At 36.7% G+C, this 72,089-nt stretch overlaps 1 long non-coding RNA gene across 1 annotated transcript; it reads left to right on the forward strand.

Moving 5' to 3' along the window:
• Positions 1-16,610: 16,610 nt before the first annotated feature.
• LOC138924703 (uncharacterized) lies at positions 16,611-50,377 on the forward strand. Its single transcript, XR_011439798.1, has 3 exons — positions 16,611-16,922; positions 48,593-48,638; positions 50,077-50,377. It is a non-coding gene; the product is annotated as an uncharacterized lncRNA (long non-coding RNA).
• Positions 50,378-72,089: the final 21,712 nt, after the last annotated feature.

A 72,089-nucleotide genomic window follows, 5' to 3' on the forward strand; every position in this document is an offset into this window, starting at 1 on the left:
TTGGATAATTATCAGCCGTTATTTCTTCAAATATTTCTTTTCCATTCTTTCCAATTAGCTTTCTGGGATTCCAATTACACATATGTTACATTGTTTTATAATGTCCCACAGCATGTTCTGTTCTCTTTTTTATTTTTTTTCCTGCTCATTTATTATTTTACACTGTGGTATTTCCTGTTGACCACAGATCAAGGTCACTGATCCTTTTCTGAGCTGTACCATGTCCACTGCTAAGCCAATCAAAGGCATTCTTTAACTATGTCACCTTTTCTTCCCCTAGCATTTCCATTTCATTCATTTCTCTTCTAAAATTGCTCATCTGTTCATGCACATTGTCTACCTTTTCCACGAGAGCCTTTAACTTATTCATCATAGTCATTTTAAATTCCCTGTCTGACCTGATTCTGTTGATTATTTTGACTCTCAACAGTAGGTCATATTTTTCTTGATTTGTCCTTTGAGAGACACTTGTTTCTTTCTTAATTTTTTTGTGTGTTTCATAATTTTTAGAACAGAAGAGACTGAAATAAATAATATATTTTCAGAAATTGGCATGCTTCTTTTTCTGCTATGCCTAAGAGTGCTGGATTGAGTTATTCCAGTTAGGTTTAGCTGGGCTTGTGTTGTATTGTTTACTTTTGTTTGAAGTTTCTTATTGCTTTTATTACCCTCAGGGTACTACAAGCTTCAAAGCCATCTACTGTTACTTTTTGTTTAGTTTAGGGCTAGATTGCTAGAGTGTCCTTCTCACTGTTCCTGTTCCACTCTCAGCTTTAGGCGTTTCCTCTCAGCCTGTTCCTCAGAGAGGGGTTTTCTCCGTGTTTTTGTCCATTCTCCAGTGGTAGGCCACTATTACTTGTTACTGATACTTATTGGTCTGGTAGAGAGTGGGGTGTATTCTCTGTTGTCACAATTCAGACTATTTTAGGCAAAATTTATATCCATGGGTATTGAGAATGGGACTTTTTCAGTGATCCTGCCTCTTACACAGTAGTAGGATACCTTTAATGGTTGAAGCCTAGGATGGTTTCTTTTTGAAGCCCAGAAATAGAAAAAAGCTTTCTTTTCCCCTTCCCCAGTCAAAATGGGTTCTCACTGGATCCTGTGAGTGACAGAATTTGCTTCCCTTAAGACTTCTGTCTGGTGAGACTTCGTGCCTTTCCTACTACCCTCCCCCTGGTCTACACATGAGGGTGGCTTTCCCCATTCTCCCACTCTTCCCTCCACCTTTTTAATGAGAATTTGGTGAGATCCATGGAGAACAATCTTCAAGTGCCTACAAATTCTCATGCTAGACTATATTTAGCCCTTAACAACTGGCTAAACATTTTAGCTGAATATTTCTTACCAGAATAATGGGAAGCCCATTTTGCTCCTGTGGTCTGCCTTATGTAAGCCAGCACTTCCATCTCATTTCTCTTTGGAGGTATCTGTCTGTCTTTAGATGTCAGGCTAGTTTGTCACCCTCTGCTGTTTGTTCAACAAGTTCTGAAAGAGTTATGATTTTATAGATCTTCTGGCTTTTTCTTGTTGTTAGGTTGGGAATAAACTTAAAATATGCTAAGCAGAGGCTGGAAGACCACCTTCATTTTGAAAGATATTTTTTCTGGGTAAAGAATTCTGAGATGATGGCTTTTATCTTTAAAAATGTTACTTTGTCTTCTATCTTGTATTATTTCTTATAAGAAGTCTATGATTCTTCTTTTATTTGTTCAATGAAATATATCTTTTTTACTCCAGTTGTTTTAAAATTTTCCTTTTCAATACTTGTTAGTAGCTAATTACAATATGCTCTGTATGATTTTCTTTATATTTATACTGATTTTTGCTTTATTAATCTTCCTGGATCTGTGGATTTAGTTTTCATAAAATTTGGAAAATTTTCAGGCATTATAGTTTCAAATTGCTTTTCTGATTCCTCCTTTTCTGGTATTTCAATTACAATGAAATTAAAGAGCTTGAGTTTGACCCACAAATCCCTTAGTTTCTGTATATTTTTTCAATTTTTGTCTCCCTGTGCTTTATTTTTTATGATTTCTATTGCAATGATATAATGCTCACTGACCTTTTTTCTTCTCCATTGTATAACCTGCTGTTAATTCCATCCAGTGAATTTTTAAATACAGATATGTAGTTTTCATCTACAGTCTGTCTTCCATTTCTTCTCTCATTATTTTCATTGGTTTTTTGTTTGCTTTTTTTTAACATCCTTGAACATAGTTATAATGGGTGTTTTGAAGTTCTTGTATTAACCTCATCATCTGTCATTTCTATATCTGTTTTTATGGAATGATTTTTCTGCTAGTAAATGGGTCAATTTTTCTGCTTTGCATGTATCTGTTAATTTTGGATTAGATGCTGGGTATTGTTGAGTGCTGAATTTTGGGTTCTTCCTCTTAAGACTGTTGCAGTTTTTGCTAGAAAGCAACTAAATTATTTGGAGATCGGCTTGATATTTTTCCAAGGCTTATTTATAAGCATTACTAGGATAGTTATGGGATGTCATTTATTCTATGTCTAACTTAGCTCTACTACAAAGACATTATCCTTCTGGAGTGTCTACTGAATGCCCTCTATGTTCAACATGGTTTCTCAACTTTTGATGGCCAGTATTCAAACATTCTCAGCCCTGTGTTAGCCTTGAGGATTATTTTTCTTACAATTTCCTGCTGTGTGTTTCCCTGCACATGTTTGGCTTATTATTTAGCAACAGACCCTAGGAAACCTCTGTGCAGATTTCTGAAACTTTTGTCCATTGCTTCCTCTTCTCTGGTGCTCTACCTCACAAATTCTAGCTGCCTCCAGCTCCCTCATCTCCAAGCTTTGTCTGCTCGATTCAGCAGGATTTCTTGGTCTATTGGGGTCTTCTTCCCTCCACCACCATCTGAAAAGTTCCTCCTGGCAGGAAACAGTGTCAATTGTAGGGCTTACTTCATTTATTTTTCTTCTCTATGGGTCACTTCCAACTGTTCAGGGTCTGAAAATAATCTTTTCATATATTTTTTCCAGTTCCTAGTTGTTTCAGATGGGAAAGCGAGTGTGGTCCTAGTTAATTATGAGTGCAAGCAGTTTTTGAGCAATTTGTTTATGCATTTGGAGCATTTCTGGATTTCAGTTAATTTCATCAGCCCACCCTATAATCAAAGGCCTGGATGATTTCACCTTGTTCCTAAAATATCTCTATATATGTGAGTCCCACTCTATCCAGTTCAGGCATCCACCCGCATGTCTAGAAGCTACTCACAGGCAATCTGCTCTTCTATGAGAGCTTGCTTCTCTTTGAGAATTTAGTTTATTGAGGTTTCTTTGCATTCATCGCTTTTTATTATCCCCATAGAACAGTATGAGTTTTATTTTGACTAATATTTTTTCTTGTTACTGGGCAGTGAAAATCTTTCACATCCATCTACATCCTGACCAGGAGTAGAAGTTGTGTACTTTTGACAATATATTTTAGCAAATCTTACTAATACCACTTCTTTTTGGCATGCTCTAAGAAATTAATTGATCTCTTTCAAAAAGCAATGAGGCAAGCCTTCAGATTTCTTGAAACACAAATCAACCTAAAGGCTTTTATCAATAAGATTCTTTACGACACAGAATTTAAAGGGTCTTTCTTTTTTGCTCAGCTTTGCCGACCTGCTGCTTTTGGTAAAGGGGCACTTTACAAGGTGAGCTCTTTTGGGGTTCTAAATGGACATACAGGCAATAGTTTCTCTTCTTTCCTTCATCCTAACATGCCATACTCCTCTTGGACTTCAGCAGAGAAAGTAAGTTACTTGTGTGTCACACTATCCCCTGCCTTCCTCAAGACAGGATTTTCCAGTCTCTTCTCCTCTGGTATAGAATTAATCTCTGTATTTTCTAAATCCAGCCTCAAGTTATAGCTGTAGTATCTGGGGTACATGCAAAGAAACTGGCTTATTCTAGGGAACAAATAGGTAAAGCTTTCAAAAATACTAAGTTAAAGTGAGAATATCTGTGATACAAAGAGGACAAATAAAATTGTTGTCCTATTTTTATTCTCCAGGGTAAAAATTATGGAGAAGCACTACTAATTTTCAGAAATTCTCTACATTGAATAAATTCCTTAAATATGGAGGGTGGGCAGAAGTGAAATTTACTAAAATTTGTTTGGTCCTCTTCTTAGGAATCCTTTCTTTCGAAGGCAAGTTAAGGATTACAACCATATATATAGTTAAAAAACAAATACACTTATGAAAGAGTACTGACAACAGAAGTGCAGGTATATAGGAATTATATGTATAATCTTTTTGCTACCTATTAGATAATCCATTAAGCAAATTGTTTTTAAAGCAATATTATACTGTCCAATACTGTAGCCACTAAGCACATGTGGCTATTTAAATTTATATTAATCAAAATTAAATAACAATTAAAATTCAGCTCCTCAGTGGCACTGACCACATTTGAAGCACTCAGCAGGCACATATGTCTGGTGGTGACCCTACTGGACTGTAAATACAGAACATTTCCATCGTTGCAGAAAATCCTATTAGATAATGCTGGCCTGAAATGTACTATATTCTGTCCTAGGCACTTGGTTATAGAAACATACAGAATTTCTGCCCTCATGGCAAATTATGTTGCTTTATTCAGAAAATAAGTGTGTAATTAGTGATCTAAACTCATGTTAAGAATAAAATAAAATTGCACCATAAGAATTAAAAAGAATTTCTGAGTCAGGGCATGGAAGTGGCTATTTTACCCAGAATGATTAGGGAAGACTTCTTTTCAGACACGGCATAGAAGTCAACCGTGCCAAGACCTAAGATAAGAGCACTTGAGTCAGAAAGAACAGAAAATACAACTTTCCTGAGCTTTGCAAGGTCGTCCTGAAACAGAAAACAAGGACAGTGTGACTGAAGCATAGTGGTCATTTGAGGGAGTGTTAAGAGATGAGCTCAGAGGAGTGGGAAGTAGCCAGATCATGTGAAGTCATTGTGATAGAAAATGTAATTTGGCTCACTCAGCACCTATTCCAGTTCCCTCTACTTTGACTTTCTGTATAATAAAGATAACGTAAATATATTTCCCAGACTCCTTTCCAACTAGGTTGCCATACATGGCCTAAGTTATGCCAGGTAGGTGTGAGTCTGAAATGAGCAACTTAAGATGATACGTACACAATGGAAGACTGAATCTTCAGGCAAGTACAAAAGCAGAAGGCATTTGTTTGCTTGTGGCTATTATAGAATTGTTTGCATCCATTCTCTGCTGCCATGGATATCTACAGGTCCTGTGACATAGATGGTCATCTTCCCTGGCTATTTTGCTCTTGGCTATGTAATACCCAAGGCTAGTTCTATGACTTTCCTGGATAGTGTATTTGAATAATTTTTTACTCAACCAGCTGAAATGAATTACATTCTCTGAAGAAAAGAACCAAATATATGATGGGACTTCTAGAGTTGTGGAGTGAGAGCTCAATAAACCCTCTCCCCAAAAAACAACGATAAGAAGGAGAAAAGACAAAAATTACCAAAATCAGCAAGGAAAGAGGGAACATCACTACTGGCCCTATAGAAATGAAAAGATTTATAAGGAAATACTATGACCAAAGTTATGCCAATAGACAACTTTGATGAAATGAGCAAATTCCAGAATGATGCAATCATCAACACTGACTCATGGGAGAAAATCTGGATAGATCTATAACAAATAAAGATATTTAATTAGTAGCTAAAAATCTTCTACATGGAAAGCTTGGGCCTGGGTACCTTTATTAATGAATTCCATCAGATATTTAAAGAAGAAAGACCAAGTCTTCACAAACTCTTCTAGAAAATAGTAGAGGAACACTTTCCAGCTTATTTGATGAAAGAAGTCTTTACCAGTGACTTATGAAGAGTAAAGAAATATGAGAAAAGGATTGATTCAAATAGTTGCTCTCTCAGTGTGACCTCAAGGAGTCCCTGGAATGGTGGTAATGGGGCCATTAGAGGTGGGGTGTTACTTTGGCCACACTTATCTCAGGGGTCAATTGCTTTTCACCCAAGTTTAGATTCCTTTAGATACACATGTGTATCAACAGATCTATGCATGATGGAAACCGATGCTGTGACCATGGCTCGGTTTCTTTCCCAAACTCCTTTAGGGGCCTGAGCACATAAAGAGATGCAGAAGAGCATCTGTTTCTCGGACTCAGTTCTTCCTGACAGTTAGGAGTCTGCAGCACCTCAACGTCCTTGAGAGGGAGCAGTTGCTTAATTCAAGTGCCAACCTTCTGGTCTTGGGTCTTTGAATGAAAAACACTGGTATGACAATTAAGATGAAATTCTCCCAGAAGTTTCCTTGGAAATGAAAATAATTCAACATACATTTTGAAAGGTGTGCTTGAGATAATTTTCATGCAAAGATAATCCTTAAATATGCACAAGGATAAATGAAACTCACGAGGTTAAAATTTTCTTTCTTGCCAATTTGCTTACATCATCTGTCAGATTCTCCTCACAAAGTCAAGCTCTCTCCCACTGATTCCCACAGCACTCATTTACTCCTCCTCTGTCCAGGTAACACTTATTCATCCTTCATAGTTTATAAGTCTGTAAGGGGACCTTCATGACCTCTTCTTACCTGACCATCCCTCCCTTACCCCCAATTAATTATGAACAAATTCTCGTGGAAAACAAAGGACATGGAAGTGAAAGAAATGTTCCTTGGGAAAGAAAGAAGGAGAAAGAAGAAGAAATTTTAATACATTTTTGATGATGATCTTACACATTTAAGGAAACACAACTGGAAATGCCTAAGACTAATGTTTGAGACTAAGGTTAGAAATAAATAAGATTTTTGTGTTCTTCTGGGGCCAAAAGAACAAATCAATCCTTTAGCTAATAAACTCTTTTATATGGTTTGTATGTACTTTGAATGGTGCTCTTGAATAGGAGATATTCTTGAGTGAGAAACGAGATATATTTTCATTCTTGCTAATATTTGTTATTTTAAAAATTACATTGTAGTGGTGCTGTGTGACACAATAAAATCATATTCCGATTCTAGAATCTACCATAGGGAATTGTACTGTTTTCATACATATCACGCCCTTTAATAAACACTTGTTCAACTGAGTTGACCTAAGTTTGATTGCCTAATAAATTTAATGGTTGTATAAAAGTTGGATTGACTTCAAGAAAACGAAGCAACTGCTTGGATTATTATTCAAGGGAAGCAAGTAGTGAGTTCAGAAGAACAGATGTCTATACAGTCCAAATATCAAGATAAAATTCACTGGGTAATTGTTCAAGTTGCAAATTTGCCTGAAACATCATTGAGAAGCTATCAACTGGCATGTAATTAAAAATGGGTTTATATCAAGATATCATTTTTCCCTTTTCTGGCAAAAAATCTGGCTAAAATGACTCCAATGTATATTTTGCGAGAACTGCCAACACTGGATCCAATTTTTATGCCACCTAATAAAGTTAGCATTAAAAATACCTCATGTTTGGGGCCAGCCAGGTAGCACAGCGGTTAAGTTTGCACATTCTGCCTGACGGCCCAGGATTTGCTGGTTCGGATCCCGGGTGCGGACAAGGAACCACTGGTCAAGCCATGTTGTGGCAGGCATCCCACATAGAAAGTAGAGGAAGATGGGCACAGATGTTAGCTCAGGGCCAGTCTTCCTCAGCAAAAAGAGGAGGATTGGCAGCAGATGTTAGCTCAGGGCTAATCTTCCTGAAAACAAAACAAAACAAAACCTCATGTTTAAGGAAAAAGAGCTTGTTTTCTATATTTTCATCGTAAACTTTTAGGAATTCTAGTATTTTTGAGGATTAAATAATGTCAGTTTTAACAAAACAAAGCAAACCTTTCCTTTGTTTTCTTTCCTTTTTATTCATAAACATTTTCAGCCTTATCCCTTATTTTCACCTAAAGCGTCTCATATGGTAAATATTAAAATTCTGAGTACAGGAAACATAAAATGATGTATTTCACCATCGGAGAACAAATCACGTTAACCCATTTGGAAACAGAGACCTAGCTTCCATATATTTATTCATCTGTCCATATTTTTAACATATATTTGTTAAATACATCTTCTGTGAACGTCTGTTCTAAATGCTGTGCACTGCCAGTGCTCCTATGGCTAACGTGTGGGTTATAGTTTCAGCAACCAAGTACATAGTTAAGAAGATTACAATGTGACACATAGTTTTAAAGCAAGATAATGATTCCTTTTCATTTTACTTTTACCTACAAGAGCTACTGGAGGGCTTTGGTGGGTAGAGAAATCACTTCCTCCTCAGGACATTTTGAGAAATTTCAAAAGAAATGTTGAATTTGAGATAAAACTCACAAGAGAGGTAAGATTTCTTGAGGCAGCAATGGAAGAAGAGTGTGTTGGTTGGGGGGAATAGAAGAAACTAAAGTGGAGCTGTCCCATGATAATGACAGCGGTCATTGATTTAGTGTTTCCTTTGTGTCAGGTAATTTATACATTGTTCTTGTTAGTATGTCCAGTTGATTCTGACCCTGTGTACAGCAGAGCGGAGCCCTGCCCGCTCTTTCTGCACCATCCTCTCCCCTCCAGTGCTCTATCAGACAATGTTCTGCTGCTATTCATGGGGTTTCCACGGCCAATTGTTTTGGAAATGGGTGGCCATCTCCTTCTTCCTAGTCTGTCTTAATCTGGAAGCTCTGCTGAAACCTGTCCACCACAGGTGACCCTGCTGGCATTTGAAAACCCAGTGGCATAGCTTTCAGCATCACAGCAGTATACAGCTGCTACAGTGTGACAACCAACAGATGGGTGGTGTCTGTCCTTCCTAACGGGGAAACAAACTAAAGCCATGGTGGTGAGAGCAGTGGATCTTAACCATTAGACCCTCAGGGCTGGCTAATCTATACATTATCACTTATCATTCTAACAATGACCTTAAATCCTCATTCTGTAAATGGGGAAACTGAAGTTCAGAGATACTGAGTAATTTGCTGAAAGTCACACAGCTCCTAGGTAACAGAGGCTGAAGTCATTCCTCAGAGCACTCTGACTCTCAGTCACCATTTTAAGATTCATCCAAATAGATCTCTTGTTACAGGACCAGAATTCACACTGGAGAGAACTGGACTTTAAGACTAGAGAGCTATTCTAGGGAAGGCTGTAGGTGAATAACTACATCTGTCAGTACCTAAGCAATGTCTTGTTTCAATGACAGACATGATATTTACAGTGAAACTGACCTTTTTTTGTATGTAAGAGATTCAATACAGGATTCCATTTACTATGGCAGGATATGAAATTGACTCATGAGATTTGACCTTCCTAGTACTTTCAAACCAAGACTTTGAAGGACTCTGAAATTGACAACAAGCATATTACAACTAGGGACTAAAACTGGGAGACGCATACAGTAGTTGGAATGCAAAAGTTTAGATAACTTCTTATTACACTGGACCATCTGCCTGCCTTAGTTCAAGATTCTAATATTAGATTTCATTGGAAAAAAATGAATTGAGATTACATCAAGATAAAGTAGCATATCATGAAAATTATGCATGGAACATCCCTATGAAATCTTATTTTCTCCATCACTTAAACTAGAGCTGTGTTGAAAGTATAAAGACTTCTTCCTATAAGATACATAAGTTACAGTCTAGCTAATATAAGGTTTATTATATTCTCATCAGCTCTGAATTAATTTGAAAGGTAAAATGTAAGTGTGGTGTGTGCAAAATCTGGATTCAACACTGTAGTGATTACAGTAGCCTAAAAATATAGACAACTTCAATCCAGAAAATGTCAGTTGTGGTTGAGGAGTAAAGAATCAAAGGAAATCCATTGCTTTACTCTGACTCATATTTTCTATGCAGGAAGCTTCCATTCATCTGATGCACATACATATACACACACATACACACAGACTTCTGAGTAACCTTTATATTCTACTGGTAGATGCATGCTGGAACTAACTACTTTTGTCAGCCAAAGGCAGCCCCAATGAACAATCTCAGATTTTACCTTCTCATCATACACAAAAGACCCACAATTTGTATTGTGATCGTTTTGTCTCTTTTTGTGGACACTATGCTGAAATTTCATCTGTAGCGATGGAATTCATTGCAATATTAGGAAAAGATATTTTCTGTTTTGGAGATAAGTGATCAGTTGACATTTTTGAGTCTCACTGGATTTACACATAACCAGCTAGGGAGAAAAAAAAATGATAGTTAGAAATGAAAAGTGGAATATAAGAGGTTCAGAAAAGGTCTCCTTGAGTTGACATCTTTCAGTAGAGCTCATTATTTAATAAAATGGTTATATTACATATAAAAAGCTAAGATGCAATATCTAAAGGCTAATTTTTAAACTAATCTTGGTAATACTTTCTTGAATCTAAGAAAATGGTATCATTAAATATAATTTAACAACTCTTTTATGATGAAAATTAAAACTAACATTGTACCAAATGTAGTTATAATGGCTTATAGAATAGGAAGATATTTTTCTGGGATATGCATATTTTTATATTGAGTGAATCAAAAATTATGTCTGTACCTGAGATCTTATCACTGTAATGCAGATACTCCTTTTAGAGTAATGGCTTCCTGTATAATTCAGTTAATTGACATTTAAGCAGTGAAAACTTTGCAGAACAAACCAAGGGGATTGGAGCAATCAAAGAAAAGAATAGGCATGGTTTGTATTGTCAGGGGATAGATAATCTCTTTTGTTTTACAATCAAATTCAGTACTTTTCAGCTTTTGGTGATCATCAGTTTCATTGTATGCCGGTCTGGAATTTGCTATTACCTTTCCTACAAGCTATTAAATTAGTCTGTGACTTTTTCATGGATGCTGGTGGAAGACACAAGACTCCAAGGTCAGAGACAAAGGACTTTATTACTCACAATGTAGTAAGCAGTATGTGAGCATCAACAGATGCCTCATTGCTTTGTCCCCATGTTCTCCAGGGGTTATCCGGAAGACTCTGATGGATACTGCTAGAATTCATGTTGCTAAAATCCAGGTGGCTGAACCAGAATTAGGTTTGAATCTCCTAGCTTCCCTTTTGGTGTGGCTGCCACCCAGAGGATGTACCAATTAGTCTTACCTGAGGTTACTGATAGGAGAAGGACACACATCATGCCCAGAAATGGTCAGGGAACAATCCTGAATTTTCAAAGTAGTTTTATGCATTTTCCCTCCTCTTTCCTCTGATCATTACCCAAGAGGGACACAAGAAGAAATCCACTGACTCTGGGATGGCCACATTCAGTGACAAAATTTTCTTACTAAAGGGTATAGACCAGGAAGAGATAAAGGTAGAGTCAGAAATAATTTTAAGTTGATTTTTTAAAAATCCATTCCACCTCCCAGTGATGCCACAGCCTAAAGATGATAAGAAGCAAGAATGTCCATCAAATACCATGATCATCAGCCCATTTTTTGGTGACCTTTATGAGAAAAGACAAACCACTGTCAGACTGTAGATGGTTTGGGAAGTGGAACATGGGGCACAGTTTAGAGTTAAGAATCATAGTTGGATGGCCAGAGTTAGCTGATCAGAGTGGAACAGTAACACCATAACCAGAAAAAGAGTTGATGGTCATGAAGTATCACAGATAACCTTAAGAAAAGGATGAAAACTTCTGTGTGCTCAATTGGCCAAAAGAAGACAGTGGCAATGGCTCCTGCAATGTGTTCTGCTGCTGTGAGTCAAATGGGTCAACTTTTGGCATGAAGTGGCGACTTTGGCACCAGAAACGTATAGTCTTTTACTTTATGCCCAGTCTGCAAAAGTGGATGTGTTGCCTTCTCCAGTACAAAGGTGAATTTAGGTAGTGATAGTGGCCATCTGAGCAGGCTTGATCAGCAGCCTGATTCCAATTGATCTCATCGGAGAAGAGACCCTCACCACCTGCATGATTCAGTTGTCTGATTGCCCTCTGAGATTTGTTTCTACAGTTCATCGTTCCAAAAAGGGATGTGTTTAATCCACCAGTCTGTGGTCTTCCAAGCGGTAGACCAGATACCTGGGACACTGGCAGTAGCCCAAGTTAGTAAACATGTAAAAAGATTCATCAAGGGTAGTGCTGGTGAGGGCTATTAAGACTGCCTTGAGTTTTGCCTATTGAATAGAGTAACCACATCCACTTTTGTTTGCAAATATCTAGCACTAAGACTGAACATCAATAGTGGCCCAATGGACACCATTAAGTTTTAATTTAGCTGAGCCATCAGCAAATCAGTCCTAGAAATTTAAATGAACACCTGTGAATCAGATGCCACAGAGCCAGCAGCATTGCCTAACAAAGGCAGGGAAGTTCAAGGCAATGTTTCCGTTGCCTCTTTTTGATGGAAAGACAAAATGGTGCTCTGGCCAGTCCAGCTGTTCTCTTAACTATGCCATTTTCATTTGACTGGTGAGGCTTGTTGGGTTTCATATGTTAATAAGCCTGGACATCTTTTTGTACGTTTATTTGCTATTTCTATTTATTTTTTGTGAATTGTCTGCTTGAATTATTTACCCACTTTTCTATTCAGTTTTTCATACTTGTATTGCTTTGTTGAAGTTCTTTTTACATTACATTTTCCAGTTTTTGTTACTTGTCGTACATGGCATCTTTCACTATACAAAAGTATTTAATTTCTATGTAGTCAAGTGTGTCATGTTGTACCTATATGTCTCCTGGGTTTGGTGCGTTACCTCAAAGGTATGTTTCTACTCCAATATTATTAAAATATTTCTGTTTGTTTTCTTCCAAATATTATAATGTTTGAGTCTTTAATCCATCTAGACTTCCTTTTTATATATGAGGATTTGTAAACAAACTATTTTCTTCTAAATAAATAGTCAATATTCTAACAGCATTCATTTTATTATTCTTCCATTCCCCACTGATTTAAAATGCCTCCTTTCTTCATACAAAAATTCCAAATGTGCTGGGGTATATATTTTGGACTCTTCATCTGAGTCTAACATATTAACATAATAGTGTTGATAGGACAGGAAAGTAATTATGTGATATTGTTTTGGAATGAATAGTAATTTTTGAAGATATTGCCTTGTTGCTCATAATGTCATTGCATTTCTCAGATCATGCTTAAATGTGCATTTTTTTTCTGTTTTCTTTATAATGTTACAAGAAGAATTATTAATAGAGCTTACATAACATTTAGGAAAAGATAGAATGAAATTTAGTTTTTATAAGCAACTAGTCAATAGCAAACATAGATTTAATCTTAAAGCATCCCAGTAAGCAGAAGCATCTTTTCAGTAAAGAAAACCACTGCTTCATTCTGTAGTCACACTTACGCCACTGTCAGAAAACCAAAGATGTGAGTGAGGTCAAGGATGATTAAGGAGCTAGGTCCTCTTTTCAGCAATTTTCTTTATGTTTGTGTCAAGACCAAAAGTTAATGAGGTCCATATAACTCACTTCTGAGTTGTAAGTGAGGGAAATCTTGAATACTTACTGTGTCTAATTATGGATTACAGAGGTAACCCCTTTAACACCTAAATCTTGTCCTACGAAATCCTCCAAATGAATCCTCTGTTAACTGACATGTTGATATGGGATTCTATTGAAAGCTTAATTTCTGCTATTTGGCTGTTGGGTTTCACCTTCGATCACTTCTATGGAATATAGTCATTCATAGTTTAACACTGCATATACTAAGCACTCTATCAAGATGGGGACTTGGTTGCTTTTCTTTTAAGATAAATAAGGAGTGTGTACCCAGCACTCTTTGCCTTATTATATTATTTAATTTTTACTACAACCGGTAAATTAGATTTTATTATGTTCACTTTACTGATGGGGAAAGCCAGACTCAAAGAGATTAAGTGACCTGCCCAATGCCAAGAGCTCACAAAGAGCAAATTTGGAATTTAAAGCCTTGTTTGTAGGATTCCAAAGTCCATGATTTCCCTGCTATATCATCGTTCAGATCAAGCTTCAAGGAACTAGCTTACAGTACATACTGAGAGCCCTGAGCAACAGCCCTGCTGACTGAGTGAGCTGTGGTGGAACGCTTACAGAGCCAAGAGGCAGACATTTTAGTTACTTCTGGGAACCAACAAATCTATTAAGAAGAGTCAGAGATTTGTCATTATTTTGCTTTTAAATTCAAAGCATGTGTTCAAAATACATGTTCAACTGTTACTCAGATCATTCCTCCCACACCCCTTTTTTCAGGACAGTTATGTTATTTACTTGAATACAGCTTGGCTCCTTCGTTTCTGTTTGTTTTCCTTTCTGAATATGTAAAAATCTCACAGGAAAGTTTACTCCCTTTCCTGTTTCTACCTTGTTTCCTTTCATTCACAAGCAATTTCTTTACTTCTGATTTAGATTTTTGGTTCCTTTTTTGAAAAAAAAAACAAAAGATAAAGCAGATAGATGTATATTTTCTTATTTCAACATTATCTCTTTAAAATGTAAATTGTGTCACTCACCTACTTAAAACCTTCCAGTGGCTTCCCGTCTTTCCGACGATAAATCCAAACTCCTTCTATGATCTTCTGGAATCGAAATGTTCTGCACCTGACTAACTCTCTGACGTCATCTGCTAGCATTCTACACTCATTCATTCTACTATATCCGTTTGAATATACACATGGTTGTCCTTGTCCCATGGTCTTTACACTTGCTAAAATCTACCTGGAATGCTCTTCAAACAGCTCACCTCTTACATTATTGCGTTATCTGCTCAAATGTCACCTTCTCAGAGAGGCCATCTCTGGCAACCCCCCATTATCATGCTCTGTACTCTTGCCTGGCTTTGGCTGTCTTCATAGCATTTGACACTACCTGACATTATATTATTCATTTATTTGCTAATTGATTGTTGTCAGGACCACTCACTATAATTTAACTTCTATGAGGCAAGGATGTTGTCTTGCTTAACATTCTATCACCTGTGCTTGCAACAGTGCCTTCAAATAGTGGGTGCTTAAGAAATATTTGCTAAATGGATCAATAAATAAATGAATCAGTATTTCCTCCATAGCTCTCATCTTTTTCCTTATTAATCTCAAGTCCCCATCCTTTTTTCTATGAGTTATGTAAAAAAAAAAAAACAAAAAAAAACACCTGTTTTCTATTTCATTATTCCAGTTGTCTGTAGTATTCCCATTGGTTTTTGCTGCTTCCACTACTTTTTAAAATTTTGCAATCATGTTTTCCCTCTCCATGCAATATTTTTCCTGATGTCATAAGTTCTTTTTTTGTGCCTGTCTTGCTCCAACAATGTCTTGTGTCTTGTTGAAAGTAAAGATTTTCTAACATCCTACCTTCTGTCTTGTAGAAACATCATTTCAAGAATGGATATTTCTCATTCTTCAGGTTGATTCTCTTCTTTTGAATGGCTGAAGCATTTCTCATCCCAGCGATTTTCTTCTCTTTGTACATCTTTACAGAGGCAGATCTGTGCTCATGCAGTATTGTGAATTGAGATGAGTTCTCCAAAGACACTGTGTGTATCTCTGGTAGAATCTGCCAGGGGAAATTAAAGGGAGAAGGAGAATTTTTGATTTATTCTGATGTTACTTTGCCAATTTAGACATCAAGGCATCATATGGGATAGAATACAGAAGGAGGAAGTGTTCCTTCTAGAAGCTTTCTCAGTGAGGAGCAGCATCTCTTTGCTGAAGAAGGTCCTGGTAAGTTTGTTGGGGCAACTGGCTCTGTCTCTTTCTAAGTTAGATGTTCATCCTTACAATAAGACTATTGCCCCATGAGTATGCCAAGCATGGAGTAAATATTTTTTTAAAAGTCTTTGCTCTTCTATCTATGGTTTTCCCAAGGATATCAGTAAAATGAAATTGCTCCCCAAATATACAACGACCTACTGTGTGGACCATTTTCACTGCATGTTCCTGCACTTCTCACTAAGGATATACTACCAGGGTCCATTTCTGATACTGCAGGAGTTCCTTGCATGTATCTTTTACTTTCCTAGTTTACAGACTAAAATAGACTTCTCTATATTTTCATATACCTTTCCCCAATTCAGGGAGAATCTGGAGGAGAGGTGTCAAAGACTATATTCAAGTCACCACTGTTACTGAAACTTAGTCACCTAATCTCTTAATTTTTAATGTTATATAAAAATAGAGAGAATAGTATAATCAGCTCTCGATCCTCACCTCCCAGTTGGTTTTTGTATCAAATATAATTTATCTGATGATGGTAATTTTGTTCACTTAACATATTACAAGACTGAGATTTTTGGATTCATTTTCCTTTACCTTATTTGTGATAAGAAGGCTATGTTACATGGACCTTGATTTGTTTTTCACTTTCTATCCTAAACATATCAATATCTCAGAACCAAGATTTGCCTTTATCAAATGAACAGTCCTAGAAAAAAAGGAAGCAGTCACCAGTGAGAAGAGTGTATAAAGAACGAATAGTAATTTTTAAAATGTTAGAGGAAGCGTGTTAAGTTGGTATGTTCCATCTATTTTTCCTGTCGTCCTCCAGCCTCCCTGTGCCCTTCCACTGAGGGAAGGAAAAGAGAGAATTGCACAGGGAGAAATTGTCCTCAAGTTCTACTTTGTTACTTTAAATTAACCCAATCTACTCATGACACAGTGGCTAGGAGTCAACACAATAAGTAAATCCTTTCTTGCCCATTCCCCTGGACTCTCCTACTTTATTACGATTTCATTTTCCTGTCCAGCCTGATTCCTGACCTTCTCCTCTCCTTTTAGGTTCTGGTCACACACTCTTGGCTCTCACAGTAAAATTGATTTCTGGGGTTTGATCCCTGTGGCTGTCTAAGCACTCAGGATGTCCTCATCCTCTGGCTCCTCATGCCAGATTCAAGCTGCTTCCATTAATTTCTTTTTCCTCATTCAAACAGCAGGATACAGTATGTAAGGGCACAGACTACAAAGCCAGAATGTCTGGATTTGAAAGCTGGCTTCACGTTTGGTCAGCTGAGGGTCTTGGGTAAGTAACTTTACCTCTCTGGTTTCCTTGTATATAAAATGGAAATTGTAATGATATGAACCTCACTGTCTTGTTTCAAGGTGGAAATAAGTTTAGTAGTGGTAAGTGTGTAGAATGGTGGTTGATGCATGACAATTGCTATAACCATCTTGTTAGTAAATAAAATAGTCCGTTAGCACAGCCTGACTCCCACAGGATGAGAAGCAAACTAGAAATTTCTTTGTTTCTGTTTTCCAACAGAAAGCCCTGATCTTTAAAGCAAAATCATTTTCTGCTTTGGATTTATCATCTTCCAAACTGGAATTTTCGGCAGCTGCTTCTCTTTCTGGCTCTTTATGTCATGCTTCCAGAAAGCCAAAACTTGGCACTGAACAGCAATAAAATGAATGTTTGCAGAGTTTAAGGCTCTAATTAAAATAAAACTGCTTTAAAACTACAAGGGCTTTGTGTTTAAGGGAATATAAAATTTGCAGACAACGTAGAAGCTGGATACTTCGTAGGATGCTTTCCTCAAGTGGACCTGAAAGCCGGGGCAACAGGACTGTAAATCCACTGGAAATGAAAAAGTACCCGGTTCCAAGTTAAAAGATTAACTCTACTCTTTAATACATCAGATGCAACTGCTTTATTCAAGAAAGTTACTTTCCATGTTCATTTAATTCACATGCCTCTTTTGCTTTTATCAAACAGGAACCTCCAAAACATTTCTCACTTTCCCATCTCATTCTCAATTAGCCTAATTCTTGACTTAATTTTAGTTTCTCCCAATTTAGAATTTCTGATTGTTTCTGAATTGCTGGAGCCTTATCTGTCCAGATGATCTCATCTGTATTGCCAAGTTTCTGTTAGGGTCAAGTCGACATTTTGTTTTTCTTCCAAGTTCAGATATCATCCAAGGATTGAAAACAGATCCCCATACTTCAAATTAGTTTCAGTAACATTTATTTACACCTCATTTGCATTAATTCCTTTGTAAAATTCTGTCAAATATTTTAATCCTGGAAATTTTTAGTCTCACTTGTGTTTGATGAATTTTTATTTCTACTTGAGATTATTTTACAATTTTCCAGTAGTCTCTTGAGATATATTGATCTGAGGAAAGAGCATCTGTCTCTTATCATTAGTTTGGAAGAGATTGTGCAAATACTGCTGCTATTTCCATGAAAAGGAAGGAAGAAAACCATGTGAATCGACAGATTCAGCATGGGTGCCCTGCAAGGTAACTACAGTCAGATTTTATGTCTTCTTATTTGGCTACAGGAAAGAGGGTAGAAAGAGTGAAAAACCCAAATCTGAGCTTTGGAAAGAACTTGTGGCTAGATGAACTCCCAAGCGTAGAGGTGTGCCAATGTAAAAGGTTAGAAGAGATTCTTCCAAAACGTAACAAAGAGACATATTTGGCCCCATGGAGGAATAAACATTGGAACTTATCTATTTGCTTGATGTTCAAAAGAATCAACAATATGGGGCTGCCTGGTGGCACAGTGGTTGAGTTCACCCGCTCTGCTTCAGTGGCCAGGGGTTCCCAGGTTCAGATCCCAGGAGCAGACCTACACATTGCTCATCAAGCCATGCTGTGGCAGCATCCCACATACAAAACAGAGAAAGATTGGCATAGATATTAGCTCAGCGACAATCTTCCTCAAGCAAAAAGAGGAATATTGGCAATGAAAAAAAGAATCAAGAATACTCTGGTGAGTGGTAAGCAGATTTTTAAGTAACCATTCTTTCAAATTTTTCTTACATAACGTGGATTTTTTTTTATACTAGAATTCATTTGAATCCCGGCAGCTGTTACATTCTCTGGCCTTATTAGCAGCCCCTCCCTCTGTCTCCAATCCATTTGGCAACATTTACCAACATTTGCGGCTTTTACAACTGGGTGTGGTGGTGGCTCCTGGCATCCAATGAGTAGAGAACAGAGATGCTGCTAAATATGCTACAATGCACCCTCCCACAACAAAGGACACCCTCCCACAACAAAAAATTATCCCACCCAAAGTGTCAATAATGGTAAAGTTGAGAAACCCCTAATTAGATATTTAAAAATATAGATAATCAAAGAGACAAGGTTATTCATAACTAAGAACCCATGCTATTTCAAGAAACTTGGAAAAATTTTCCTCACCTTTCAACAACAAAATGAGAGTGACAGAAATTGCAAAATGCCTTTCCAGAAAGAAGACTTCGGTAACCACAGTTATGTTTACCTTCGACTCTCCTCCTTGGTTTTCCTAATGGAGGATGTCTGGGGATGGAGGGGAGGTAGTTGTTATAATGTGTTTGAAGTGTTTTGTAATCTGTAGAGAGCTATACAGATCTCAGGAGCCATTGTAGAGATAAAAGCCTAGGGCATGCTCGAACGGGGTTCTTTGTTGTCTGATGGTTGCTGACTTTGTGCAGCAACTACTCCTGGAAATTTTATTTAACCTGTAGGTCATTCCCTTTGAGCATAATCTTTATCCTTACTCCTTCACTTACTACTGCCTTGTGCTGTTTGCAGCACAAAACATACTGAGGCAGTTTTAGTATTAAGCTCTATTTTTCTGAAATGTCAGAGGTTGAGTTTCAAGTTCTATACAGATGAGTAAAAGCCAGTTATTCTCCAGAGAAAATTTTTCCTGCTGTTGTGTTTCCTGGCAGTTGGTAGGGCAGCCAGCCATTGTTGCTTCCATCTGATTAAGTCTTTGAAGGGCCTTAGAACCACCCAGTTGTCTCTGGGCCTCTGAATCACGGGTTATTACAGTAATACTTCCCCTTCCATACTTTACGGACTTCCAGAAATAGCCTCCTTACTAGTTCCAGATAGATTTGGAAGATCAACTGGAGGAGCAAATGTTAGGGGAAATCTGAATCTTTGCTTTACTGATCAGAGAGATCAGAGAATATATTATCATCACAGCCAGAAATAAACATCCTTACTGTTTAGAAACTGGAGTATTTTTGGGATAGAAGGAATGCCCCTAAAAACTGTCTAAACAGGTAATTGTGTAATGTTGACTCTAAACCCCTTCGATATGGAGAGAGATTTCTCTCCTGTCTACATCTGCTCTTTCATATACAGAAAATGACCCTTGTCCTAGGTGAGTAGCTTTACGTCAAATCATAACTCTGTCTTGCTAAATCTAGGGAAGAAATATTTTGTATCTGGGCTAGAATTGGGCTATTCAAATAATCATACTTTCTGGCTTTAGATTTTGACCAGGCATTATAAGTTCGAGATCAAGAATATCTAGGAGGAGTTATGACTAATTTATTTTTGAATACTTTCTCCAAAGCATTCTCTGGGAAAAGGGGGCTATTTGGCTTTTCTGAAAAGCTAAGGCAGTGTCTCTGGTGTTCCTGTAATAGAGATGTCCCTGATCTTTCACTGAGCCAATTCACGTGGATTTGCAATATGACAATCCAGGTGGTCTGCCATCCCATCCTCTAAATCTGAGAAAATTACTTCTCTGTTTTGGAAATTCTTGGCTTCCTTAATGCCCACCATGTGAAGAGGAAATAAGCTGATGCTTTTTTCTTTTTTGTAATGGATGTTGTAAATGGCTATTTAATTCCAAATTAAATGAAGATTTCTCTACGTTTTATAGGTCCCAAGCAAATGATTATAGAGATCCTATCATTTCAGTAGATTAATATAAAGCACTTTACTGTGATAATACTGAGAGAAATACATCAGAACAGGTCACAGGATTGACGTTAGCTGCCAAAGTGGCATTGAGAGGTGTTGGTCTGACACTGAGAAGCATTTTTTGAAATGTTCTATGTGGGTGTATTTTTTCTAGACTAGTCTTGAATCTTAAAGACATAAAATTGAGGGTGGAAATGAATTGAGGAACAACTGTCAGAAACTGAAATTAAATGAAATGGAAATTTAAATACTTGATGAGAATGCTGGGGCATAATATGACTTCTGTCCTTCGATAGTAACTATTACCAGCCTAAAGAACAGGGTACTAATTCTAGGCCAGTAACCTCCTGTGGCCATGGATTTTCTCTGTTCAATAGTTTGAATTCCTTACCTGTCCCACTCCTTTTCACTTAAAACAAAATCCCCCCAAAATTAATATTCACATTCATGCTTATCTCCTTCCATCAAATCTCAGAGAAAGTGGTAGCATTCTTCCTGTCCAGTGCAAACCCTCCACTCATGCTTTTAATCCCATCCTCTTCAGCCACCTCGAGGGCCTTGTTCTAATTATTTTCTATCTTATCTATTTTAATTTCCCATCATTTGCCTTTCTATTGAGATACAATGACATATAGCAAAGCATCAACTTGATTATAGGTGTACAACTTGATGTTTTAACATATATATACCCATGTAATCAACACATTATATACAGGAAATGTATATGCATCGTACATACATGTTATATATGCACACACAGATATTCACGTAATCAACAGCATTTCCAGCACTCCACAGGCTTCCTCAAGCCCCCAAACATATAAACACCCCCAAAGGTAACTAGTATTCTGACCTCTATCACCATAGACTGTTTTTGCTTTCTTTTTAATTTTATAATTTAATTTCAGTGAAATCTTAAATTGTGTATTCTCATGCCTGTCTCCTTTGCTCAGCACTGTCTGTGTGAAGCAATTATGTTAGGGCGTGTGAGAGAAGTCCATGCTTTTTTACTGCTCTGTGTAAGTGCATTGTGTGGGTACTACATGTTTAGTTTGTCCTACTGTTCACAGACACTGCTGTTGTTTTCAGCATGAGGCTTTTATGAGTAATGTGGTCATGAACCTTCTAATAGTCTTTCAGTGAACATGTTCACTCATTTCTTTTGTAAATCTACTCAGAATAGAATCAGAGGTTCAGAGTTCTATGGCATATATATATATCGTGTGTGTGTGTGTGTGTCTAGCTTTGGTACATACTACTAAACAACTTTTTAAAGTGTGACATTTTTACTCCTACTAGTACTGTATGAAAGTTCTAATTGTTCCATTGTTCCACATCCTTGTCATTTCTTGCTGTTATCAATTCTTCACTTTATCTGTTCAAATGAAATATAATGATGAAATATAATGATATCTCATTGTGAGTTTTTGTTTTTTTAAGATTTTATTTTTCTTTCTTCTCCCCAAAGCCCCCCAGTACATAATTGTACATTTTTAGTCATGGGTCCTTCTAGCTGCGGCACGTGGGACACCGCCTCGGCAAGGCCTGATGAGCGGCACCATGTCCCTCCCCAGGACCCGAACCGGCAAAATCCTGGGCCGCTGAAGCAGAGCTTGCAAACTCAGTCACTCAGCCACAGGGCCGGCCCCTCAGTGCGGTTTTATTTTTATTTTATTTTATTTTTTTTAATTTTTATTTTTTTCGGATGTACACTATATTTCGAATTCTGTATACATTGCATCATGTTCACCACCCGAACACTAATTATAGTGCATCCCCTCACATGTGAGCCTAATCACCCCTTTTGCCCTCCCCCCGCCCCGCTTCCCCAAAGGTAACCACCAGTCCAATCTCCAATGCTATGTGGTTTTTTTTTCTTGTCGTTTTTATCTTCTACTTATGAGTGAGATCATATGGTATTTGACTTTCTCCCTCTGACTTATTTCACTCAGCATAATACCCTCAAGGTCCATCCATGTTGTCACAAATGGCTGGATTTCATCATTTCTTATGGCTGAGTAGTAGTCCATCGTGTATAAATACCACATCTTCTTTATCCATTCATCCCTTGATGGGCACCTAGGTTGCTTCCATGGCTTGGCTATTGTGTATAATGACGCAATGAACATAGGGGTGCAAGTATCTTTATGCCTTTGTGTTTTCAACTTCTTTGGATAAATACCCAGCAGTGGAATAGCTGGATCATATGGTAGATCTATCCTTAATTTCCTGAGGATACTCCATACTGCTTTCCATAGTGGCTGCACCAGTTTGCACTGTCACCAGCAGTGAACAAGGGTTCCCTTCCTTCCACACCCTCTCCAACATTCGTCGTTTCCTGTCTTGTTAATTATAGCCATTCTGACTGGAGTGAGGTGATACATCACTGTAGTTTTGATTTGCATTTCCCTGATAGCTAATGATGTTAAGCATCTTTTCATATGCCTGTTGGCCATCTGTACACCGGAAACTATGAGACTTCTAGAAGAAAACATAGGCAGTACTCTCTATGACATTGGTCTGAACAGCATATTTTCAAGTCCCATGTCTGACCGGGCAAGGGAAACAAAAGAAAAAATGAACAAATGGGACTACATCAAACTAAAAAGCTTCTGCACAGCAAAGGAAACCATCAACAAAATGAAAAGACAACCTAACAATTGGGAGAAGATATTTGCAAACCACATATCAGATAAGGGGTTAATATCCAAAATATACAAAGAACTCATACAGCTCAACAAAAAAACCAACAATCCAGTTAGAAAATGGGTAAAAGATCTGAACAGAGATTTCTCCAAAGAAGATATTCAGTGTGGTTTTAATTTGCATTTCCCTGATGACTTTTAGGCTGATGACCTCTCTTTGGTATCTGGATCCTCTTTATGAAGTGCCTGTTCAAGATTTTTGCTCATTTAAAAAAAATCTGGATTGGGAGTGTTTTTCTTCTAATAGTTCTTAATATATTTTGGAATCGAGTTTGTATCAGATACATGTATTGTGAATATCTTCTGTCAATAGGTAGCCTGCGTTATTATGGTCTTAATTTTGTATTTTTAGAAACGGAAAGTTCTTATTTTGATTGAAATCCAGCTTATAAACCTTTCCGTTTATGGATAGTGCTTTTGTGTCCCATTTAAGAAATCATCTACCCCACATCATAAAGATATATCCAGAAGAAGTATTGTTTTACCTTTCTCATTTAAGTCTGTGATATCTTTGGAACTGCTTTATGTGTGCCATGAAGTAGAAGTCATGATTTAGTTTTCAATATGGACATTCCATTGATCCAATAAATGGGTATCCGAAAGCCATTTATTGGAAAGATGAGCCTTATGCTACTGAATTACACTGATGCCCTTGATGTGTATCAGGTGAACATGTACACTTGGCCTGGCTCTGGAAACTCTGTTCTTGTTCCATGAATATATTTGCTTATCTTTGAATCAGTACCACCCTGCCTTTACTACTTTAGCTTTATAATAATTTTTGATACCTGGTAATATAATCCTCTGACGTTGCTGTTCTTCAAAATTTCTTTGGGTATTTTAGGTCTCTTGATTTCTATATAAATTTTATAATCAGCTTTTCAATTTCACATGTATTACAAAGAATATATATCAAGTTAGAGAGAGCTGACATTTTTAATCCCTCGAGTTTACTAATATATGAATGTGGTCCTTTTTACATTTATTTACATCTTCTTTGGTTTCTGTCAGCAATAACATGTAGGTTTCTGGTTGAGGTCATGCACATCTTTGTTAAAGTCATTCCGACGTTTTTGACGTCTTTGATGTCTTATAAATAACATTGGTTTTTAAATTTAATTTTCAAATTATTTGCGTCTAGTATCTAAAATACATTTGATTTTTATATATTGACCTTATATCTAGTAACATTGTGAAATTACCTTATTAATTCTATAGGTTTGGCTCTTTCTAAGAAAAGTACGCTTTTTCTAAGTATAACCAAGTCATTCTAAAAAATACAGGAGTTTTGCTTCTTCCTTTTTACTCTTTACAAATTTATTTATTTTCATCATCTTACTGCACCAGATAGAGCTGCCACTGATGCTGATCAAGGTGGGCCCCTCTCCTCCCACAGAGACTGGGAGACAGCGGCCCTGTCTCCAGGCGTTGACTGTAACAAACAACAAATTCTTCGGGCAGCCTGGAGCTTTCCCAGGCAGGCATTTTAAAGGGGCGGGAGTCATCCTAGGGACGAGGTCTTAAGCTGCTGGAACTCATGCTCTTAGAGTTTGGAGACTCTTTGTCACTTCTGACAAGAATAATTCATGCTTGCATCTTCACTTTTTGATTTTTTTTCTCAACCAGCAATAATATGGTTTGGATTTCCATTATCCACTCAAATAATTTTGTTGTTTCGCAGTTTCAAAACCAAAATGGACATACTTTTGTTTTAACCTTGTGACCTTTCTGCAGATTTTGTCTCCTTTAGCTACCACTTCCTTCTTGAAATTCTTTTCTCCCTTGCTTACAGAAACACATTATTCTTATAATTCTCCTAGCTCTTCAAATGCTTCTTTTTTCCCGTGGTCAATATTCTGCCTCTTTTTACCCATTAAAAACCAGTGTTTAGGGGCTGGCCTGATGGCATAGTGGTTAAGTTCATGTACTCTGCTTTGGTGGTCCGGGATTCACAGGTTCTGATCCCAGGTGTGGACCTGGCACCACTTGTCGAGCCATGCTGTGGTGGCATCCCACATAAAATGGAGGAAGATTGGCACAGATGTTAGCTCAGTGACAGTCTTCCTCAAGCAAAAAGAGGAGGATTGGCAACAGACGTTAACTCAGGGCCAATCCTCTTCACAAAAGGAAAAAAACAACTAGTGTTCCATCCTCAGCACTTGCTGAACTCTTTATCACTATACTATGGGCTGGACTTCTCCAAATTTTAATCTTGAATCTCTCCTGAAGTGCAGACACATTTCCAGTCACTGGCGGATCTCTGCAAGACTGTAACCCACAACACCAACTTCCTCATGTGCTGCGTCTTTGTAATTTCTACACCTGCTTCTTAGGAGATTTTTCTCTCTTCCTTCAACCAATTCATGCCTGAACTCACCTTTCCACATTCCAGATTTAACTCAAATATCATCTCTTATGGGAAGCCTTCCCTAACTCTTTGAGGCTGATTTAATCTTTCCTTCTTTTGTCCTACCATAACTCTGTTCATATTTCAATTATATGACTATCACAGTGATTGAAATTGTTGGCTTTGTTTGCCCCAACAAAATACTTGTGGTAGCTTACCTTTATTTAAGGTACTTCTTTTAGAACAGGATTCCAACACTGAATGCTGAGTTAGTCCATAATTTCCTTCCAATTCCTTCAGTATTGGGACATTGTTAGTTCATACTTCTCTCTCTAGCACCAAATTAAATGTCTTGCATTTGGAAGATAACCAATATTTTTATGGATAGCCACTAAGTGAGCTGTGAATAGAGGAAGGTATGCAAGGTTATTTTCTCTGACCGCAATCTTGCCTGAATTATACAATGCTGGAATACAGAAGACCAGAAGAGGGAGACATATGGAAGCATCCTTTAACGTCACTGAAGAGTAAGACCCTCTCATGGAGAAGGGATGGCTAAGCATAGACTGGCGCTACTGAGATTCTCCTAAAGACTCTGGTTTTCAGACGGATGGCTGCCACCTACTGGAAAAGACAGGGACATTTTGTACACATTTGGAGAATCTGCACATTTTTAAGTCACTATGTTTCTAAGTTCAGCTTGTCTTTATTTAATGCACCTCTTTTAAAATAGGATTTAAGAGCTGGATATTGAATTAGACTAGTGTTTCTTTTCAAGTCTAACATTTGCATTTCAATCATAAGGCCCCAGTAAATAAAATAAATGCATTCATCATACATGAATGAATCAATTAAAGAGTTATTCATTGATTTTAGTAATTTGCAAGTGTTTGCTGCTTTATCTTCAAGTTCCTTCTCTACTTCCAATTTTAGTAGCACCTAGATTGTTCTTTCTTTCAGAGATATTGTCAGTAAGATGAAAATTTTAGTCTTTTGTTGTTGTTGGATTTTTAGGAATAGTATCCTATATTCCTAATTTTCTCAGCTCAGAATTTTATTCTTCAAAGTCAACCACCATTTCATTCCCTGGACTTCTGACTACTCTCTTGACCTCATCTCCATTCTGGAATTAACTGAACATTTTCTTTGTTCTCTGTCATTCAACTCCTTCCTTCTAACATGTGCTCTGTCACTCTTCTTCTCTTTAAGATATTTTGTGGCTGACATATCCGAAAAAGAAAATACGCAAATGTATCCCTTCTTTCAATTTGTGTCATATCATACTGATTTCCAATCCACTTTGTCATTGATCTCTTTTTGTCATTGTGTCCTAGTCACTTAGCAAACATATTAGCATGTTTAAGATCAATGTTTATGTTTTACAACTGCATCTACAGGAAACAACTTATGAAATAATACAATTTTGTCTATAGCAGATAAATTTTTAAAATAAAAAATATATATAGTTTAAAATGTCAAATATCTTGCAAATCTCCTACAATTTGGAAAATAAGTTATTCACAAAGAAAAATACAAAATTATTAAGTAATAGTGTCTAATATTTATGAAGTGATTAAGAAGTGCCAAGAACTCTGTTGAATGCTCTAAAGGCATTATTTCATTTAGTCTTCAAAACAACTTTAGGAAGTTGGTAATTCCCTTATTGCCCATTTTACAAATGACGTTATTGAGGTTTAGAAAAATTAAGGAATGTGTCCAAGATCACATAGCATGGAAGAGAAAGAGCTATAGGCCTTCCGTCTTGCTCATGATGCTACAATTGCCCATTTTTCCAGTTAGATAAATGTGAAGTTTAAACAGGCTGCAGAAGGCCGTAGTGATGCTGAATGAAGATGGCACTATTGCTAACAGTTTTCATTTTATCATTTTCCGTTCCTCAAGTGTCATTTGAAATAAGGATATCCTAGTATTTTTACACTAAGTCTAGCCCCAGTTTTCTTTAGGATAAAGTGGACAATCTATCAAATAACGTGTCAGGAGAATAGCCTGTAGATATATACTCATCAGAAGAACAGCCTGCCACTGCAACAAGGAAACAAGGGACCTTCTCTCAAAGGCCAGCTGGTAATATAGTCCTCGTGCATTTGAGAAACAACTCGAGGTGAAAGGAAAGAGATTTTTCTCATGTAATATAAAATGACATTTTCACATTGTATAAATTTACCTTGTAGGGTATCTTCTTTTATAAATCTATTTGACTTTATTTACTCAGAAACTATTTCATGCTGAATTTTTTCATTTATTCTAAAATTAATTTTACTTTTAGTCTTCTTCAAAGTTGCTTGGAAGCTCATTTTTATATATCGCAACCATGATATTTTTCAATCTTTAGTAGCTTCTCTATAGCAAGGATTTATGAGTGCATTTTGTGTGTGTGTGTGTGTGTGTGAATTGGAAAACTTTTTCCAACTATACAACATTTTCCAGTTGAACTGATCAAATACCATCTTTCAGAGATGAAAGTAGGATCAGGCTGGTTTAGCTCCATAGCAATGCAATTAATGAGACTATGTTTTGAATTGATGTTCTACCTAGTAACCTGATCAAATCAATTCAACTAATTTGAATTTATTTATCAATTTCAACTAATTTGATCATGGATATGCAGGAAGGATATGTTAGGAAGACTCTAAAAAGGGTAGAAAGGTAAGCCAACTATACTCTGCTATTGTTGCAAAACTTACGTTTGTCCATTGTATGTGGTCTGGGGAGGCAGGTCTTGACTGGTTAAGCAATTCATGAGGATGTGGGCACCCGACCGTGATGACAGAGAAAGGGGGATGCAAAGTCTCCTTGCCTGTGTGCATACTGTTTTCTGCATGAAAAGATGCACTGCCCTCTTTCCATCTGATAAACTCTTAGTTCCCATGAGATGCTAAACTGGTAATTGGCTCAGAAATATGTGTGTGATCTCCACTCTCAGATCTCCAGCTCCTCTGAGGTTTCGGTGATCACTACTGTGGGTAAGAAGCTGGGCCTAGGTCATCTCAGAGACCACTGGCAGTGTCTAACTCTATAGCTCTCTTAGTCTTACCCATTTTTGTTGCAACCTAAGGAGTTACCTGTTATGTTTAAAACTACTCTGGACTTGGGGAAAAAAAAATAGATCAGGCAATCTTCCAAAACATTGCATTTTATATCTCAGCATGAATTTCATGCCTATTCTCCTGTGATCACTACCTCTTGGATCGGTGGATGCTTCACAGCCCACTGTCCATATGGGAGAGGGCCTCAGGATCAAAGAAAGTTCAGTGCCGTTTCCAAAATACTTCTCGTTCTATTTTGGGGTTAGTACATGTTGATCTGCTAAACATTTATTTACACTAATTTTGAAAAGCTGAGTTAATTAAGAAGATAACTATCAAAACAGGGCTAAATAGTATTTTGGATGATAATCTTTCACCCTCTCCTAAGACCACATTTAACTTCTATGAAGCACACTATTATTATATTTTCTACTTCTAATTTTACAGCCTCTATTTATGATCCAGCATAGAGGTTTTTTTAAATAATTTTTCTTTCTTTCTTTTTTTTTTTTTTTTGGTGAGGAAGATTGGCTTCGAGCTAACATCTGTTGCAAATCCTCCTCTTTTTGCTTGAGGAAGACTGTCCCTGAACTAACGTCTGTGCCAGTCTACCTCTACTTTGTATGTGGGACGCCACCCCAGCGTGGCTTAATGAATGTTGTACCAGTCCATGCCTGGGATTAAAACCCGCAAACCCCAGGCTGACAAGCGGAGCATGGGAACTTAACCACTACACCACGGTGCTAGCTCCAGGTATTTTTAATGCATTGAAACAACATATATGAGCATCTCAAATTTGGTTGGAGTGGAAAGGATAGAAAAATGAATTCTTGATTCATCTCTTTAGGTGAACACATTTGTCTCAATTGATCCTTTTTTGTTACAAATCTTTTACAATCCCAATGTATCTTTCACACTACTCACTGTGCCTTGTTTTTAGAGAAAAACAATCTAATGTCAATAGCAATAATTAGCCATGAAACTCAAAATTTTCTCAGCACTTGTTATGATCTAGCTTCTGTGCTAGTTGCTGAGGATTCATGATGAGAAAGCGAGGCCCAGTCACTATGCATGTAAACCTTAGTCTTAAAAACATTTTAGAAATCAATTCTGATGCATAATATTTAAAAAGTATGCCAAATATAAAAGCATTTTGGATTGGGCCAGCCCCGTGGCCGAGTGGTTAAGTTTGTGCGCTCCGCTGTGGTGGCCCAGGGTTTCTCTGGATTGGATCCTGGGCACGGACATGGCACCGCTCATCAGGCCACATTGAGGTGGTGTCCCATATGCCACAACTAGAAGGACCTGCAACTAAGATATACAACTAAATATCAGGGGGGATTTGGGGAGATAAAGCAGGAAAAAAAAAAAAAAAAGATTGGCCACAGTTGTTAGCTCAGGTGCTAATCTTTAAGCAAAAATAAATAAATAAAAAAAATAAAGTTACACTGGATCATCTGCAGTTCTGGAATATCTTAATCAGTCCACTCATCTCTGAGCATGGATAATGAAAGGTTCTTATTTACTGAAAAGAAAACAAACACACAAACCATGATATATTAGTCAGAGTTCTCCGGAGAAACAGAACCAATAGGCTATATATAGATATCTGTAAAAGGAGATTTATTGTGGGAATTGGCTTATGCAGTTTGTGGAGGCCAGGAAGTCCCACAAACTGCCATCGGCAAGCTGGAGACCCAGGGAAGCCTGTGGGATAATTCAGTCTGAGTCCAAAGACCTAAGAACCAGGGGAGCTGAAAGCCTGAGGACTGGGAGGTGGGGAGCGGGGAGACCTGCTGTTACAAGCCTCGCCGCACGAAGGCTTGAGAACCAGGAGCAACGATGTCTGAGAGCAGGAGAAGACAGATGTTCCAAGTCAGGAAGACAGAGCTCACCATTCCACCGCCTTTGTGTTCTATTTGGGCCCTCAATGGATTGGCTGATGCCCGACCTCACTGGTGAGGGAGACCTTTACTCGCTCTACTGATTCAAATGCTAATCTCGTTCAGAAACACCCTCACAGACACACCGAGAAATAATGTTTTACCAGCTGTCTGGGTGTCTCTTGGCCCAGCCAAAATGAAACATAAAATTAACCATCCCATGTGATAAATAAAACATATCGAATGGCAATGTAATTCTATATCAGCTGTAACTGATGAAAGTTGCAGACAGTCTTGGTAATTAAGAAGCATTAACTCTTTGATGCCAAAGCTCTCGCAAACCAAACAGAGCTGTGGGACTCTCAGGGCTTTAAGGCGTTGGCCCTCAAGTCAGGCTGTTGGGGATTGAGTTCCAGCCTCATCACTATACTAACTGTGTGAAAGATTGTGTGACTTAACCTTTCTCAGTTGTTTCAGTTTGCTCATTTCTAAAGTGAGAATAATGATAGAATCTGTTTCATGAATTGCTGCAAGGATTAAATGCTGTAATATAAGTAAAGTGCATAGCAAAGTAAGCATTCCTGTTTTAGCCATTAACCATTATAAATATCATTAATCATTTAGGTCCCTGTGTCCCTGAGCTTGCCTTCCAATGAGGATGGTGGATGTACAAACAGCTATACTTACATTCAGTGGGGAACGGAAATGTGCCGATGTGTCATGGAGAGGAAGGAATATTATCCACAGGACAGAACATACAAAGATGGGAGCATTAAAGTTCACTGTTTATTTGAAATGAGATAGCTTTTTGGTCTTCTTGAAACAGAAGAATTAAACATTTCATGGAACTCCAACTTGAATTTTAAATCAGTAAATGAGATGATGCTATAAAACCAAGTTTATTGGTATATAATAGATCAAGAGTAGAAATAGGAAACCCAAAATTTAGCAACACTGCCTCATCTAAGGACCGGGATCAGGAGTTCTGGAGAATATTATGAGACCATGTTTGCTGGAAAATATGTTTTCCAAATAGGAAAAGAAGAGCTCACCTGAAAATCGTAGGCCAAAAACATGGTTTGAAGAACGGCACTGAGAAGAGTGGTTTTCTCTCAAATACCAGTTTTATCTCAAGTAGCTGACAGGTCTAAACACATGTGCACAATAAAAATGGAAAATCACTGGTTTTTTTAGACTGAGGTCTTCAGCAGGCAATGAACAGAGTTAATGCCACACGGAGGTGATTTAACACGAATTTTGCAATATTTGAACAGGCGTCGTCACCAAATCTGCTAAATGGAGTTCCTGATTTCGTTTCTTTCTAGAGTGCTGATTTAGTTGTGCAATGGTACTGTCACCAGATGAGATTAATCACAATAATGATGCGTCTTTTTGCTAAGGACATTATCATAAATCATTTGATTACAGCCCAAGAGAAAAGGTTTCTACTTAAACTTTCTAAATGTTATAAAATGGTTATAAAGCATGAGCTGTTGGAAATAGACATTATTTTTATTTCATTTCCGAGCATATGGCAGAATGATTTTTCGTTGATGCTGAAGTAATTATCAAAGACACACACAGAAGTATCTTAAGAGACACCGAAAATAATAGTATCCTATGATATCGATTTCAAGTTGTTCCAGTTACATTCATGTGACCTTAGGTAACTCATTTAAAATTTGAGCCTCAGTTTCCTTATCTGTAAAACACAAATAATAATATTTCACAGGATTTCTATGAGGTAACGTATTTTAAAAATGCTCTGTAACCTAAAAGTAATTCTTCCTCCTTTTTCTCCTCTTCCTCTGCCCCTTCTTCTCTTTTTTCTTCACCATTCTTTCCTTTTCCTATTATTAATTAGTCATAAATTTGCCAAGTCAAATATGTATAATTTTTACTCTCAAAAACATTTTGTAAGTTTGCTTCAGTGTCCCAGAGCTAAAACCACACTCAAGGAAATTCTTAGTGTGCTAAAGTTTTAGGTTCAAGTTTATTCTATTTTCATATCACGAGATTGTTTATCCTAAAAATCTATATACCAATCATTACACTATAGTCTCAAGTTGACAATATAATCTCTTAGCTGAGAGCTTAGTACATGAACTTTAATTTTGTTATCTTTTAATAGTAACCAATTTGAGACCATCGTACATAAAATGTGTTTAAAAATATTCATCTGGTACCTAATGGTAATTACACAATGTGTAACACCTAATTTCTTCAAAGCAGTATTGTGGAAATTAACTTAAAAGAAATTGAAAAACTTATTTCCCAAATTCTGAATACTATTAAAACACTATATAATGGAAAAGCATTGAAAATATTCTTCTCAAAACTTCAGTTCCAAAATGGTTAAGTTTTCAACTTTGGATCTTTGTTTTTTTCACTTTTCACTTGATCATTAATTACTAATGGTAGGTATAATGCTTAATTTAGCCACATATAGTGACTATTGGAAGGATGAGCTTCGCCTAAAATAAGGAAAGCCTTAAATTTTAAAATATTCCTTAGAAAAACAATATTTTAAAATATTTCAATCATATACACACTACATTTCATGTCCCTTAATTGAAATAGCTAGAATGAAGTTAATTTCAGTACTCTTAAAAACATTTCAGATATCCAATGGCTTTATCTTTATAAATAAGATGAGGCCAATTAATTGATTAATTGAGTCCAAGTAATTGATCCCACTATAAAATACCAGAACTGGGGAATTTGCTTTTCTGTGATGCACTGACTGCATAGTTTAATAGTCAAGGAGGGGCTTCAATGGGAGAGGTTGGGGTTCCTTCAAGACCATAAAACCTCTTGTGGGTTATCAAAAGTGATTACCTGATTACCTGTAAGGAAAAAGGAAACACAGTGTGTGTTTTTTCCAGTTGCTCATTAGTTCTGCACCTAAGGTTTCTCAACTATAAAAATGGTAATTCTAATAGTATCTACCCACCTCATACAGTTACTGTAAAGATTACAGAACTTAAAGAAAACATTTAAAACTAAGCCTGGCACAAAAGCAGAGCTAAGCATAGAAGGGAGAGTGTTGCTAGGCAGAAATAAATGTGCTGTCTCTGTGGCTCCAGGTGGTTTCAGGATAAGCTTCTCCACAGCGCCCTCACCCCACCGTCTTCCCTGGCTCCCTCCTCCACTGTTTCTTCTCTTCTTTCCTTTCCTCTGGTGCCCTGGCTATCTTGTGGCTATGACTCTTATTTTCTCTGTCACTCTCTCACCTTCTGACTCTGAATTTCAGACTTTCTCTCTCTGAATGCCCATCCACCCATTCTCTTTCTCCATCTCTTTCTCTCAATTCTTGTCTCTCTATTTTTGCCATTCAAAGATATTTTTAAAATAACTTCTTCACTATCCATGTTCTGTGTGCACTGGAATCTGATGGTCAGCACGAGGGGTTGACCTTGGAGTATGAGTCTTGACAGAAGACGGTCATCCGGAGAGATGCCCTCGGTGTTGTCAGGGGTGTTCTTCACGGCTGCGGGTATAGGGGCCATACTGGTGCCTACAGGGCTGCCTGGAGAGGAAAAGCATGGATTTCAAAGGTTCCTATGACACTGGACACCTGTGTATTCAGTAAACATCTTTATGCTGACTGCGTGGGGTGCTGGGTAGAAGTCTGATGATGCCAGCTCTGTTCATAACTGCACCGCTCATCGTGCTGTAGTGAGGAGCCAAAATACAAATGAATTTGTGTCTTTCTCAATTAAAAGTCACAAAGCTGAACTGAAAGCTTTAGGCGGGTTGGGATCCAGTTGTTTGATTGTGTCCCACTCTTTTCTCTCCTTAAAATAAATCAGTTTCTTTTTTTAAAAAAACAAAATAAGCTTGAATCTCACATAGCAATAATGGCTAAAATTTATTAACTATGTCCTCTGTGTAGTTAGGCCCGATAACCAGCTCTTCAGAGGTACCGTCATACCTGATCTTTCCACAGTGCTGGAAGGTATTATCTTTCTTTTACACATAAAGAAACTGAGGCTCAGAGGATTTATGTAATTTGCCCAAGTTTATCCAGGAGATAAGTGTCAGAGTAGGGATTTAAAGCTAAGCAACCTGCTTCCAGAGCTCAGATCCTTAATCATTGATTGACAGAGGGAACAAAGTTAGTGTGGCTGCAGCTATTTGGTTCCCTGCAGGCAATACAGAGCTGGGCCTTCGATAGGATTTCTGCTGAGCCAGAAAATGCAGAGACATTGATGTAAACTACTGAGCAGATCTGTGCTGGGAACTGTGAAATGCATGCACGCTTGCACAGGTGACTTCATTCTCATTTGTACAAAAATTAACTCAACTAGATTCTCCCTTTTCATCTCTCTTAGTTTTCGTATATAAATTGATCCCAGCATTCGTAGTTGGTTCCTTGTCAGGATGTGTATACAAATAACAACGTAAATAGCAATGCATTGAGGAGAAAGCCCTTTATATTCTGAGCTGTATTAATTTTTAATGGGCCAAATGCAGGCAAGTTCCTGGACTTTCCTGAATCATCTCAAATTCTGAGGTTCACCTTTAAGGATGTCATGATCTTACCAGGCAGTAAACCAATTCTCTGGAGACTGACCACATTTGAGAGCCAATATAAGCCATGACTAACAAAGTCATTTAGAAGAAAGCAGATTTTAAGACAGGAAAGGCATCTTCTCTTGTGTGTTTGTTCTGGGGTTTGATTTCATGTGTTCTGTTTATTTTCAAGCACAGAGTGGCACAATTTTATCCATACGTTCTGAATATGGAATACTTTGTAAAATCAAAAAGACCCTGTTTGCAAAAGAGATATTCTTGGAAAGAAACAGAGAATGAGAATCAGTCATAATGTTTCTAAATTATAGACAAGAGCCAAGTGCCTATACACTTTTTACAGTCATTTTTGTTTGTTTCGTTGCCTAGCTAACACTCCCGAAGAAATGGGCGGCGTTGACAGTGGAAAGTACTGTTTTGTCTGTCTTCCATATGTGAAAGCAATTATTTGAATAGAAGAAATATTGGAAAATTGGGCTCTGTTTCCAAATAGACTTGGATCTACAGAAGTGCTATCACGAAATCCTTTGGATGCTGTGATGACTTTGTTATTTCTTTGGTAAAACAGAAGTGTCACCATAGAAATACAAAATATTGACTGAGAAAACTAACAACAGCTCACATTTTGGAAAAGTAAACATTAAATTTCTCTTTTATATATGACTTCAAATGTGTATTTCACCTCACTGTAATACCTTATAAAGTTTTGTAATAAGTAGTCAACAATGAAATAATATGGCAGAAACGTGAAAAATGTGCGTTACAGTGAAGTGTTATATAAAGATATAACGTTAAAAACTACAGACAGCTTTATAAACCCAAAGTGAGGTGGATTGGAGATCAAAAAGTAAGAGAATTTAATAACTCACTATACCATGAGAAAAGTATGTTTTCAAGTACATCAAGACTACCAATTTGTCCCAATATTTCTCTCTCCTCCTCTCCCCACTTTCTCCCTCTCTCTCTCAGTGAGGACTTTTATAGATGGTAAATGTAAGAATGTACTCACTATGAGAAGCAGGAAGAGAGAGCCAAATTTTAAAAGGGTAGCTTCCTTTTTCCTCCACTTAACTCTTCATTATTCAATTAGCTGTGCGAGCAAAATTGAATGAGAGAAAACAATTTCACCTGAAACTGATTAATTGCATGCCCTTTAATTTGAATGTTCAAATTATCTAACTCAGAAATTATAATACACATGTAAAAAGGGAGTTTTAGAAAAGACGTCTTTAAAAATCTACTGCACAATCTTTTCTCTATTCATTTTTGATCCTTGCACAAAGAGAAAATGCTGTTAATTGAGCCATTTTTGTGACACAAAATAGCTTCCTTTATGCCTACAATTACAAAAAGAAGATGAACATTGAGTTTGTAAAAGCTACAAGATTTTTAGAAAATTATTCATTATATAAAGAAGAGTCATTAGTTTTCTTTTGTCTGAAACATAAGTAAAATATTCTATGATTGGTATTAAATATAACCTACTGGATCCTTGAGAGTCTAGATTTTATACTTAAAATATTCGTATCTGTTTACTCCTTCTTATTATACATCAAATAAATTCTCTGATTTGAAATGATACATATAAGAATCTTGAGGCAGACTGTGATGTTTACAACCTTTCAAACACCCAATTGGATGTGTTTTTATCGTGAATGTGTGAAATGTCTTCCTCCTTCCTTAATAGTCATTGGTGTGTTTTGGCTTAGCATTGAAACAACACGTTTCACAGCCAATAGATGGCACTGGAAGTATTCAAAACATACTCTTTATCTTTTCCTTTCCATTGACTATGATTATTGCTGAAAGTGAATGACAATTTATATAGTTAAATTAAAAACAAAGGCATATTCCAAATGTTCATGTTTAAGAAATTCAAATATTTAATTGTTGCATTCCTGTTGGAAATTTTAGCACCCGAACAATGTGAAACAATTCCTTCTTTCTCCACCAGCTCGTAATTTATTAGCGGGTCATTCAAAGAGATTTTGCCCCTACCTGCTAGGATTTCTGAGGAAGTCTGTAAGCTCACTTGCTATGTGTGATGTCTGCAGAGATTTTATTTTTGGTACCATTTTCCTGCTGATGTGATTGTGGTGGGTTGAGGATTACTGAGAAATGTAATTAAGTCTTTTCATTGCTGGTCCTCACCTGGATTTTTCTAAAGCCAGCTTCGCAAGTAACCTTTTCATTCTCTGTAGTAAACAAGTCCATAAAATGTTCAATGAATCACGCAGAGTAGAAGAGAAAATGCATGATAGCATTCAGCACAGACTGCAGTGAACAGAGCAATCCATTTATAGGATGGGACTAATTTCCCTCTAAAATTGGCTAACAATGGGCTTGATTATGTAGACTTAGTACAAAAAGATCCCATGTGGAGTTCAATGGGGATGCCACATACATAGGAGGCCAAGCTAGCACTATATCTGTTTTGTTAAGTGAGATCCAGTGTCTGTGCCCTAATCTTTGCCACTTTTTTCTCTGCAGTTACATCAGTGCCTCACAAAACCAGGTGATAGTTTTAGAAATGTGTTATCAGCATGACGCAGCGTCAAACATTTCAGCTATTCCATCTTCAGATTACACCCCATTACTTTTTCAAAGTTCTGTCTTAAAACTATTGAAGAAGCCATTGCTTTAATCTAAAACAAGTGTAAATCTTTCCTTTATGAAAATTCAGCATCAAGTGAAACTTACACATAGCTAGAGGAAGACTACATTTCAATCTATTTGCTTATGTGTAAAATAATAAAGCATTTAAGTTGTGAATGTGTTGATATCTTGTTAATACTATTTCTTTTATAAGGAACATCACCATGAAATAAATGCATGCATATACATATTTATATTCATATGCATATCCTAATGATGTCTCTCATATATGTACGTATGACATAAGGCAATGTATCTAGAGGACCTAATACAGAGCCTGGTTATTTTTTGAGAACCTGCTAAAATAGATTGCAGGACAGAAAATCAGCTGATATAATGTGTTGCCTGTTCAAATACTAAATTTGTATTTTTTAGCAATGATGTTTGTATACCTCCCTACACCTTGCTTTACTAAAACCATTCTTCTTTAATGTCTGGCTTTAAGAAATTCTCTACATGTTATTTCTCATAGGAATGCTCAATGCCCTAGAAATCATTGTGTAAATGTGATCATATTCCCCTAACTTCCTATACCCACACTAGCTTTACGGATTATACAAGGAGTAGGACAATTTTTGAATCCTTCCCAACAAGATTAGATGTATTTTCTTGAGCTCTGTGACACCTGCAATCGAACTAAAGCAATTGTGCCTAAGGGTGTTTGAAGTTCATATGGAAAGTGGGGACCACATAAAAGAAGTGTCCACAAGTGATACTCAGAGACTCCGGAATTCTCTAAGGGGAAGCTCCTGTGGAGTGCTGCACTGTGGCCTGCAGATACTTTTATCCTAGTACAACAGTGTCACTTTGATGCTTGAGAGTCTAGAGTGACAACCTTCATCTTGATGTCTGCATTTTAGTCTCAATGGTATTTCCTTCCTTCTAAAATCACTAGACTCTCCTTTTCAATAAAGAAACAAACATACCACAACCACTCTCTTGTTATGCAAATTAGGTAAAATTTTTAGAGCAAAGAGTGTGGAATTTTGTTATAGTTTAATAGCAAATATTCAGCTATCATGCTGCAAAGTTGTTTGCCTTTGAATGAATAAGTGCATTATATAATCCAAATAATTTTAAACTGTGCCAAATTTGGTAACAGAAGGTAACTCAAACTGAGAAGAAATAGAAAATTTGATTGAGAATGTTTAATTCAGTTTACAATAACAACAAAATTAAGCTATAAGTTGCCTTCACATCCCAGGAACAAACATATACATCAGGCATATTTTCCTGTTTGTGTTTTTATGGACTCATCCTTATGATGGATGAGCTCCAAGTTTAATCAGGAAACCAACAAATTATAGTTGGTGACCGTAGGTAAGTTACCCAAGTTCTCAGCCTTCAGCCATCTTATTAGAATAATAATTTTACCTACCTCATACAAATGTCTTGAGAATTATATTTAAAAATACATGTACTAAATGTGAAATGGTGTAACTACAGTTGATTAACAGTTTGGCAATATTTTAGTAAGTTAAACATAGTTAGACATATGACTCAACAATTCTACTGTTAAGTATTTACCCAAGATAATTGAAAAGCGTGTTCACATAAGAACTTGTGTATGTGTCTTCAGAGCAGCATTATTCACAATAGTCAAAAGAATGGAAACCATCCAAATGTCCATCAACCAATGAATGGGTAAACAAAATATGGCACATACATACAATGGGATATTATTCCAGCATAAAAAGAATTGAAATATTGATACCTGCTACAACACAGATGAACCTTGAAAGCTTGATAAGTAAAAGAAGCCAGTCACAAAAGATCACGTATTATATGACCTCATTTTCATAGGAAATATCCATAATGGGTAAATCCATAGAGATAGAACGCAGTTGACAGGGGCTGGGAGGAGAGAGGAATAGGGAGTGACTGCTAAAGGGTATGGCGTTTCCATTTGTGGGACTGAAAAAATTCTGGAACTAGATAATGGTGGTAGTTGCACAACATTGTGAATATATTTAATGCCACTGAATTGTACATTTTAAAATGGTTAAAATGATAAATTTTATGTTATGTGTATTTTACTACAATTATAAAAAAATAAAAACTAACAAGAAAAAAATGTATGTGCTAAAAGTTTTGAGCTCTCGATATTGACCAATGGACACAGTTTTGAGCTCGTGTGATTCTTTGTGATGTGTTGCATATGTGGAGATTAAGAATCGTTCAAAAGAAATAGTGACAAAAGACTAGCCTGGTTAAACAACAATCTTGCTATCGCTTAGAATCTTATTTACACATCAACTAATTAGTCAAAGCTACATTATGAAAAGTTCAAGCTCTAGTCTGGTAGAGTTTGGGTACTGTTGATAATATTTCTAATAGTAATAAATATCCTGTGGCAGAAAAGCCATTGTCCATTATGATTTGTCACCTAAAAAGGGGACATTAAGGATCATGCTTAGGATCCAGTTATGTTTTGTTTATCTTAAACAATTATTGTTCCACAGCCTGTTAGAATTAAAGGTAACTTAGGGATAATTTAACTCAACTACTTCAATTTTTATTGAGAAAACCAAGACCCAGAATGGTCAAACAACTTACTTAAGGTTAGTAAATGGGAATCTGTGACATTTTGATGCCACCTAATACTTTCTATTGTCAAAAATACTGTCAAGTAACAGATACCTTCCTGCCTATTCCTGACCCCTGCCTACCCCTTTGTTCAATCGGCTTGCAGATAAAGATGCTGGTTGGAGAGGTCTGTTACACGCACATTACTTGGAGATATATTCCAATATTTTTACACTTTGATGCCAAAATATCACATTTAGCACTGATAATTAGTGGCAGATTGGATAAGAAATATGTCTCCTGATTCTGGAATGACTTTCCCATATTCTAGAAGCTGGTGGTAGCATATAATCAAAGTATGCTGTTTACCCTTCTGCCAGGTCCCTGTCCCTTGGTAATCCCTTTGCTACACCCGTGTTTAATCAGTGCACACTCAGTGCTCTTCTTCTCAGAGCTGACTCATTCCTTAATGGGGAAACTTCTCAGATGGCAACTAAGGACATTCAACTCTGATTTACACTACCCTGGGGCTATTGACGGAAATGTCTAGTAACTGATTATGATCTACTCTCTGATTAGCAAGTATGAACACTTGGATGATTCAAAGAGAACTATGGATTCTGCCCTTGTCATTAACAAAGGCAATGAATCATTTGTGAATGAAACAGGTCATGGAGTAGGAGTACACCTACATCCCCCACCGCTGCTCCTCCTGCTGGCACTCTCCTTAGTGCCTGACAGCTTGCCTTGCACATAGCTGGCCCTCAGCAAAGGCCTGCATGATGAACACCTGAACTCTGGATAGAGACTCTCCTCGGTAAGAATGTAGCCTCTGATCATATCTGTCATCTTAAATTTCCAGTGAGTATATAGTGCTCAGAACTGCATACTTTTATGACTCTTTCGTGAAAGATATTCCTTAGCTACAGCTTTAATAATAATAGGAGATTTACATACATTTCAACTAGTGCCATATTCCTCATGTCAGTTTATCTGAACCTTGAAAAATTCTTGCTCACCTTTACCTTCTGACTAAAAACTGTTGGCTTAATTTGACTTGATGTTTTCATTGTTACCTAATCAAGGCCACACTCAGCACATTGCAGGCATGTGCCTCTTGATAGTTTGGCGAATGATCACCCATCATTTCAGAAGCTGTGATCACAAAGGTCTTTTCTAAATCATTCGGCTTTAAAAGGAAATCTAAATATTTCCCAAGAATAGGGTAGAAACTTTTTATTACACCGTATGATTAGTAGATAATTATTTTCTTACCTTAATTTAATATCACCATACTGTTAAAGTCAGAAAATAGATGAATAGAGATAAGGAAAAATATATATGCACATGTCAGTCAAATATTCTTGAACTATTTGGGATACGCATTTCTGGTTTCCATAAAAATAATCACTGCAGAAACCATCTTTCATACAGCCTTAGGTAGAATGGCTCCATAAAAGCAAATGCTTAAGGACGATGTATGCCTGCCTAACTGTCTAGTCTGGCTTAGTCAGACTACTGTAAATACCACAGACTGGGTGGCTTCTAAACAACAGAAATGTATTTCTTATAGTTCTGGGGGCTGAGAACTCTAAGATGAGGGCGCCATCATGGTCCCCTTCTGATAAGTACTCTCCTGATTCACATCTGGTACCTTCTTATTGTGTCCTCACTTGGTCGAGGGAGCTAGGGATCTCTCTGGAGCCACTTTGTATGGTGCTAATCCCATGCGTGATGGCTCCACCCTCATGGTTTAAGCACCTCTCAAAGGCCCCACCTCCTGATGCCACCACATCAGGCATTGGTATTTCAATATATGAATTTTAAGAGGACACAAACATTCAGACCATAACACTCACCAAAATTACATCGTGGAACTAAGACTACAACCCAGGACTTAACCAACCACCACTCTTTATATGTATTTTTTATTAGGTTAATTACAATAGATGAAGGTAAGAAATGCCTATCATGATTAGGAAAATTTCAAGGGCCAATTTTTATAAATATATTGTGTTAGATTGTGTATGCACACACACAAGCATGCACATGTGTTTAGTGTTTGTAATATGGGTAAGAGAGGAGAGGAGGTGTGGGAATAGGTGTGAAGACACAATTCCTGCCCTCAAAACTCTTTTTTGCCTTAGAAGTAGTTAGATAAAGAAAACCTTTTTTCACTTCTGTATAAACGGTTTTGATTAATATGTGCTTACACACCAAAATACAGAAATTCTCGTTATGTGAAAAATCCCGTTGCCATTGGTGCAACTCAGCAGTTCTTTTACCCATACCTAATTGACTTCCTGCTAAATTTCCCACCTAAGTAATGTCAAATTTCCTCTAATCTTCCCAAATGGCCTGATCTACCCTGTTTTTCTTCCCGACAAGCAGACAACCCCTGCATTGACTCTGCTGAGATTAAGGTCATCAGAAAGGTGCTCCTTGACTTTCCTTCCCTTCCACCAAAATCACCTGGGAATCATCCTCCAGGCGTTTCTATCGTTCCTCTTGCCTAGGAGAAGTGTCCTTTGGGCACTAAGCTTTCTCGGTTAACCACAGTCCTGTGTGATAATTCACACTGGTTCCTCCTCGTCCCTGCATGACTGCTCTGCCTGTCTCTGCCCTGCTCAGAGTCGTAGAAGACTAACCTCTTCAGACTACATCACTCAACGACTCACAGCCTCTGGTTTGCAGTTGGGTTTGGACAATGGCAAGCGGCGGAAGGAAATCAGAGGATGGGAGGAAGAAGATATCAGGTGATTTATTTCCCTACTCCAGTCCTTTGCCCCGTGTCCTTTTCCTGCCTCACTGTAATTTTAGCAGGGCCTGCATATGGGTTCTGGCTCCCATGGGCAGCCCGTCTTCCTCTGCTTCAGCTCTCCCTTGGACTTGGCTAAACCGTTCTTTGCTTCCCTTACCTCTTCAGGCCAAGGCGTCTTAAGGACTTCCTCCAGTTACAAGTCCCTGGTGCCTTGCCAATGCTTCTAGTTCCCTTAAGCCTGTTCACACTGCTGCAGGTACTCCATCCCTTTCAAGTAACCCTTTGGAACATACCTTCTGTACCCAGGTGGCACCCTGATTGATCCAAGCTCCTTTCATCTTCTCGAGGTCCAAACTGCAACTCTCTTTCTCTTTTTGCCTTGCTCACAATTTTACATTTTTTGCTTTCATTTATTTGTAAATGTCTTCAAATCCTCTCAGTATTGGGACCCCCTCTCGCTCATACTTCTTCCTCTTCAAGATGTTGCTCTACGGCAATCTCTCAACCTTTTCTTCAAAGAGTTGTCTACAAACATTAAAATGTGATAGCTGCTTCCACAGCTGTTTTAATGTAATTACGTCTTATTTTTTTTCCTATTTTATAACAAAGATAAGAACACACAAATGCCCAGTTTAACAAACTGATGGAGGACAAACCCCCTGTGATCTCTACTCAGATCAAGACATGGAACACAGCAGGTTCCCAGAAGCTCCCTACGCAGACCTCCCCTCCCTCTCTCCTGCTTCAATAACTGTCCTGAGTTTTACAGTATTTACTTCCCTTCTTTAGAGTTGCTACCTAAAAACGCGTTAGTAAAACAAAGTTTATTTTTCTTGTTTTTAATTTTACATGAATGAAATCATACATTACTTTTCTTACTGTATTGCCTTCTTTCCTTTAACATTCTGTTTTTAAGATTCATAAATGTTTTTGTATGCATCTGTAGTTTAATTTCATTGCTGTTTAGTATTCCAGCATATGAATATACTATAATTTGTGTATCCATCTTACAGTTATTGGGCATTTGGGTCCTTTGTAGTATTGAACTATGCACTCTGAACCTTCAAGTGCATCCATCCTAGTGAACGTAGGCAAGCATTTTTATGGGGTTTATGCCTAGGCATGAAATGGGCTGTTTCATATTATATCTGCCTTCCAGATCTATGAAATACGGCTTAGTGCTCTCCAAAGTAATCTTAACAGTTTCACTCCCACCAGCAAATGGTGAAAATCCGTATTGACCTACATCCTTGCCAACGCTTGGTGTTACGACACTATTGGATTGTTGCCATTCTGTTCATTGATGAGTTGTATCTTGCTGTGATTTTAGGGTGCTTTTATTTCCCTGATTATTAGTAAGATTGAGCATTTTTTGTAATGCTCTTTAAGATTTTTGCCCATTTTTCCTCTTTTTGCCTTTTTCTTATTGCATTTTAAGAATTTTTAATATATTCTGAATATGCAATTTTTGTGGGTTACATATATTGCAAACATATTTTTCTTATCTGTAGGTTGCCTCTTTTAGTCTTTAAGTGCTATCTTTGATGAGGATGAGTTCTTCATTTTAATGTAGTCCATTTATCAGTTTTCCTGTTTTTGCCTAATTCTTTTTGTGTCTTGCTTAGTCAACCACTCCCTACCCCGAAAATCCTGAAGATTATATTGAGAGACTTCTACATTATATTCTAGAACTTTTATTTGGTGCTTTTCACATTTAGCTGTATAATTCATCAGGAATTGATTGTGTGTGTGTGTATGTATTAGGTGAGATAGAGGTTCATTTAATTTTGTGCTTTACTTATGGATAATCAGTTCTTACAATGGTTATCGAAAAGACTATTTCCCTCGATGTTTTATAGAACTACTAATGTTACAAATCAAATATTCATATTTGTGTGGCTCTGTTTCTGATCTTCTATTCTGTTTCACTCATATCTTTTTCTGTCGTTCACTACTACTACCTGCTCTTAATTACTCTATCTTCATAATTATCCTTGATATTTATAGAGCAAGCCCTATAACCTTCGTCTTTTTCTTCATGCTGTCTTGGATATTTTTAGACCTTTGTATTTCCACACAAATTTTAGAGTTTGTTTTCAAGTTCTGAAGAAAATAAAACAATTATTTGATATTTTGGTTATAATTGCAATAAATCTGTATATCAATTTGGAGAGAGTTGATACAATTCCAATGTTGAATTGTCCAACCCACAAACATAAAAATATGAAACATTTAGTGAATTTGTGTATTAGCTTTGTACAGGGCTTTGCCAATCTCTGTGTCATTCTAATATGATTGGAGAATCAGAATAGGTGGGTTAGAAGCATTAAAGGTGATAGTCAAAAAAATGGCCTACTTGAGTTTGAGCTTTTAAAGGTGATTTGTGATGATAAAATCAAGGGTATAACCAGAGGAGAGGGTAGTTGAAGGAAGATGGAAGAAGTAAGTATTAGAGATAAGAAATCTGAGCAATTGAGAGTATGTGTACTAGAGCATAAACTCCCCGTGGGCAGGATGTTTTGTTGTCGTTTTTGCCTTATTTTCTGTTACATACCCAGCAACACCTAAAACAGTGCTTTGACATAGTAAATAATAAATATTTCCTTAACTTGTGGAACAAATGTAAATAGTGAGTAGAGAGAAAAAATGCAAATCAATTAATTAAATTTAATTAGCAATGAAAACAATGGCTTGGATTTTTTAAGACTTTTTTTTGAGCAGTTTTAGTTTTACAATAAAATTGAGAGCAAGGTAGAGGGATTTCCCATCTATTCCCTGTCCCAACATAGGCATAGCCTTCCCCATTATCAACATCACTGACCAGAATGGTACATTTTTTACCAAGGATGAACCTACATTGACACATCATAATCATGCAAAATCCATAGTTTATCTTGGGATTCATTCTTGGTGTTGTATATTCCATGGGTTTAAAAAAATGTAAGGTAACATATATCCATCATAATAATATCATACAGAGCCTTTTCACTACCCTAAAATTTCTCTGTGCTCTGCCTATTTCTTTCTCCCTCCCTCCAACCCTCAGCAAATACTGATCTTTTTATTGTCTCTGTAATTTTGCCTTTTCCAGAGTGTCATATTGTTGGTATCATATGGTATGCAGCCTTCTAAGATTGGATTCTTTCACTTAGTAATATGTACTTAAGTAATGTGTACTTAAGTTTCCCCCAGCTTGATAGTTAATTTCTTTTTAGTGCCGAATTTCCCACAATTTATTTGTCCATTCACTTCTTGAAGGACATTTTGATTGCTTCCGAGTTTTGATAATTATGAATAAAGCTGCTATAGACATTTGTGTGCAGGTTTTTGTGTGGACATAAATTTTCAACTCCTTTGGGTAAATACAAAGGAGTACAGTTGCTGGATAACATGGTAAGTATATGTTTGGTTTTTTAAGAAAGCACCAAACTGTCTTCCAAAGTGACTGTACCATTTTTCATTCCAACCAGCAATGAATGAGAGCTGCTGTTACTCCACATCCTCCTCAGCATTTGGTGTTGTCAGTGTTCCAGATTTTGGCCATTCCAAAATGTTATCTCATTATTGTTTTGTTTTGTTTTTAAAGATTTTATTTTTCCTTTTTCTCCCCAAAGCCCCCCATTACATAGTTGTGTATTTTTAGTTGTGGGTACTTCCAGTTGTGGCATGTGGGATGCCGCCTCAGCATGGCTTGATGAGGGGTGCCATGTCCATGCCCAGGATCTGAACCGGCGAAACCCTGGGCCACCAAAGCAGAGCGCATGAACTTAACCACTCGGCCACGGGGACAGCCTCTCATTATTGTTTTGATTTGCATTTCCCTGATGACTTATGATGTGGAGCATCTTTTCATGTGTTTATTTGTCATCTATATATCATCTTGTTGAGCTGTCTGTTAAGATCTTTGGCCCATTTTTTAATCAGGTTGTTTTCTTATTGTTAAGTTTTAAGAATTCTTTGCATTTTTTCGATAACAGTCCTTTATAAGATGTATCTTTTGCAAATATTTTTCCCAGTCTGTGCTTTGTTTTCTAATTCTCCTGGTATAGTCTTTCACAGAGCAGAAGTTTTTCATTTGACTAAAGTCCAGCTTATAGATTATTTCTTTCGTGTTTGTGTCTTTGGTGTTCTATCTAAAAAGGTATCACTGTAACCAAGGTCATCTAGATTTTGTTTCAGCTGTTCCAGTTGTTCCAGCACCATTTTGTTGAAGAGACTGTCTTTGCTCCATTGTATTGCCTTTGCCCCTTTGACAGAGATCACTTAACTATATTTATGGTTGTTTATTTCTAGAATCTCTATTTTGTTGCGTCAATCTTTCATCTATTCTTGTGCCAATACCACACCATTTTGATTAGTGTGGCTTTAGGGTAGGTCTTGAAGTCAGAAAGCATTAGTTCTCCAACTTTGCTCTTCTCCTTCAATATCGTACTAGCTATTCTATGTCTTTTACTTCTCCGTATGAACTTTAGAATTTGTTTGTTAATATTCATGAGATAATTTGCTGAGTTTTTAATTGAGATTGCATTGAATCTATAGATTAAGTTGGGAAGAACTGACATCTTGACAATATTGAGTCTTCTTATCCATGAACTTGGAATATTTCTCCATTTATTTAGTTTTCCTTTGATTTAGTTCATCAGAGTTTTCTAGTTTTCCTCACATAGATGTTGTATATATTTTGTTAGATTTATACATAAGTATTTCATTTTCGAGGGGGCTACTGTAAACGGTATTGAGTTTTTTATTTAAAATTCCACTTGTTTATTGTTGAAATATAGGAAAGCATTGACTTTTATATATTAACCTTGTATCCTGCAACCTTGCTATAATCCCTTATTAGTTCTAAGAGTTTTGGAGTCAATTCTTTTAAATTTTCTACATAGACAATCATGTTATTTGTGAACAAAAACAATTTTATGTCTTCCTTCACAATTTATACACCTTTTATTTCCTTTTCTTGCCTTATTGCATTAGCAAGGACTTCCAGTACAATATTGGAAAGGATTGGTGAGAGAGGATATCATTGTCTTGTACCTGATCTTAGTGGGAATGCTTCAAATTTCTCACCATTAAGTATGATGTTAGCTGTAGGGTTTGAAGATAATGTTCATCAAGTTGAGAGAGTTCCTTTCTGTTGGCTTAGATTTTTTTGAGCACTTACTATGTACCAGCCACTGAGTTCAGCACTTTATATATATTGGTTCACTTCAGCCCTATGAATTTAGTAATATTATCTACTTTTGATAGTTACTTAGAGATATTCAACCACCCTCCAAAAGTAATAGAGCTAGTAAATTGAGTTGGTAATTTGTCAAACAACACCTTCTTCACATCGCAGCAGTCACTGTGTCTGCTCTCCCTTATAGTTCTTCTATTTTCTGCTTCATTTTTTCTGTGTTCTCCCACTAGAATAGTAAAAAATATGAAGGCAGGAACTTATCTGTTTTGTTCGCTATTTTGTCCAAAATAGTGTCTGTCTCATAAATAGTTGCTGAATGAATAAATGAATTAGCAAGTTGCATCTGTGTTCAGATTCTGGTGCCTAAGCTCTTATTTTTTGTATTCTCCCTGTGAAACAGAACCATGAAAGAGTCTCACTGAATATGCTCACTCCATGGACCAAAGGTACCCTTCATTAGACTCCTATGGCTAAAGGTACAGGGGAAGGTGGATGGATCCCTATTGTGCAATCATAATCCTGGGTTTCGCAGTGTAGAATTACACCCACCTATTGGTACTATTGATTAAACCAGACTGTAAGAATGGAAACACAGAAGGAAAACCTGAAATTAAAAAAAAAATTTTATATATATTTACAAACTAGTTTAATTTAAACCAAAGAACAAAGAGACTTTGCTATTACTCTAAACTTGTTGGCTGCTGTATATCATTATTACTCTTGAGATCTTCCTATTATTTCAAAATTGTGAGTTATATGAAGTTAAAATTAGTAAAGGGATTTGAGTCTCTGTATTTCCCAGCTGTGTTTCTTTTAACCTGAATAATTTGCATGTATGCACTCAGGGTTTTGATTCTGTAATTTTAATGCCAGTTATGAAACTGTCAGGTTACAACACTAAGTTAATAAATAGAGACCACAGTCTTGTTACAACAATAGGGCCTTGGTGGCATTCCAAAGAAATCAAAGACAAAGGTAATAATGTTTGGTTAGATTCAAACCGTGTGGCTGTTTAGAGCAAGTTTGTTCTATAGTCCTTGTCTAAGGTCAGTCCAGGTACCTACCTGCTCACATGTTCCCGGATGGCACCTCACTACCATAATTAGCTATGTTCTAGTCCATGCAGTTGCTGTTATACAGCTTCCTTCTGGTTTATACTGTGCAGATTAACTTGTCTAGAGCTGGCTCCATAACAAAGAGATTCAAGAAATCATCCATATTAGTTTTACAAAGTAATACAGTCCCTGAAAGACATGTGGGAGAAAAACAAAGCATTAATAGAGCTGGAAAATATAACTCATATTAGTTATGTGCTTCTCTAGACAGTTGTCCATGGAAACATCTTAACAAACTTAAAGTCTGACAATATAATTCAAATTTATCCTATTAAAAAAACCTCACTTTTTTCACATAGCAAGCCAAAGAGGACATCTCCTTTGTTTTTCACCACAGTAAATGCCAATTACTGAGGACTTATTTGCCAATAACTTAGTAATATTACTTCTAATTCTCACTACCAACATGAAAGTGCAATAATTTTGACCATTCTTAAGAGCAAGCTAAGAGATTTGCCTACAGTTACATTGCTGGGTTTGGAAGCCTGGTTTGTCTGACTCCAAGGCATATACTCTATTTAGTATTCACTTAAAATGCAAAGTGAATAGCTTATGATTAGTAAAGCATATGAGTTTTTGTTTTTTTTTTTAATAAGGTTCTGCTTCTAGGTCACCTGCAAGATCAGCTAGTGGATGTCTTCTGATGATGATGAGCTTCATGTCTGTCATTTGGGATTCTTTTCTGAGAATGAATATGCAATCTCTCTTTTCCCTTGTTAAGCTATATTTTAGTATATATATATATATATATATATCTTTCTTTTAATAGTCACATTAGAGAAGAATGAAGAAATCAGGGATCGTCTTTCATGAAGAAGTAAAGTAGAACTACAACCAATAGATTGTGGAACGGAATGTGGATGATTTTGTGGTCAGCACGGTCAGTTCTTCCATTCATTCAGGATGTTCAGTGCCTACTGTGAACCAGACACTGTGCCAGGAAAGAATGTTGATAATGTAATATAAGCTGTCTCATCAAAGGACCCCCATAGGCTTATGAAAATAAAACTTTATGCTTGAAGAAATACCATTCATTTCAACATTAAAATAAATATCTATTATTTTGCAAAGTACTGTGCTTGGTGTAGTAAAATTTTCGTAGTCTTTGAAGGCAGACAGACCTAAGGTCTAGTCACCTGTCTGCACTCTTTCTTTTATGAGGGCAACTGAGATAAATTCTTTAACTACCCTAGGTCTCCATAATCTCATCTATAAAACAGAGGTTATAGAACTTAACTGTAGTGATCATTAAATGCGATAGTGTGTATAAAAAATGTGGCACATAATTGATCATATCACTTTTGCAACTGAGACAGAATTTTAGATAAATTCTAGTGAAATTTTCCAATTTTTTGGCAAAGAATAGTGAAAGCCAAAGAGTTTCTTGGTAGCATCTGTAAGTTGCAAAGCAAGGCACAGATAGGATGGCCTAGTGCCCAGGACTCCTGATTTTTATTAGTTCAATGCTGAGCATGTTGTATTAAAAAAAAAAAAATCTGATAGAAATAGTATGCCTTTAACTAGGGCCAAGTTGTAGTTTCTCCCTCGCTCCCTCCCTCTTTTCCCTCTCTCCTCTTCCTTTTCCCTCCCCAAAGCATTATTCAGCAAATTAAAAGTTATGTCAGAAAATATCAACAGAATGTGAGTGCTAGGGTGATTTTTTTAATTGGCAAGCTACTGAATGACTCACAGAGAAGTAGCTGGAATTAGCTTGCCTCTAAAGTTGGTAACTCCTGCCTTTTTATCTGTCTTCTCAATCTCATATTAACAAGAACAGGATGGATCAGAACACCATTAACCTCAGAGGTAATTCACAGACACACATTATCACTGAGATCTTTCTTCTGCTTCACCACCCAGGAATGGCAGTCAGCTGATGTTAAAAGACTCTGGATCATTTGGAAATGTCTATATAACCTTGATCTCTCCTATCTCAGGGAGATATTATCAACCTATTGTCCCTGGATACACACTCAATTTCTGAGATAGTTTGACCTTTGGCGATTTGGGGAGGTCATGGCATTGGGGAAGCCATTCTTTTAGAACTAAAGCTTCTTATCCTCCAACCTCTCACTTCCATCATTAGGAAGCAGAAACCCTGACACTTCAACAATGGGTGCTGCCTTTTCTGTAGATGTCGTTAAATACATTCTTTCCTTTCTGAATTTCCTTTTGATAATCTTGATCCATATTGTTTTTTCTTCTAATTATTCATATCAAAGATTGAAGCCAGGGTCATCATGCCATGATACATTTTGTGGCAACATGATATGATGAGAAGTGATGTTCCAAATTCTGAATCAATATACTGTGTCCAGATTTGATTTTTAAAGTTGAATTGGATACTAAAGCTAATTTTTCATCTAAAATGCTAATATAAATGAAAGCTCCAATGAATAATAATGTTGCCAGATCAGAAAATCATTTTTGAATATAATATTTCTTTTTGGCATTTATTTATTTATTATGGACAAATATCAAGATATAACTAAGACCCATATTTCAGACATTCTCTAATCTTTTAATAATATTCATTTTTAAAAAGAATATGATAAGGAGACATTAACATAGGCTACTTTATAGCTTTTATGGTTATTGGGGGCAAGACGTTAATTTTTTAATATACTTGTTGGAAATTTTAGAAAAATACATTCCAACATTTAAAAGAAAAAATTGAAGAGAAGGAAATAGTTTTAAGAAGCTTACACTATATTTAGATGATGGCATACCATGCTTACAGAGCAAAGAGAATTCACTTTCACACCTATCCTAATACTCATATATCAAGTGATTTGGCACCCCACATAAAAACCACAGGCCACCCATCTGCAACATACACTCCTCCATTGTATCTGGAAGCTCTGTCCTGTTATATTGATGCAGAGCTATAGAACTATTTCTTATGGAAACTCTGCAGTCTGAGTTCAATAACACACATATTGTACAAAAAATTCACAAGAGAGTAATCTCAGTGTATTAAGTCAAAAGAATAAAAGAAGTTTTATCTACAGACATAATAGAATGTTATGATGAAAGTAGCATAGTGAATGGAAAAGAGGTTGTGTTTTAAAACTCAACTCTGCCACTAAGAATTTGGTGACCTGGGAAAAAGCACCTAACTCCTGTCAATATCATTTTCCTTATCTTTAAAAATGAGGATAATCAACAATCACTTTTATCTGTAACTATATTATACTACATGTGTTTAGGTTGTACCATTAAGGAAAAACAATCAAGTTTATTTTTCAGGGCTTAGAGTAGGTAAACTGAGGAATTCAGCAGCCATCCTTTGATTTTGTCATGCAGGAGTTCCACATTCTTCTCTAAATTCAGCCCAGTGTATAAGCTGTAACTGTAGGGGTCTGGGCCATGTGGCATGGATGCATGTCCTTACCTTATCATCTGGTTTCACTTGTGCCTTTTTTCTTTTAATTTTTCCCTCCCTTGTTAGTACCTTCTCCATTCAAAAGTTTATTTTATAGAAGGGAGAAATATAAAGATAGTTTTTCTCACTAAGCAGAGACTTCAGTGGCTACACATGACAAAGAATACAGACTTTATAGAATTAGTCCAGGTAAGTCACTAAACAAATAAACAATAGCAACAACAATAACAAAATGCATAGAAAATCATGGAGTGATAACAAGAATTATCACATTATTTTATTTAAAATGTCCAATATTCAACCAAAAAAAATATAAGACACACAAAGTATGGCCCATATATAAGATAAAAAACAGTCAAAGAAACTGTCCATAATGAAACCCAGACATTGATCTTACAAAAACAAATACTTCAAAACAGCATTTTAAGTATGTTCAAAGAACTAAAGGAAAACATGTCTAAAGAATTAAAGGAAAGTCTGAGAGTGATGTCTCACCAAATGAAGAATATCAATAAAGATATAGATTACTTTTTACAAAAAGAACCAAATACAAATTTTGAATAATTGAAATGAAACATTCACTAAGGGCATTTAAAATCAGCTTTGAACTGGCAGAAGAATGGATCAGTGAATTTGAAGATAAGTTAATTGCAGTTGTCCAGTCTGAGGAACTGAAAGATAAAAGAGTGAAGAAAATTAACAGGGCCTCAAGACCAATGAGACAATAGCACTTGTACCAACATATGCATAATGGGAGTCTTAGAAGAAGAGGAAAGGAAGCACAAAAAGAATATTCGAACAAGTAATGGCCAAAAACTTCCAAATTTGATGAAAAGTATTAATTGGCACATCCAAGAAGCTCAACAAACTCCAGCAGCATAATTAGTAACATAGTCAAATAGTTTGGATTTGAGAACCAAATCCAAGGAGAATTTTGAAAGCAACGAATAAAGCTAATCATGTACAAGGGAACCTCAAGAAGAACAACTACTGACTTCTCAATAGACGTCATGGAGAATAGAAGACTGCAGGATGACAGATTCTAAGTACTAAAAGAAAAAGACTATAAACCAAGAATTCTATATCCAGTAAAACTACCCTTCAAAAATGAAGGAGATATAAGACATTCCCAGATGGGCAAAAACAGAAAGCATTCATTGCTAGCAGACCTGCCCTAGAAGAAATACTAAAGGGAGTCCTTCAGATTAAAATGAAAGGACATTTTATCCTAAAATATGCACAATAATGCACGGAGGAGGAGGAGGATATGGAGGTATATAGGAATAAACATTTGGTACACTACTGAATCAAGTTGGTATTCATCTGAACTAAATTGTTTTAAGACGTTAATTGTAATATCCAGGTAAACTATTGTGATAGTAATGCACTAAAAAAAATAGTAAAAAATACAAGACTTCAGCTTCCAGGAAGATGGAGTAAGCACGCTTTTCCCGATTCCTTTTAGTAAATAAAACCAGGAACTCTGGACATTATATATACACAAACATAAGAAGATTCTGAACAATACAGAGAAGAAGAAAGATCAGCTGGGATCTTGGGGCCCAAGGAACAATATGGTAGTGAGTTCCCTGGGTTTTCTTTTTGCCTCATGTATCCCAGACTTGGAGCTGAACAAGCCAAAAACCTAGAAATACCAATGAGTACAAATTATAAACAGCAACAACAACAAAAGTCTGCTGTATAGCCACAAGTAAGGGCAGCCAAGCAAGACAGAAAACTTACAGACAATAACTGCTTGACTTCAGCCAAACAGAAAAAACTACCAAAAAATCTGTGGCCACATCCTCACCCACATCAGGAAAAGCTGAGTGTGGCACTTAACTTCCATGCTGAGAGGCTGTAATGAGGGGCTCTTACATCCCTACTGGGATTGTATCAGAGGAAGGGATTGATAAGGATTATGTCAATAAGAAGTTGGGGCTATCATTCCCACTGGATGGCAATGAAGTACATCACCAGAGGTGTCACTGGACACCGCATAGAGAGAACTTTCACACCCACTCATCATTAACAAAGTGCCCTTCCCACTCCCCAATAGAGTGGTATCAGAAGAGGCCTAGTGGGGAGTCATAACTTTCAACATCACCCAGTGGTCATGAGGCCACCCCACCATAGTATCAGTGGCAATCACATGAGGAGATCCAGCAATAATAATAACACTCCTCTTTACGTCAATGGAGGCTGAGTAGAGAACCTGGACTCCTATCTCCACCTGGCAATAATGAAGCAGCCCTTCTCCACCCTTGCAGGATTGGTGCCATACTTAGCCAGCTAAAAAAATACTTAAGTAAGATCCAGAGTCTTATAACATATTATGAAATTGTCCTGGTTTAAATAAAAAATTGCTCATGATCAAGAACAAGGGATATCGCAAACGGAATTAAAAAAGACAATCAGTAGATGCCAACACCAAGAAAAAAGAGAAATTTAGGATTTTAAAGCAGCCATGGTCTAAATACTGCAATGAGCAACTGCAAACACACCTGAAACAAATGAAAAGTTAGAAAGCCTCAAGAAAATAATAAAAAGTCTCAGTCAAAACAGACAAGATATAAAGAAGAACCAAATATATTTTATAAAAGAAAAATACAATAAGTGTAATTTTAAAAGCTTTGTTGGTATGCTCAATAGCAAAACACAGGGCAGAGGCAAAAACCAGGAACGGCAGAAAGAACAATGGAAATTACCCACTCTGAAAAAGAAAGAGAAAATAAACTAAAAAAAAAAGTTAAGAGAGCCTCAAGGACGTGTGGGACTATAACAAAAGACCTAACATTCAAATCACTGGAGTTCTGGAAGTAGAGAAGAAAGAAGACAGAGCTGAAAAAGTACTCGAAGAAGTAATGGCTGAAATCTTCCCAAATTTGGCCCAAAAAAAGTGTAAAGGTAGATTCAAGAAGCTGAGCAACTCCAAACAGGATAAATCCAAAGAAATACATGCTAAGATACATCTTAATTTAACTTGCAAAAAGTAAAGATAAATAAAAAACTTTGAAAGCATCCAGCAAAAAAATGACACTTTACATATAGGGAAAAAACAATTAGAATGACAGCAGAACTTTTTATTAGAAATCATGAAGGCCTAAAAAAGGTGGCACAACATTTTTTAAGTCCTGAAAGAAAAGAATATTAACCCAGAATCGTATGCCAGGGAAAATGTCCTTCAGGAATGAAGGGGAAATCAAGACACTCTCAAAGGAAGGAAAACCGATAGAATTTGTCACCAGCTGACCTACCTTAAATGAACTGCCAAAAGATGTCTTTTTTCACGGAAAGGAAACGGTAGAAGAAACCTGGGAAGACTGGGAAGGAAAAGAGAACATGGTAAGAAAAATATGGGTAAGTATATAGGTTTTTCTTCTTCTGTTGAGTTTTCCAATTTATGCTTGGCAGTTGAGCAAAAATTATAGTACTATAGCTACATATGTGTAGAGAAAGTATTTAAGACAACTATATTATAAACATGGGAGGATAGAGAGACATAAACAGGAGGTAAGGTTTCTCTAATTCACTTGAACATTCAATATAATGCCTAAAGAAACCACTAAAAAGCTGTATAGGGGGCCAGCCCCATGGCCCAGTGGTTAAGTTTGCGCACTCTGCTTCAGCAGCCCAGGGTTTAGCCAGTTCGGATCCTGGGCATGGACATGGCACTGCTTGTCAGGCCATGCTGAGGCAGTGTCCCACGTGCCACAACTAGAAGGACCCACAACTAAAATATACAACTAGGTAGCTAGAGGATTTGGGGGGAAAAGCAAAAACAGAAAAAAAAATGATTGGCAACAGTTGTTAGCTCAGGTGCCAATCTTTAAAAAAAAGGGAAAAAAAGCTGCATAAAGATATATACTCAAAAACACTATAGACAAATCAAAATGGAACCCTAAAAGATATTCAAGTAGTATATAGGGAGGCAGGGAAAAGGAAAAAGTGAAATGAAAAAATGGGAAGAAAAAAATGATAAACAAAAAATAAAATGACAGACAAGTTTAAAATATTAATACAGTATCAGAAATACATATGGCAAATTCACTTTTATGTGGAAATTAAGCAAGACACTCTTAAATAGCCAATTAGATAAACTAGATGGGGAAAATTTCTAGAAAAACATAAACAACCAAAATTGACTCAAGAAGAAATAGAAAATCTGAATAGATCAATGATAAATAAAGAGATTGAATTAGTAATTAAAAACTTCTCACAAAGAAAAGTCTGGGCCTTGACGGTTTCATAGTGGATTCTACCAAACGTTTAAGGGAAACAATACCCATCCTTCACAATCTCTTCCAAAATAGAAGAGCAAGGAATACGTTTCAACTCATTCTGAGTCTAGTAGTATCCTGATATCAAAGCAGACCAAAGCACTACAAAAAGAAAACTACACACCAAATACAACACCTATTTAAGGTAAAAACACTCAACACTGTGTAATAGAATGGAACTTTCTCAACTTGATATAGGTTATCTACCAAAATGCCACATCATACTTAATGGTAAAAGACTGAATATTTTCCCCTTATGGTCAAGAACAAGACAAGGATTTCTACGCTCATCGCTTCTATTCAACATTTTACTAGAGGTTCTAACAAGGTCAATGAGACAAGGAAAAGAAATAAAAGAAAATGGATAGGAAAGGAAGAAATTAAACTATAACTATTTGAAGATGACATAATCTTGAATATAGAAAATCATAAATAATACAAAAAAACTATTAGAGTTAATAAATGAGGTCAGCAAGTTTGTAGGACACAAGTTCAATATAAAACATTAATTGTATTTTGAAACACTAACATGAACAATCTGAAAGTGAAATTAAGAAAAAAAATTATTCATAATAGTATCAGAAAGAGTAAAGTACTTATGATAAATATAACAAAATAAGTGCAAAACTTGCATACTGAAACTACAAAATGATGTATTGAATTCCTGCTGCCTTTTTTTCAGACGTTTAAGCTGATCTTAGAATTCATATGGAAACTCAAGAGACTGAGAATAATCAAAATATTCCCAGAAAGAAGAATAAAGTTGGAGGATTTATACTTTCAGACTTCAGAATTTTTCTACAATCCTACAGCAATTAAGACAGCATAGCACTGGCATAAGGATAAACGTAGAGATCAGTGGAATAGGATTGGGAGTCAAGAAATAAACCTTCAAATTTATTGTCAATTATTTATACAAGGATGCCAAGGCAACACACAGGAGAAAGAATAGTCTTTTCAACAAATGTTGCTGGGGCAATACCCCAAGAGAATTGAAAACGCATGTCCACACGAAAGCATATACACAAATGTTCACAGCAGCATTATTCATAACAGTAAAAAGGTGGGAACAACCCAATTGTCCTTCAACTGACGGATAGAAATACAAAATGCAGGATATTCATACAATGTAAGATTATCCAGCCACAAAAAAGCAATGAGGTACTGGTACACGCTGCAACATGGATGAACCTTGAAAAAGGTATGCTGTGAAGGAGCTCAGACACAAAGGCCGAGAGCAAATCCATCCTGACAGAAAGTAGTTTGTTGGTTCTCAGGGACAGGAGTCGGGGGATGACTGCTTTGGGTATCTTTTTGAGGTGATGAAATGGCTAATAGTATCTTTTTGGGGTTTCTTTTTGAGGTGATAAAAATGTTCCAAAATTAGTAGTGATTGTGCAACTTTGTGACTATACTAAAAAGCACTGAATTGTACTCTTTTAAAGGAAGAATTTTATAGTATATGAATTATATCTCAAAGCAATTATTTTAAAAAAATTCATAGGCACACATAACATCCTCCCCAGTCATGGTGCTTTATAAACATGTAAAACATGTAAAAACATGTTCTCAGTATAGGACATTCAGGAAATACTGTGGCTAAGAAGATGAACACAGATAGAGTTTCGAATAAAATAAAACAGCCACTTCTTTTAAGATGAGATTTTAATAAACTACAGTTTCCATCTGTGCTTCCTATTAGTAGAATAGTCTTAAATTTGTTATTCGGCCTGCAACGGCGATAGAAGTTGACAGCAGCAATATTCTCGACAAACCTATTAACTGATTCTGCTGGATCTTAGTTAAATATATTCTTGCATCTAGCTAGTTTCATTTTCCTACTTTGTAAGTAATTATAACCTCAGGAGTAATGCTTCTAACAAATATAATTCATATTCCCATCAATCTGTTTAGCATCCTATTTATCGATACCTCACAATTAATTCCATTGTTTCTTAAGTCATGCTAATAACATTCAAAACTAACTTTTGGGGGCCAGCCCTGCAGGAAAGTGGTTAAAGTTCCATGCACCCTGCTTCAGTGGCCCGGGTTCATGGTTTCAGACCCTGGGTGCAGACCTGCTCCACTCATGAGCCGTGCTGTGGAGGCATCCCACATACAAAGTAGAGGAAGATTGGCACAGATGTTAGTTCAGGGCAAATCTTCCTCACAAACAAAACAAAACAAAACAAAACCCAACTTTTGTTTATAGTGTATTTTATCAGAAGGTTAGTTGTGGTTTATTTAGGAGAAAATATAAACGATGATGCATTCAAATTTATCATCTACTCTTTTCTCATCTCTTCTATTCAAAATAAAAAATCTTTGTCATTACAGCTTGATTGTAAGAGAAAGATGAGATTATATAATGTCATCATTGTTCCAAGTTGAATTGGAATTCTTGTTCAGTTCTGCTTTCAGGGCTCTTTCATGAATCTCTCAGATGCAAAGGAAAATATCTTTTTCAAAGATCTCTATTTTTTCCCCACACTAACATTAGTTACAGGAATGCGAAATCAATCCAGTTCTACTTTTTGTAAAGATTTTCTGATTTCAGTTTGAATAAAGTTCTTTCTCTTTTAGCATATTCCCTTGTCTTTTAATATCACTCTAAAAACATCTCATTTATTTTAGTATTATCATGAAGTGATATTCTAAAAAAGTTTTAAAAATACCAAACTTTACCATGTTAAACAAACAAAAGCTTCACGAAGCCACTTTTATGAGGAAATAATTTCAAACTTAGAGAAAAGATACAAAAATAGTAAACAACTTTTTACAATTTCCCCAGATTCCCCTATGTTAACATTTTGCCCCATTCATTTTACCTTTGCTCTTTCTTTATTGATTTTGTTTAAAGCTTTTGAGAGAAAGTTGCCTACATCATGGCCCTTTATTCCTAAATACTTCAACTTGTTTCCAAGGAATAAAGATATTGTCTTATCTAACTATAGCAGAGTTATCAACTTCAGTTATTTGAAATTGATGCAATACTTTTATCTAATCTGATGTTTATATGCCAATTTTGATAACTGACCAATAATCATTTCTAACATTTTTTTTTAATTTTCCAACGCCAGATCCAGTTCAGGGTAATGTGTTGTTATTTAGTTGCCAGCGTCCTTTATACGATTCCTCAATCTTTCTCTGTCTTTTATGACATTGACATTTTTAAAGACTACATCCCTTATTTTTGTAATAGAATACTCCTCATTTTTTACTTGTCTGATGTTTCCTCATGATTAGACTTAGGGAAAGCCTTTTGACCTGGAAAACTACTAAAGTAATTTTATGTCTTTCTCAGGATATCAAATCTGGAGGCTACTGGTGCTATTAATTTTGACTTCCCGTTTCAGAGATTATCCAAAGTTTTTACTTCATACTTACTATTTTTGCCTGTAGTGAATAAGCGATCTTTTGGGAAGCATTTTAAGATCAACATATATTCCACCCCTCATCAAACCCCCCCACCTGGGTGGTTTAGCATCCACTGATTCTTCTTGATGAACCAATCCAAACTACGATGGTCTGAAAATGATGGCTTTCCAACTCCAGCACTTCCTCCAGACGTACCAGTCAAGACTTCTGCCCAATTTGTTTAGTTATGTGTCTGTTTAATATCAATACAGCTATACGAGTTCCCATTTCTTCAATGATTTATAATTAATTATATTCTTTCACTATTTAAGTGCCCAAAACGTCCAAGATTTGGCCAGTTGGAGACACTTTGGACTCCTGTGTTCTTGTGACATGCCCCTGTCATTTTATTAGGCAGTTCTTTCATTCCTTATGCAACAAGGTATTCCCAGGTCATTTTGCTCCTCCCTGCCCCAGGCCTGCAGTCTGTCATTTCTCTGAGGAGTCCTAGTTGCTTTTAGTGAGGAATAGTATTAGAAACTAAGTTCTGGGCACTAGATTCACTCATTGGCACTGGTGGATCTTTGGTTATAATTTCTTTCAGTGTAAACAACTAGAAGCTATATGTACATAATACATGTGGCAAATATATCAATTCTGATTCATTGTCACAGGTTTTTGTCTTCCTCCTTCACATTTGTATCTCCCTTTCTCTACTGTAAGAACCTGGCACCTAACAACATCAATATCTATGCTCATTTGCTCATACTGCTGTAATACATCTAAAAGAGACTCTGAATTACTTCACCCATGCGTGGCTATGTAGATATTCTCTTGCTACGCTGTAAGTCAAACTTCAAAACTAACAGTCATTGTTTTCAGGACACTGAAAAATGATTTTATCAATTAGGATGCCTTCAGCTACAAGTAAGAGAAAACTCTGATTCAAGCTGTCTTTAAAGTAATAAAGTTTGTTATCTATTATTCATTTTACAAATACTGAGTACCTACCATACACCAGTTCCTAATCTAGGCTTTGGATATAGCTGTGAACAAAATAAAGTCCTTCCTTCATAGAGTTTTAGTGGGGATGGAGACAATAAGTAAATAAACAAATGAATACAATGCTATATTATGTAGTAGGACATCCATTGTAGGGGAGGTGCCCCAGAGCTGGTATTTGAGCTGCCAGCTATGCCTCCACTTCCGTTGATCTGCTCTGTGATCCTCGGTACAGGCTTCATATTCATGTAGGTAGCAAGGTGGATGCAAAAGTTCCTGATACCTCTTCTTCCGGAGGAAAAACTAAAGCACTCCTTCTTGTTGCTCTCATTTAAGAGAGAGAAAACTTTCCCCAGATCTCTCAGTTGACTTTTCTTCACTTCTTTCCACACAATTTGGGTCACATATCTATTTCTGAACTAATTATTGGTAAGAGAAGAAGAAGGAATTACCATGACTGGCTCAGAAAAATAATCTGGGATAGAATGGATGCTGGTGAGTCAACTGCGATGTCCACTACAACGATTTTACAGTCATATATGAATAATAAGTAGATTTTAAAGGTAAAGATTGTTTTTAGTAAATGACTTTTTTTCTTATATTTTCTCTATTTCAGAAGACCCTGGAAAGGAAAATAAAATCATTCAAGGGATTTCATTACCCCTCTTTTATTCATGATAAACAAACATCCAATAGCTCTCTTTGAGAAGCTTATTTGTGTCTTATTTTATTACAATCTTCCTGGATAATTTTTCCTTCCAATTTCAATTAATTTGAAAGCAATCTAGTTATAAATTTATTATAAGGAGAAGTCATAGATTCAACTAACTTCTGTAATATATTTCAAATATTAGAATTATGTGGAAGATACATTCATAGAAGGGAAGTCATTTAATTTCTAACATGGAGACCGACCACACGGCAAACTAATTAAATTCAGTCTGATAAACCTGAAATATAGCTGTTTTATAGTAAGAATGTGGGTAAGTTTTCTGTATTTGTTGCTGAGAATACATCATTTCTTTTATGTGTATTTATTAGAGTCCATGCCAATTGAAATAGTTGAAAACTTCACTTGTTTTTCTCTTTTTTTCAGTTATTTTATTGAGATCATAATCGTTATAACATTGTGCAATTTCGGGTGTACGTTATTATTTGTCAGTTCCTGTGTAGACTTCATTGTGCTCACCACCAGTAGTCTAACATTTGTCCATCACCGTACATATCTATTCCTTTACCCCTTTTGTCTACCCCCAACCCCCTTCCCCTCTTGAGCCCACTTTTCATAAATATTATAGTTGGTTTATAAGAAATATATTCATTACTAATAATAGTGAGTATTTTAAAGCAACACTATATTGATTGCATCTAAGTAACACTACACTGCTTTTCATTTGGGGGGAAAACATTGATAATGTTGTCTAAGGGGAAACTCATCAATTTCCCACTCTTTAAAAGAGTATCTAGTAAGGTATTTAACGTTTATTGGCTGTCACTCATATTTATTTCTGGATTTAATGTTTATAAAATATGTTAGCAGGCTTAACTTTGAGTAATATATATATTTAAGATTGTAGGAAAATAGAGAATATTTCTGAATTTCACCTAATTATTGTATATCTTTTGAGTACTGTAAATGAGTGAGAGTTAGAAATAGAGCATTTGAGTTCTATAGAATTGACTCATATATGGATTTCCTTTTAAAATCAATGCACAAATTCAAAATCAAGATGAGAATATTCTAAGTATAAAGCTTTCAATGCTGGCAACATTCAACTATCTTTGTTTTAGCTTTTCATCATATGACATATGAGCTGAGATGATAAAGAATGCGATTAATCTTCTCAGAAATTTCTATCTAAATTAGTGCTGTGTGCTATCAAGTAGTCATCTTGAAAGGCAATGCCCCTCCTTCAGTCATGGTGATCTTTTCCATATTACTATTTGTCATGCCTCTTTTTAGAATCCTTTTGGTATACATGAGAAAACAGTCTCATCACTTCAAAGTCGTATCTTTAATTTTTTTCCCCCACAAATGTTGGATCCAAAACTAACGATTACCTGTGATCAAAAAGGAAAACAACATTTGTAGGGGAAAAAATTCAAATGAGTATTTTCTCTTCAAAGTAATTACCAAGATAAGCACACTCTGGGAATGCAGGCCATCTTCAGCATCTTACTCAGCTCTCAGAGCAGCCAGAACACTCCAGCGTTTGGATTTTTCAGATTTGGGTCTGACACCAATCAGTACATCACTCAAGATCCAAGAGACACACAGTCTCTTGAAGCACTATTGCTAGGCTTAAAATGCCTCCACGGTCCTCTAAGGAGGGTGGGGTAGAACTTATAGCCCATTGATAATTTCCTCTGGACAAATTTTCCAATATCCAATATTTTAGCTTCTATACATTAAACCCCGAGTGAGTGAAGAACCAAAGGTCAAAAATTAATGTCATGCCATCTCCTTTCTAAGTGCTGCATAGGTAGTCTTACTGTGGAGTTTGTCGGGATAAAGGATGCATGACTACGTCCTGTGCAACAAAAGTGGGCCACTTGAGCAAGCAAGGCAAACTGGGACTGTCTCCGATCTTGTCCAAGAGGGCCCCATGGAGGGGTGAGGTGACCCTGGCAGAGAGCAACTGAGAATGCACTACTGTGTGCCAGGGGGCCGAGCACAACTTATAAACAGCTAGTTGAAACCGATAAAGTAATTCATTTCAAGGGATCTGAAAAAGGGAGATTCCCAGAATTTCAGAGCCTCTGGAGAAATTGAAAATCACTCCACAGGAAAAAGTGTCAGTTTTAAACTTCTAGCAGACCCAGAGAACACAATGCCAGCTCAGGACACTCTCAGTCAAGTAAGAACTTACCTGCCGCTCACCTCTCCTGTCGCTCAAATAGTCAGAGGCAGCCAGGTCGTGGGCAAGGGGCACCGCAGGTGGGAAAATGATGCCACCAGGCCACTCTTTTCCATTGCAGTTAGCCCACCTGGCACAGGGATGTGCTAAAAGTGACCAGGAAAACCCTGGAACTTTCTCTAGGTCTTAGTCAATGGGGAGTAGTGAAAAAGCACTTCCATGGAACGGGTTTGAACATGCAGTGGGAAAAAATTTAAAATACTTTTCTTACTATCTCTGTGAGTCCAGCTTATTCTACACAACTGTTTCAATAGACGTTTTGTTGATATAATGCCAGAACCATAGTTCTTTTACTCGGATCCGAAAGTCATTTCCAGAAGAAGATAATAACTTCTGAGCTGAAAGCAGTGATGTTGGTGCTAGGTGCCAAGACAGGAAAGGGAAGAAGACAAGTTGTCACACGTGCCCCCTTTATGCCAGGACCCGTGCCCACCCGCTCACAGAGGTTATCTGATCCTCGCGGTAATTTTAAGGAAAAGATGTCATGGTGTCTACTTTCTCATTGAGGAGATTAAGGATCAAGTAAGTTAAGTCACATTGTTCAGGTCAGATATCTAGTTAGTGATCAAGGCAGGATTCAGTCGAAGTCCATCCAGCCCTGACTTTCTCTTTACACCCTCAGGGGACATGTAGCCGTTTACCCAGAGTCTTACTGTCTACCCATCCTACAGAATCAGACTTCTACTTCTTTCTCCTCTCCTTCAATTGATTTGTGATACAGCCTATCATGCTAGCCCCTTCCTTTTAGAACTAGGGAAAGGAAAAAATACTGGAAGGAGCACACATCGTATATGGAAAAGAAAGCCAGGGAAAGACAGCCCTGCCAGTGCCTCTCTGACCCTGTGTCCGGTACTTTCTCCCTGACTCACTTGACACCATTCACAGTGACCCTTTTTCACAAGCACATCAGGCACCATCTCACTCTGGAGTCTTCTCTGGAGACAATACCTGCATGGCTAATTCTCTCACCTTCTTCCAGGTTCCGCCTTGAAGGAGGTGGTGTCACCTTGATACCGCCTTCTCCTTTAGACCTGTGCTCATCATCCTACTTAAAATCTTAACCTGCTCCACATGCCACAGCTCTCATCCCTCTTGCCTCACCCTGTTTTTATTTTGTTCTGTTTTTCCTATAGCATTTATCATTTTCCACCAGTTACTTATTCCTTATGTTTATCATTGATTGCGCTCTCCTCTTCACTAGAACATAAGGTCCATGTGGCCACGGATTTTGTCGTTGCTCTACCTCAAGCCTCTAAAAGCTTGCCTGGCACATGGTGGGCATATACCGTATACTGAGAATATGAACTACTGAAGCCTGACTTTGATCCCCTTTGGGAGCTATTAGATCCTATTCAGACTTCCTGTCACCTTACTTTTTGGTTTTCGCTCTGCTTTACTTGCTGGGCTTCCAGTAACCATCTTGGAAGGACTCATTCTTGAGTGCCCACTTTATCCTATCAGACCTGTCTGGGTTTCACCTGTAGATCCCCTTGATTTTATCCATTCCGATACTAACTGAGCTCCTGCCCTCATTCTGATAAGTCTTTGTCAAAGTCAAGTGAGATGAAAAAGATCTTAATTTTCATAACACTTATGTTGTCAAAGCATTTTAGGGTTTATAAATTATAGCTACTGCTTTTAATAGACACGTAAATTTCAGTAAAAAATACTGTTTTTCATCACAATGAATTTTAATATGTGAGTAAATTCTTGTATTTACTAGGTAGGCTCTTTCCAAAATTTTACATGTTGATTTCTGATTCTACTTTGTACTTAAAATGTAGGCATGAACCAACATTTGCACATAATGTATGGTAGCTGATTTTGCATAAAACTCAGAAATAAATATATGTATGTGAAACTGGAATAAAATAAATTTAACATTGTCTATGGCTGTGAAATTCATAATCCTTGATCCTACAATGAAAGATTTGCAGAGAAAATTATCTATTCAAGACCATTCCCATGTGGATCCATTTAGTGAAACTTTACTTGCAAGAATCTGTAAAAATGCTAATAAACCGCATTTCTCACTGGCTTAGGCCTAGCTCTTTATTTGTTTCTGGCTTTGAGATAACTTTGAATAGGCAATATAGTGTCACCATGGGTAATGAATGATGCATGCATGAAATAGTGACCTTAAAACAGCACATTTCTCTTAAAGGAATCAATTTACACACCATTGCTGCTTAAATTTTACGAGCAATTATGTATCATATCTTTCCTATATCAATGATAGAAAATCTATTTTAATCAACATCAATTTCCATAAAACTGTAACTTTGCTAGTGTCCATTAACAAGGATGCAGTAGATACAGAAAATAGTTTTAAGAAAACAAAGAATTTAAGGGAAAAAACAGCAAATGTATAGGAAAAATGTACCTTGCTTCCAAAGTTAAATGTTTTGGAAAAAATACAGCAAATCTCAGCAATGTGCCTGGGGCATGATATTACTAGCAATCTTGGAAGATTCTCCAAATGTAGGTACATTCAGAACATACTCTTGTAAATTAGAAGAATCTCTAGTACTTCCGCAATCAGGGCATATTATTATAGTATAGGCAACTAGTTATGTAGCATTTTTTTGTTCCCTCCCTTTAAATACTTTCTTTCTTCCAGTTTTAATCTTACAGAATCACAATTTGATGCACCAGTGTGAAGTTTTTGCTTACCCATAATCCAGTGATCCAGTAATTCCTAGAGGCAATGGAGAGTAGGTGGATAAAATGTAGACAGATTTATGTTTACCATCTTGATTTGCTGTTCTTTGCAAAAGTATCCTCTCCTGACTCCAAATCTCCAAATTCTACCCTGATTCCCTGTACACACTTCTGCCATGATTTTCAAAAGTAGACTAGGCCTGAAAACTGTCCTTTGGGTTTGACCATATGGAGAACACTCTTCGCTCCTCTTGTCAGCCCTCTCTGAAACACTCAACACGAGGACCATCCCAGCCTTACAAGTCTCTTTTCTTGGTTTCCATGACACTGTCACTCTCCTGATTTGCTTCCTATATCTCACTTCCTTTCTCCTTTCCTGCTTAACTTCTTGGGCTTTCTTTGTTTCTCATTCTACATTGTCGTCTTAGGTGAGTTCTTTATTGTCGTGGATTAAAACATTATCTTTGTGCTCAAAAAGCCCGCAAATATACATGTTTTTCCCTCCAAGTCCTCCCTTCTGTATTTCAACCTGCTGCTCTACAGTGTTCCTTTCTCAGCATATGGCCCTCTATTCTCTCTTGATCCAGTTGCTAAAGACAGAAAATTAAAAATCATTTTCAACAAAGCTTTGTCCTTATGTTCTCTCCCCATCCAGTATGAAGTGCAGACAATTCTAAATCCAAATTTATTTTTCAAATTACTCTCCATTTCTACATCTCTGTTGCCACTTTCAATTAGTCTTATCCATTTTTCTCGTTTGAACTACACCATAGCCAAGCTGGTCTATCTACAGAACACCCACAATGGTCTTTTAAGATGTAAATTGGACTTTGTCTTTCTTCCTCTCCATTATAACAGAAGAACTGCCAAGAACCTTTCATTTTACGATCAAAGGCCTCAGCGATCTGGTCGTTAATCCCAACATCATATTGTGCTACTCACCCCTGCCCTCTATGCTGGTCACACTGTTCTTCTTTCAGTTCCTAAAAGACCAAGTTTTTTCTGCCTCGTAGACTTCTCCCATGATAGTCCCTCTATGGGGAATGCTTTTCTTCTCCCTCCTTACTTTGCTGAGCTTATTCTTACTTTCTTAGCTCGAATGTCCCTTCTCTGGATAGATCCTCTTCGAGTCCCAAATCTAAATTAGGTTTCTCCAATTATTTTTGTCCTTGTGGCATTTATCACCAATTCTGGCATGGATCAATTTATCTATTTGTCTCTTAAACTGGTTTGCAAACTCCGGGAGGGCAGACGTGAGGTATGCTTTGTTCAGCCTCATGTCTCATTCTTTGTAGCCATGTAATATGTAAATAAATAAATGTATGAATAAATATTCCTTTATCAGCATGTTATCTAACCTCTTTGTGTCTCATCTGTGAAGCTGGCTTAAGAATTTCTTCCGTACCAGTTTGTTCTCTTAACCGATAGAACAGATGATTATTATCTGACGTGAGCTTGTTTCAAACAAGTATTGCTTCCTCTGCCCCACCTTCTGCCTCATCCAAGCCAGCAGCCTGATAAGAGTGGAAAGAGCTTCACAGTTTGATGTAACTAGACTTAATTTTTTTCCCAGTTATTACCTGTGTGACTCTGGTAAAATTATTTAACATCTTTGACCTGTTCTCTCATCCATAAAACTGATATAATGATACCTATCCCCACAAGACTGTGGTTAGGATTATATTAAATAATATGTATAAAGCATCCAACATGTGGTCATTCCATAGAAGTAAGTTCCCAGTTTCTAAATACCCAAGGTACCATACATAGCATAATTTCCTAATATTTTCACCCAAAATCACAACTGTTTTTCACACTTTGAAGCTAAAATGCTACTTTAGAGGGTGAATAAACATGGGAAGTGTATCAAATCCCTGTCTCCAGAAGGCGTGTGAAGCACCTGGGGAGCTTAACGAAAATGCCCATTCTGGGGCCCCCACTCCCTGACATTTGATTCTCTAGATCCGGAGTGAAGCCAGGAGCTTGCATGTTGATACAGGCACGGGGTGAACCAGGCATTCCAGTAACTTCATTCTGAAGACCAGGTTTTTTAATGCATTTGTGTTTGGGACTTAGAAATATTCTCAGCCCTCCAAGTGTTTGCGTGAGCTCCAAGTGACAGATGAGCCTGTGCTTCCTCCAAGGGCACATTTATTTCATTAAGAGTTGAGGGTTTCTTCATGCTGCTTTATGAAAGGAGCTTAATGTCGAACTTAGGAGATACAGAGCATTCCTTTCCCAAAGGCACTGTTCATCAGACCGTAAACAGGCCTTCGAAATTATACATGAATCTTAACTCTGATACCTGTCTTACTCTCTAGGAAGTCAATCTACTAATGAGAAGACTGATATTATAGATTTACATATATTTCAGAAATAACGCATTTCCTGAAAAAATAAATCACTATTTTTTATAAGCCTGACATATAAGTTTACACTTTATAAAGGACATACATTAGAACAATCATTACTATACAGTAGTAGCCATGGGATATAAAAAGATCAAGAACAAACAATGAAACAGTAATGTAAATAGAGATTTTATGTAACTTTAAAAAAAATTAAGAAATTCACAAACATCTCTTTATAAATCAGTGCCAAAATAAATCACCTTATTTTTATTTTAAAATGATTGATATTAAACATTTTAAATCTCAATGGCTTCATATGTAAAAGGCATTTAGTTGTCTCTTTTTAAAACAAAAAGTGAAAAAGAAAATTGAATGTCAAGTTACTAAGACAACCAAAGCATAAAAATCTATAAAGACTACAGGAAATATCCCGCAGGTGCCATATGCATGCAACAAACGCCCCAGAGGTGCTTTGGCTTTTTTATAAATATATGATTGATTTTTGCTTACTCCAGAAAACATTTTTTAAAAGATGATTAAAATGCATAAATATATAATACTTACATTGATAAGAATAAATTTAGTTTGCAAGACATGAAAGATGAAATTTATATCCTGTCTTTTATGTAGGTATGTTTTCCTCCAGATGGGTGAAAATAGTGTTCCAGGTTTTGCATTTCAAACTAAGATGACTCAAAGACATATTGTGTTGGTTTTTGAATGTCAGAATAAATATTTGAACTTTGAGAGGCTATTTTAGATTCTGACTTTTTGCTCCGAAAACTAAGGCAAATTTTCTCTTACGTAATTTAGAGAAATGGAAAAGTAGGGCTGAAAAGAATCTCAGTCCCCGAAGTGCCTGCTTCTTTCCACGATGTCTGGCTTTAGAAGTCTACCTGTCCTTTAGGATCCAATGGAAAGGGCCCCCTTCTACGAGATCAACCCAGTCAAAAGAATCTCTGAACACTTTTGACAAATTTTTTTTAACAGAAATGCCAATGCATTCTCCTAAATGTCCTAAGTCACCCTGTCTCCATCGCATGCCACATCACATTGGTCATCAAGCCCCAAATCTCAAAACTATCTCATCTATCCATTCTCCACTTACCATTCTCGCTGGTATGACCTTTGCACCTACACCCTCCATTGACGGCCTGAAATGTTGCACCAATCTCTTACATGATCACTGGGTTTTTGGTCTCTCATATGGTCTATTCTGTCCTCCACACTCCACAGTCATCTTAAAACTGTATTGAAATATAAAAATTGCCGCAATATATAGTCGTTATGGTCTAACTCTTGCTTCATCCATCTTCTAATATGCTCACATACACCAATCTACTTTCTCGTCTCACAGTGCTCCTTGCTTCCCAGGATGTCCAAGATGTTTTGTTTGTTTATTTTTATGTTTTTATAAATGATTTTGCATATTATATTTTCTCTTCCTGGAATAATCTTATTTAGTTTGCTTATCGTCTGTCCCTCAATTTCCTTGGGAAGTTCCAACTAATATTTCAAGACCAACCTCAGAATTAGTCACCTGCCTTCTGAGAGAAGCCAAAGAAACTTGTTCAGTGAAGCTTATAAACCAGTAATATAAAAATTGTGACATTATGTTGGACCTTACCTATTTCTTCCACAAAAGACCACACATTCTTCCAAGATAGGGAAATATTTGATTCATCTTTATATCTTCATATTCTTCCTAGGTAGTAGGGACTCATAATATTAATGACAATATCAACAATAATAATAATGCTTTCATAACACTTTGTGTGAGGCACTGTTCAGTGAATTTGCAAAAGTTAATTTGAGTTACAACAACTCCTTGGTGTAGATAATTTTATTATGCCAATAATAAATAAATAAATAAATAAATGAAACCCTTTTACAGTGGGTAAACTGAGGCATGAGTGTCTAAGTAACTTCTCTTAAGTCACAAAGCTAGTAAGTTGGAGAGCTACGGTTTGAATCCAGTTAGTCTGACTGAAAAATTCATATTCTTGTGTTCTTGATGAACAACATATGCTGACTTGCTCAATAGATAACTAAATTTGAAAAAAAAAATCCTTCTCATCTTCCAGTTCTCAGACTCTAGGTTTTCCAAAGTGAACCTCAAAGATAGATCCTGGTTAATGAAGGGTGTGAAATACTTGAAGTTACTGATGAAGTAATATAGATCTAAAAGTAGATACTTATTTGAACATATAATAGAAAGATCAGGGTAGAGACAGTGCTAATAAATTTTAGATTATTGAGTCATCCTCAACATTAACTAACAACATATACTATCATGAAATAAAACAATTAAAACAACAGAAGGATTGTGTCTATGAACTTTACATGGATGAAAAGAAGTGTTTGACTGCATTGAGGTCATCAAGGAAAAGGATTCTTGACGGAAGGACGTAAGCACATCTTCTCTTACATGAGCAGCGTGCTACTAGTACCAATCTGGCTAGCACACTGAATCAGTGGTAGTCAGACATTTTATCACTTCCTAAGAATGCCTCAGTATGCAACAAACTCAGCAAAATCATCGCAGCTCTTAACAGTTAGGGTACATCTAATCTCCTTGGTTCTATAAACAGGATTGAAAATCATGACTTACTGTTCATTTTCATTTTCCTTGGGGTTTTAGTAGGTTTTTTTTAACTATAACACATTAAAACAAAGGAAAGAAATGCTTCTGTTTCATGCTAGTTGAGGGTAAATATCTGCAAACAGAATTGAATTTGACATACCAATTTTCCACATAAATTAGACTTCAATTTTCCCACAGGATTCTTTCTGATTTTGTAGAATTGAAGCGTGGAACAAAGAATTAC

The sequence above is a fragment of the Equus caballus genome, chromosome 6, assembly GCF_041296265.1.
Source record: "Equus caballus isolate H_3958 breed thoroughbred chromosome 6, TB-T2T, whole genome shotgun sequence".
NCBI classification, from domain to species: Eukaryota; Metazoa; Chordata; class Mammalia; order Perissodactyla; family Equidae; genus Equus; species Equus caballus.